Genomic DNA, 69,075 nt, shown 5'->3' with positions numbered 1-69,075 from the left:
TTTATATGATGCTATATCAAAAGAAATTGGGATGTACACTACTTTCCATTTGACTGTAAATAAATAATTTACACCTGACATCTTTGATATTTGAAACTATGCAACAATACCAATTCCATCGTTCTGCAATGAACTATGTGACTGAAACAACGATTAACATTTGAGATATATCTGTGTGTGTGTGTGTGTGTGTGTGTATACATACATATATTTTTTTAAACTGTCAGTAGCCAGAGTTTTTTGACCACAACAGCTGCTTCACTGATTTCTTGCAATAAAATTCTGCAGTGTCAGATTTAGTTAAAGTACCATTAAAAGCCAAGTGGCCTCCCACTGCCTTGTCCATCCAGCTCTTCATCTCGTGTCTGCCAGGTGACCTCTGAGCTAGAGATCCAGCACAGAGCACTGCATGCACTTTGCTTCTTTGCAACTGCTTTGTCGTTACCTTTTAGCTTAAGTCTTATTTTCCAACACAAGATGAAATCAGCAGGGTCAGAGTGTGCCCTGAACACATTCTTCTTTCCATCCATATTTTACATGCAGTGTGGCTACAAAAAATGTGACAATTTGTCGTCTTTGGAATAAAGGTCATTCTTACACATTTGGAAATGAAGTCCCTGCACCCATGTCCACGGCTGTCATTCCTAAGCTTTACTTTTTCTGTTTGTCAGAGAGAGATTAACAGAAATACTGTGACTTACTAACAGATTTTTTATCCAGTCCACTTGCATCTGATTATGGGCTGGTAATCTCTTCTTGGCTCATTAACCTTTGTGTTTAGTGTTGTAATTTATTTACAGCTGAATCTTCTTGCTGAGATAATCTGCTGGCCAGGGTACAGATTGCTGTCACTGAGCTGTTTTGTGTGTTTATGCCTCTGGCAACATTTCTATTTAAGCACTAAAAGCAAATTTGTAACAGCTGTAAATATTCACGCTGTCTTATGCTATAAGAAATGTTGAGAATGTTTCTGTGTGGTGAGTTATTGTGAAGGTGTTTGCACCTTGTAGGCTAGACTGCTTTTGCCTCTGGATAATATACTTAATTTTGGCAGCTGTGCTTTGCCTAGTTGGAGTTGAAATGGTTGTCTGAATGGGGACGGGGGAGTAAACTGTTTTTCTATAGGGAGACCCTGAAAGGGAGATTAAATTCCTCAAGTGAGACAGGGGAGGAGAGTTGAAGTAGTTGAGATGTAAAAGGGGAATAAAAGGAAAAATTCTGCAAAGTCCCTTCATGCTGAATAGGAGTGACAAAGACATGAACCTGCTTTTGTGGCAGGAGTTGGAAGTGACCTTGTAAACCTTGTGACCTTGAGTATCAGAGGGGGGACCAGGCGAAGCTAGAAGGTGGGCGTCCAGCCAGTACCATTTTGTCCTCTGGGAGACAAACCAAAATGAATAAATTCCTGTGCTCGTCCCAGCGGGGCGGATTCCTTTTCAAGATTTGCATTTGGGGAATGAAAAGAGAGGAAAGAAGGGGTGTGCAAGGAGCTGGGGAGTTCATATCTCAAGCTAAGCTTCTTGTATTGCAAAGAGTTGCTTCTCATGCAGAGTCTGTTTGTAGGCTTGCTCGTAATCTGCCTGTGAAGTTGTAGCCATGACTGTCGTGTCAGAATTTCTAGGAGAGAGCACTGAAGCAGTGAGCATAGGACGGGGATAGCAGCAGGGCAAACACAAGTGCAGTCGTATCGTGGCTACTGGCTTTTGTAATGGGCTGCCACAGTGTGCCTGCAGGGCCCAGCCTGGGGGTTATTAATTGCCTTGAAATGTGAGATATGGATAACAGCAAAATAACAGCCTGGGGAATCACAGATGGGGCAGTTTGTCTCATCTTTGGTGCAGGAGGTGGCCATTGTATTAGAGCTACATAAAAAGAAGCTAACAGATCAAATGTGCAGTGCCCAATGTGTTGCTGTGTCTTCTGGGAGGGAAGTGCCCTGGTGGGGGGTGCAAGGGAAGGACTGACTCCTAGCAGAGACATGGCATTTCTGTGGCAGCATGTGCCCAATTTGCATGTCAGTGGGCTTACTCTCAGCTGATAGGAAGCAGAGGCTGCCAAAAATTGCTTTGGATTGGCAGCTCAGCAAATGGGGCCAGATTGGCATGTTTGGTGGTGGTGTGAGCTTTTGCCAGCGTGGGGCCTTGCCAACATTATAGAGCTTTTGTGAGAGAAACCCCATTGCATACAAACTAATCTTGGCCGAGAGCACCAATTTAATGTATTGCAGGCTGTGTCTTTGTTTAGTCTTGGGGAGAGGAGATATTTAACTCCTCAATAAAGCTGCAAGTAAGTTGCTTTCGGGTAGGGTTGAGGCAGGCATGCTGGAAATGATGCTTAGGTCCTTTGCAGTTGGGAGAGTGGTCTTTATGGTTGGCCCAGGATTCTCCCAGGTGCAAAATTGGGATTTAACTTTCCTGGAGGAGAGATGGTGGTAATAAACTGAATTCCTTGTCCCAGGCAGGGCCAGGGCACGTGTCTGGAAAGCAAGAACTGGGGGAAGCTTTTGTTTCCAGAGATTAATTGTCTTGGTTACATGACTGTGAATACAAACTTCTTTTTTTTTTTTTAACAACTGAATTACCCTGTACATAGAATAAGGTGAAAATGAAAACATTCGGAAGCGTCACTTTAAAATAACATAAGGCCAACAGATTTTTTGTGTGTGTGTGCTGTCTTTGTTGGCATGTGGGACTGGGAGGAGGTGTGTTGGTGTTAAAATAATTCACTAGAGTATTAATACTTCAACAACACTATCTTTGGCTGGAAATCAAATGAGGAATGTAAAATGTGCTTTGGAAATGTTATATTATTCAAGTGAAGCAGTAATTGTAGCCAGACCATTTCAAGCTGGTGTATGCATCTATGTAATCTATACTTTACTACATCCACCTGTACATCTACACAGTAATGTGCTAGTCCAAAGCTCTAGGAGGCTTATGATGCCTGCTACATGAAATGAACTTTACCTCCACTTGATTGTCTGCCTTGCTAGGAAACACAGAAATGATTTCTGGAGGTGTATGGAGTTTCCATAGATGAAAGAAGCAGCTGTAAGTTGTACCAGGAATAGCTCTGTCAGGAGTGCAAGGACTGGGCTCCAGTCCTTCCCATTAAAATCTTTGTTCACAGTATTTCTGGTGCTCTATGGTGTGAGAACAGATGGGTGGTTGTGTCTGGGGAGACCAAGAGGTCCAAACTCACGGTCCTGAGCATGTTTATAGCAGGAATGTTAAAGGTAGGATTTTCTGATTTCTCTTCACAGGTTGGTTTCGGGGAGTTGCCGTTTGACAGCACTGACAACTTCAATAGCTGTCCTGATGTGTGTTTCCGGGTGGCAGATTACAACTTCTTATGCCACAAGGTACTTGTGCTATAATTTCTTCTCTTCCTTCTTGCCCTAAGTCTACTCTTCCAGTGCTGAATGCACTTTGCAGAAACAGCATTGCCTCATCAGCTGGAAAACCAGAAGTCTCACTGCAGCTGGAAATGATTATTTAAAACATTTAATGAAACAGCAAATCGTGCTTTTCTTGGGGAGGTGAGAAGATACATTTATGAATTCAGATACAGCATTTACAGTTGTGGAATCTCCTAGTACTGGTTTGTGAGTTCAGTGCCTCGACAGGGGAATGTTTGGTTTGCAAGTAAATAGCAATAAGAATAGATTTTCAGATCAGCCTCGACTCAATATCCTGCTCTAGTCCCATGCTACTTGTGAAGTTCACAAATGCTTTTTTTGTTCTGAGGATAGGCAAACTTAGAAGTGAAGTAGGGAAAAAGGGAAGAAGAGCTCTCACTCAAAAGACTGGAGGTGCAGCTTCAGAATACAAGGAGAATCAGAGTCAGAAGTATCTTTGAGCAGCTTCTGACAGATCTGTGGTAGTGAGAAGAGGTCATTACTAGTGGTTTTGCCCTTCTTCCTTCTCCAGGCATTTTTCTGTGGTCGCAGTGATTATTTTAAAGCCCTTCTTGAAGATCATTTCTGTGAGAGTGAGGAGCTGCAGACGCAGCCCAGCATCCCTGTGGTGACTCTCCACAACATCTCAGAAGATATCTTCATCCGGGTCCTCTACTATATCTACAGTGATGACACAGAGGTGAGGCCAGTCACAGAGCATTTTCTCCTGTGCTGTTTACTTCTGGAGGTGTGCACTGCAGTGTTCTTCTACAACATCCTGGAGGTGGTTTCATGAATACCACTGCCCTACTCTGCTACTGCAGGAGGCTCACGTAATGGGCCTTGCTGTGAGCCAGTCAGCAGCTGATTTATGTGCGTGACATTTGGGAAGCAAATCCCTACTCTTTCATCCAAAATGATAGAAGTTTGGAAATAAGCTTGCATTTGGTGTGGTAAATGCAGAGCTTTACTAATGTCCCCTTTGGGTTCTGGTAGGATAAGGTGGGGAGCTGCCAGTAGATGGCAGATTGAACACGTTTGGAGATGGAAAGGTTAAGAGATTCCTACTTATTTACTCTTGGTATTGTAGCCTACTTTTCCATTTGTAGCAAGTCATTATTGCCACTGTTACTTACTGCTGTGGTGGGCAAAGGTTCCGCTGGGAGACCAATGCCTTGCTGTGCTCCATATTGCAAGCAAGGACAGAATGGCCCTAACCGTTTTGAGCTTAATGGAAGGTGCAGCAAATGTCATTGTTCAAGCAGCTTCCTGCTTTGATTTTGTGGCATATGCTTTCCATAAGTCTAACTACAAGATGCCAGAACACATTCTAGCATTAGGGCTGTGATCAGAGACTGCTGCACCTGTCAGTGTCACTTCTTCCAAAGAAGCAGTCATGCTCTTGTGTTAGTTGCCATGTACAGAGAGCATGCACAGCTGTGACCTTGTTTCTGTTGATCTCTTCATCTCTGTGCAGCAGCCAGGAATAAACGGTAGAGAGAGATGTATTCAGCATGTGTGAGAGTTTTGAAGATGCTCCTGACCTCGAGACTCTTTCCCTTGCACCTCTTCAGTCTGTCTGCCCTCCTCATGACAGCTTACAGGAAGGATGTTTCCCAAGCAGCTGTTGCTTTCCAAGGGGTGCCCCAGCTGCTCTGTCTGCACTTAGAGCAGGAAAACAGACCAATAACAACATGTAGGAATGTAAGGAGTCTTGCGTCTACGTTTCCTGTGCAAAATGGATTTTAGTGTGTGCAACCAAGACATGATTTCTTCTGCCAGAGTTCAGTTCTGTTGAAAAAGGTAGCAGGAAGAGTGGTCAGGAAAACAGGAATGTAGCTGAAGTTCCACACTTGAAGGCAGAGTGTTCTCTCCAGCCAGGTATCAGTACCCAGCTTCTGCTTTTCTTTTTCCAAACAAGTACTACAGCTGCTCTGTGTTGTAGTAGCGACAGTACTTGCAGTGGGAGGGAGGACTGTGTACAGAGGATAGAAAAGATTCCAGGTGGAAGGAGAAGTGGTAATCAGAACATTTGTGTGGGCTCCAGGGGGGTTTATGGAGGAACATTTGTTATGTTTGTCCTTGATCTAACAGCTGAAATCTGCTGCTATCAATACTACTGACTCAAACACCTCCAGCTTGTGAGGTTCCTGGAGCCTTACAAAAGGACAAAGCAGCACTTGATTAACAACCCCAAGAGCTTTGTTACACCACTGTGGCACTGTAGCACCTATTACATGCTTCTAATACATCTTACATCCTTCTGCACAGCTGTTGCAGGTTGTTATACTGCTGAGACATTTGCTATGAGTAGCTTGTCCAAACACCAATGTGGACAGCTGTAGGGGAAGAAATAATCAGCCTTTTGCAGTTGTCAGAGTGAGCAACCACGTGTAGATGTGGACAGCAGTATTTGAACAGTTAGCAGGGCAATGGACTGTGCTGCAGTAGAGTTCATCTGTTTAGACCAGTGTGGTTTGATCTCTGTATAGAAGTGTCCTTGCTTCTTCCACAGCCAGGATGTGCTGTATTCTGTAGACTGGCTGTTAAAATGCTCATCCTGCACTGTTTGCACTTCACATTAGCAGGAACAGAACTATGCAGAAAGAAGCTGTAGTTCCAGGTTAGTGACGCAGATTGCTGACAAAAATAGTATTTGCACAGACAGAGGGGAGAGATTGAGTGGAGCTGGAGGTGGTGTCTCCAGCATTACCTATGGCATTTTTTATCCCTCTATTGCTTGGAAGGAAGAAAAATCCCCAAGAAGGAAATGGGAGTCTGGTTCTCTCCCTCAAGAGCCTGAAAATGTTAAAGGCCATTTACAAACAGTGTAACCTTGAGCATCTGGTGCATGAATTTAGTTCTGTTTGAATGCCTCTCAAAACTCCAGTAGTATTTGATGTACAGTTGGTTTCTCAGCTAGTTGGGTCTCACACAGTTTTCTGACCTTGGATATATGCCTTTGCCACTATATGTGTTCCTTCTGTGTTCTTCATCCAGCTCTGATGATGGATTGAAGGCTCCACGTGCATCAAAGCTGGATTTGAACTGTTTTAGATTGTGCCTGTCCTCATCCTGACAGTAACTGCTAGAGATTACTACTAACTTTGAGAGCTGTGCTTGAAGCAGAGATGAGTTGTGTCCTTTTGCCTGTGAGATCCTTGATCTTAGATCCCTGTAGTTCTTGCACTCAGATTTCTCATTCCCTTTTCCAGTGGCTGAGTTGGGCCTTGCAGGTTTAGTTTGATGAAGTCAGAAGTTTCCAAAAGAGAAGAAAATGAGAGTGAGGACTGGAGGATGTGCACACTGATTTCACAGAGCCAGTCTGGGGAAGGAACTTAAGGGAATTTTGCATATTTTTCACAAAATGGGAGTCTAAAATTAGAAAATGAAAGGAAGAGCCCCTGTTGGAACAAGGTGCTCTATTCTGCCAGCCCATCTCTTTGAACAACATTCAGTACCTCTGGTAAAAGCTACCTCCTTCTATTGCCATGCAAAACATTTCTTAGCAGCCAGCGTGCAGCGGTGCTTCAGCATTGCTTTGTGCTTAGTGGGGAAAGCTGCAGAATGCCAAACTTCTTGCTTGGTGCTGAGCAAGCTGCCTCTGCAGCATTCTGAACTCCTCTGTAGTGACTGAGTGGAAGACCTAGCCCTGACAAGCTGAGCTCCTACCAGTCCTTACAACCTCTATCACAGAATGGGCCAGGAAGCGTTTCAGGGAATTTCTGCTAAGACAAAAAGAAGGCAGTTTGCTGGTGACAGGAGAGGTGGGTAGGATTGGGCTGTAATTTCCCTCTTTGCTGTTGCCAGCTGTCCCCAGAAAACGCCTACGATGTGCTGTGTGTGGCAGACATGTACCTGTTGCCCGGGCTCAAGCGCCTGTGTGGCAGGACTTTGGCACAGATCCTTGATGAAGACAACGTTGTCAGCATCTGGAGGATTGCAAAGCTGTTCCAGCTGACCCGGCTAGAGGACCAGTGCACGGAGTACATGGCAAAGATCATCGAGAAGGTAGCAGAGCCACCCCCCACTGCACTTACACGTGTGCCCATCAATCTAAACGCACGGAGAGCCATAGATACAGCAGATTTGGTGGTTGCACTTCGATGTGCGATAGATTGTTGCCTCTCTGATTTAATGATTTAATGTGCTTCCTGAAAAAGAGCAGCTGTTGAGTTGGAATGCACGTGGTGAGTTAGGAGGGCGGGTGCAGTGTCACTGCAGTGAGCCAAGTGCTGATGGCTGTCTAGTGCAGCACCATGGACTGTGAGGTGAAGAACTTGTTGAAAAAGTTCTGCAGGTGCTTTGGGTGGGTGACTTTCACTGAGCTTTCTTCCACTGTGGATGAAACAGCAATGATATTGCCCCAATGCACTAGCTGCAGCCCAGAGAACCGAATGGGTTTGTGGGGAAGCTTGGTTCAGGAAATGTGTGGTGTGCACGAGTTGGGAAGGGATGCTCTTCCTGGCATATTGCAGTCAAAAAGAGTAATCAGTATGATCTCCTCTCTCCTCCAGGATGATGAATCTAACAGTAGAGGCTTTCACTGGGGAAATTTGCTGTTGAACAACCAGAAATAATGAGTCTAACACTGAAGTTTTCTTTATGAGGCTCCATTTAAGTATTATGTGGAATGATTACAGCTTGAAGTTCAGGACTCGTAGACTAAGTTGCTATGCAGAAGGACAAACTAGAATCTATGGGGTATTTTTGTCCTATTAATGGCTTGTATAGCTCACATGGGAATGTAACATTTTCACCTGCAACTTGAAAGGTGTGAAATTCTTCCTGGATTGTGAAAGCAGTGAAGGAAATAATTTTGGCACTGTTACTTTGTACAGTGTATAGTTTGGGGATGATAAATGCACCAGTAGGCATCCAGGTTGTGACTTAAAAGGGAATTTGGTTTGAAAGCTGAATCATAAAAATTTGAAAGAATTTGGAATTTGGTTTGAAAGCTGATATCATCCCAAGTAGTAATTGGGCAAGGTAGAGCTTTGCTTATATGTGCCCTTTGCATTCTCCTTCCTAAACCTGAGTGGGTGTCCTTGGACCCAGTATCAGCAATGTGCCTTCCTAAGGGTGTTAGCACAAATGGTGCCACCCCAGCTGTTAGAGCATCAGCAGCTGCCAGCATCTTGTGGAGAAGCACTGATGATGGCAACAGGGTAAGATTTTGGCAGAGTGTACAGCGTGGACTGGGACTCAGCAACCTGCTGTGCCCAGGTGCACTTCAGTCACATAGACAGATGGAAGCTGCCTCTCACCCTTCAGCACACTACATGTTCTTGGGGAGCTTGATACAAAATCATTCACGGATGACCTGATTCTGTCAGGTTGGGCAGAGCACAGAGCAGTTCATTGCTGCTGATCTGCTGGTTGGCTGTTGATGGTGCAGCTGAGAGCCACAGTGGAGACAAAGTCATCTGTGTCTCCTGGTTCTGAATTGAGCAGAAGTGACTGCTGTGTTGCCTGCTGCAAGACATTTCTCAAAGCTGTCTGGCAGTATCTCATGGCTCCTGCTGCCAGTTCCTGCCTGGGAGCTTTCTGGAGAGAATACTCCTTAAGATGAATAGATGAGAAGGTTTGAGTTTCCATATGCCCTTAGCATTCTCCTTTTTCCTGTTGGCTCTCTCAGCGGTGGGCAAGCCCATTATCCCAACCCTTTACCTGTCTTTATTTGCTGCCTTGTCTTCCTGATGATGCTTTTGTCCACCCTACCCAGCTGGTGGAGTTGGAGGAGTTTGTGACTGCTGTGAAGGAGAACGCAGAGGCTGTGGAGGAACGGCAGGAGACCGACTCCATTCCCCTGGTCGACGACATCCGCTTCCACATCACTAGCAACGTGCAGACTTACAGTGCCATCGAGGAAGCCAACCAGAAACTTGAAGCTCTGGAAAGCCTCCTGGCCAGTATAGGGCTTGAGTGTTGATGTGCAAACCCTGCCTGTCATATGCAGCCTGCACAACCCCCTGGTGGGTTGGCTCAGAGTACAAGAACATCTGAGTGTCTGAATGTTTCTTTTTCCCCCTACCTTGTCCTCCTTTCCATCCACTTTCAGGCATGATTTCTTTTTAATTTATTTATGTCTGGACATTTGCATGTCTGGTTTGTGTTTGGTTTTATTTTGTTTTTGTCTCTCCTTTCAGAAGTAGCTCCCAAAGCTCAGCCTAATTTAGTAGCTGCTGCTTTGTGCAATACAGCGTGGATAGGAGACTGCAAGTCATGGGGGTGAGGGAGCTGTGCTGGGGTACTTGCTACTGCCTGATGTTAGGATCCATCCTTTCTGTTACCCAAAAGCACACTTCTGAAACTGGTTCATGCCAGAATATTTGTTGAATTGCCTGCAGCAGCAGAAGAAAACTGGATTAAACTTACCGAATAAGTGTATTAGAAAGGAGATAGCCTTTCTTTCACTGTTAGCTTTATAAGATTGGAGAAGGTAAGCAGCACTTCCCTAACGGAGATGCATGAGCACTTGGCTGTAAGGAAGGTGCTGTTTCCACCTGCTATTCTAGTTCTTAGGTGAAAAAATGCCAAAGCTACTTTCAGATCATGCCTAGTTTTTCATTGCTCTGAAGTGCTGGTATTTGGATTTTCACTTGGAGGAGTGGAGAAGTTCAGATTTTTAGATACCTGGGATCTGACAGATGGACAACATATATGCAATCAGGAGGGAGATATAGAGCAAAGATCTGATATTTCTCTTGTTATGCATGTGATGTACAACTGAATAATTTAAAAGCTTTTTTTTCAGAACAAATGTCTTTGGGACTACAGTAGAGACCACAGACCTTTTTTTCCTAGAAAGCAGTGGCTTTCAATGCATAAAGAAGGGAGAGGCCCCTTGTCTCCTTAACAGGGACAGGAAATGCCTTCTTATTGGAAACAGCACTTTTCTCTTTTTCTTGGTCCATTGTGGTAGAGCAAAACAGACTTCCTGGTAGATCAGGAGAGAGGGGTCACCAGAAGTCTTTTAAAAAAAGGAAAAGGGGCCTTTGGGGTCTCTCAGGGGCAGCTGTCCCACTCTTTGACCTTGTGGCTTTGCTCAGACTTCAGCCTTGTAGCTTCATTGTTCTCCAGGAAATTCACTGTTTGTACTAATGAATGTTTTTGAATCTGTGTTCTGCAGTAGGTCATGTTATCTCTTCGTCTCCCTAGACTCCTAATGAGGGTAATGATGTTATTTCTCCTCAGCTCCGATCAGCAGGCAGTACCCCTGCACAAAGCTTTGCCTGCCAAGCAGGCTGTCCTGAGAGCTGTTTGTCTCCGGAATGGCACGTTAGGAGAGTCTCAGGTCTCCAAGGCTCAGGCTGGGTGTACTGTGCCGTGCTGTGAGTTGGGAAGAAGAAAAAGCATTGTGTGAAGCACGCAGGGAATCTTGCACAGATGGTGGCTGCCATTACTAATACAGATTGTCATTTTGGTCACTCTGTGCAGTGAGAGCTTAAAATAATCCATGTCAAGTGCGCTTTTAGCATTGGAGGTGAGAACTGGGCACTGGTCCCCCACAGTTCCATGGTGTTTTTTCCTGTGAAGGTGATGGTGCTTCACGCAGATAAGGAAAGTGTTTGGAGCTCCACTGTTCAGCAGGGACTTGCTGCAAGTGTGGGTTTGCTGTGTGGATGACTGATCTCACCTGGTGAGGCACTTATGCTCCCACCAAACTTGCTGCCCTTGCTCAGAGCATCTGTACCCAGCACACACTGAAGCTGTGTGCGCTTGTGGCCAGGCTTCAGGCACCACTTGCACTAGGCAGGCTGCATTCACTGAGAAAGTCTCACTGGGGTTCGACTGCTGCACTCGAGGAGCTGGACTTTGTCAAAATCATGTCAAGATTGAGTTGCACTAGCAGAAGCTGGGGACTGAGCTAGCTGGGCAGGAATGGGGTGCAGTGAGATTAACTGGATCCTAGGTGTCTGTGCTCTTCTGTGTTTAATTGGTTCCTTTATGACGGAAGGTAGTGCCTGCACGGCTGCTTCAATTCTTCGGTTCCAGGATGATGAGGAGGATTTGTTGTGGTTTGCTTTCTGCAGCCATGGGTGGGGGAAACAGGTGTGTTGCTGTATGGAAGCAACAGGAGTGTGCTTATGTTTGGTGTGGTGGGTCATGGGGAGGAGCTGTGTGTGGTGTGTGAGTGGGTGATGTATGTATGTCTGTCCATCTCCAAGCTCAGCATGGCTTTGACAAGACCACCAAAGAGCCCAGTGCAACTTGAACTGTTAAAGGCATCTCAGTAATATGAGGAGGGAAAGGACTATTTAAAAAGAGCTAATACGATGTTCCAGATATTTTGGGCAAAGAAGGGTGGAAGAGCAGAACTGCCTACTTTCTTGCACAGCAAAGCGTCAGTCTCATGAAAGTCTGCTACAGAAACGACAGCTTAGCCCAGCTGGTTCATCCCCTGTGTTTCTCCTCCATTTATGACTGAAGATGACACTGAACATAAGCAGGATGTTTAGTTTATCGCATCTCCTCTACTTCTCCTGCATAAATTCCCCCATCTGATGTCTTGGTAGTCGACTTTCCACAGCGATCGTTGTGACAGCCCTGCACGAGGCTCACATGGAGCCACTGGAGAGCAGAACGTGGCCTTTGCCTTCTGTTCGTACTGAACAAGATGCAGAAGCAGGATTACCAAGGAATGTGCTCATTCTTTTCTCAGTGGATGCCTCAGCTGCTAAAGCTAAACGGACACCGGCAGTGTGCAGAGCAGGAGGAAAGCAAAGGAGGAGCAACAGTGCTGGGAAGCATTTTCCATGTGGCTGCTCTTAAATAATTCCATTCCTGCATCCTTAAGCATGCAGCAAGTGAGGCTGCAGTTGTGCTCGTGGGAAGAAAGGTCAGCGTGGCCTTTTGGTCTGCCCCCCAGCAGTGCAGTTCCATGCAGACAGCCGAGCACATGCCTCCTCTGTCTGCTCTCACTTAGTGGTCACATCTGTGAGCCCTGCTGCACTGTCCAATTACATGGGGTCCTTTTAGCTCCCCGTCCCTTTTGGCAAAATAAGGCTATGAAGAAGCATGCGTAAGCAGATGGTCAGCATGCAGGCAGGCTCTCTAATTAACATGAGCCAGGTCAAAACGTAGATTTGATTTCACTTTATTCTTGCTGCAAATAATTTTATCACAAAATAAACAACGTAGGATTTTATTTCTGTTGCCAGTGTCCTTTTTGTGTTCTGTTGCCTCTGTCCCTTTTATTTACTACTAGCCACTTGTGGAATTAAGAAGATTGTAAAATTTATCAGAGCAACAATATATTTAAGAAGAAATGTGTAAGCATGTGTGCAGCAATAAAATAGTATATTTCACTACATCTCTTCCTGCTGTGGCCTCTTTGTTTCCAACTGATGTCAGTGTGGTGCTGTTTCTGAATGGATACGGTGAGTTCCTTCAGCGTTTTTCTTTCACCTTGTCCAGAGGCTGGCTCTGTACTGAGCTTCCAAGCAGTGCTTAGGATGTGATGCTGCTGTCCTCCCTTGGTGATCCTTTCAGACAGTTCCTACCAGAACGTGGGCAGAGAGCACTGGCTTGGTTTTGATCACTTCTTTCTCCAAGCGTACTGGGATGATAACTTTTATCACAGAGTGCTGCTTTGAGCAGTCCCAGGGAGGTCTGCTGTCTGTCCATCTCTGCTTGTCTCCCCGTGTCTTTGCTGCCTTCCCATTAAATCCGAGGATGGGGATTTCTCAGCTTGCTGGAAAAGTGCTTCTGGTGCTTAACTACTCAGACTTGTTCAGAGCACCCGAGTTGCCCCTGAATTAAGCATGTATTTTCTCCAAACCTCAGGTGTGCTGGAGTGCCCAGGCGTTTCCTATCCTGGAGGACTGTAGCGGAAATGCTAAGTCACAGCTTGAAGCAGTAGTTGGGCACCTGGTGGGAAAGCAGGGCCGACTCAGGGTAGCTCAGGTGCATGCAATGCACCCCTTCCTAGACCTCATTTAAGGGCTGGCAGTGGAGACAAAGGTAACTTGCTGGAGACCCCTGCCTACCTGAGACCTTCTAAGGGTAAGTAGGTTCTTTCTATTGTTTCTTTATCCACAGACTTTGCTGCTTTGCTGCCGTTGCTGTGCTTTCCATCGTGTTACAGCCTTACAAGGGTCTAGGCATTGCAGTATTCTTCCCCTCCTGTATGTCTGAGTGGCTGTGGTAGTTTTGGTAGCAAATAGCGATGATTGTGCAGCCTGTTGACTTCAGAGATGAACTTGGTTCAGGGAATGAGGATCTCAGCCCATCCTTGTAGCTCCCTGCAGGAGCGCGGAGTTGTCCAGGGGGAAGGGCAATAGCACCAGAATGATAATGCTGCTAAGGGAGGGACTGGGCTTGGAGAAGTTCAGACTCTAGTTAGGCTGTTGGGACTCGCAAGCTGTGCTTCAAAGAACATCGCTGTGCTGCAGGAGCAAGCAGTGAGACGGGCGTCTCTGAGAGACGTGGGCTGTCAGATGCATGGCAGAGATGGCACCTTCCCATGGAGCAGCTCGCAGGCAGTGTGCTGACGGCCGTCTGCTCGCAGTGACACAGAGTTGTTCTTGCGGCAGGGAGCCGGGTTCTTCTGGGCTCAGTTCTTGGGGCTGCCTGTGTTGGTAGAACAGGTTTTCTTTCACCTTCTAAGCTTAAACAGATTTGATGCAATGAATTTATTAAGATAAGAGAGGCCACACTGGCAAACAGTTTGTCATAGCTGAGGCCTGTTTTCAGTCAAGACAACGTGTCTGCCTGCCTCGTGGGGTCAGCTTGGAAACGAGGTGGGCTACTGGGAATAACTGGGTGAGGCTCTGCGGGGGCTGAGCAGCTGTGGGCCACGCACTGGGTGGGATCAGCACTGGGTCATTCTTTTTGCTTGTTTTTTTTCCTTTTTTTTTTGGTCATGGTTAGCTTTGTGAGCTTGCACGTCTGCAGGGCATTTAAGGACACTAAAGAGAGCCTTGGAAGAGGATCAGGGCCATGTAGAGAGCTAGTCTGGATCTTGAGGGTCTGGCTGCTCAGTTCCCAAAATAAGCTCAGAGAAACGATTGTGAGAGCTTTCCTCTCCTTCCTCCTGTTGCCAGCAGAGCAAACTTGAGGGGAAAGAGTGGGACTGAAGAATGCCATCTGCTCCAGGCCTGCTCCCTCCTGACGGCGGCTCCTGGGTGGTTTTCTGGCCAATGGTCCCAGCAGGGCTGCTTGCTGCCTGCTCTCTTGCTGGTATGGCAAGGCACGAGGCTGTGCTTTGGCACAGTGCATGAACAGGAGGGAGGTGAAGGAGAGCTGTGGCAGGGTCAGATGTATCGGTCTGTGGGCTCAGGGTGGTATTTTTAGTTTGGTTTTTGTTTTTGAAGAAAGCCAGGGGAATGTGGTGGAGCTTTCCTATGGAAGAAACAGTGCTGGTCTGTGTTGTGCTGCGGTGTCATTAAAACCCCGGCAGGAAAACATCCTTCCCTCCTTATTCTTTTATCCTATTGCTTCTCTGCTACCCAGGCTCATCCCAATACCATTCGTGCGAGGCTGTGGCAGTGATGAATTGTGTGAGGCTGTGCAGAGACCTGCTCTAGAGGGAAGGCAAGTAAATGCGTTAGCTACCATTCCTTGAGATATGCTTTCAGAGATGAAGGCTGATCTTTCATATGAAGGCTAAGATGACATTATATCTCTCCCTTCTGCTCAGAAGGTTTTATTCTAACACATTCTTGGCACAGCATCTCAAGAACCACCAATACTTCTATGAATTTTATTAAGCTTGCTTCCATAATGGGAACCAGCAATCTGCTCCCTCCAACTTATTCCACCCTATTCCTCCTTGGGTGTAAAACTGAACTATAACCAAGAGTTTAAAACAAGCTTGTTGGAGGCAAGTTCAGTCTCCCATTGAGGAGCTGGGAATGTCCAGGATGCTTTTTCTGCTGAGTTGCCTCTCATTGGGCTCAGTATGTTCGTGGACATGGATGTTGGGCTGAACAATTACATCCTAGAGAGGATTCATCATGAGATGCTCAGGGCATCGTGAGACCTAAGCGCTGGCTGGGGAAATAGGCACAGAGCCTCCAGCTTCCTTTGGGTTTGATTTCGGGTTGGATATTGGGAAGAATTTCTCCTCAGAAAGAACAGTTGGGCATTGGCACAGGCTGCCCAGGGAGTGGTGGAGTCACCGTCCCTGGAGGTGTTCAAGGACCATGGAGATGTGGCACTGAGGGATGTGACGGTGGGCTGACAGTTGGACTAGATGTTCTTAGAGGTCTTTTCCAAACTTAATGACTCTGTGACACCTTCCCAGCAGCAAGAGCACCCAAATGCTCCAAACCTGGATTCAGTATCTCTCAGATCTTCCTGCCTTTCCCTTCTTGCTCTCCAGAGGAATGGTGATAGCAAATGATGCCCTCAAACACGCTCCATTCAGAAAACATAACTTTATTATTAGTTGCAATATACATTGTATTCCTTTAAGAATCCTAAACTTGTATATGGTTTCCCACTGAAAATACAAGTGTATGTATATATGCTTTTATATATGTATATATATATATATAAATTTTATTGAACTGGGACACAACAAAACAAGAGAGACAATTTACTTGAAAAAATAAGTGTGATCTTCAAGGGTCTATGCTGGCAGTGTGCTAAGGTAAGTGGTACAAAAAGAACAGGCTAAATGGAAAATGTGGTGGGCAGAGGGGAATGGTCTCCCAGTGCTACAGGTGGTGGCACGGGTGGCAGCTGCACATTGCTATTGCTTGGTCACGGGTGCCACCTCTTCTCCAAGGCAGACTGGTCTCTGCACAGCAACATTCGTAAGGCCAGCTGTGCTCCCTGCACATGGTACCTGCTGCTGGGAAATAGCTTAATTACATTTCCCTTGGCAGCAGCTCTGCTCGTTGCTAATCTGGTCAGTGAAGGAAGGGTTCCTCCAGGGCACGGAGAAACTGAACTGGGTCAATATAAAGTAGCTTACGTGCAGGGTAAGGGAGCAGCAGGTACATATTTGCTTGCTAACCTGATTTTCAATCACAGCTTCCCTTGGGCAGCCAGTACCACTGGACAGAATTCCCCAGACGCACATAACTGCCTTCCTTTCCTTTCTTCCAGGCTGCAGATGTGTCATGGGCGAGACATGTTCTGCAAGGCACTGACCACAGACCCTGGGGCAGGCAGTGGGCTCTGACCCTCCTGCTCCCTGGCAAAGTGCTTGTCAGTTCGGGACATAAAGAACGGGGGCGTCAATTTGTTCCTCCTGACTTCCTGGGGAAAAGTGCTTTCAAAAATCCCACCCTCGAGTCATCGTCTTGCTCTGACCCCTGCGCCATCTGTCACTGCTGCATCACACCCATGTGGCTCCTGCTCCTGGGGGGCCTTGTCCCCACCATGGTGCTGCCTGCTGTGCCTTTCCCAGCAGCATCTGGCACGGAGGGACCTTGTTTGGGAAAATGAATTTGCAGCAAAGCAACAGTACGAGAGTTGCTGCAGGTTTAGCAGGGGTGGGTGGGAGCACCTGATTGCACAGGAATGGTGTTTAAATCACAAGTTGGCAGTGCTGGGAGAACTCCAGCTGGTTCCTCCCCTTAAGGGCAGGAAAACGCAAGTGGAAAAATGTCTGCATTCACCTCTATAAGAGCTTTCCTGACTTGGACCCGTAGGCGCGATTGTAAGGATACAACCTGCACCTGTGCATCCTGCACGCTGGTGTGTTGATGGGTTCTGCCTGCTATTGCACTGAGGTCCCTTTCCTGGATCTCTCCAAAAGTGGCTCCAAGGGCAGGAGGGAGGGGTAAGACCCCCATGGTGGGCAGGATCCAGCCCAGGGCAGGGGCACCAGACCCCCTAATGAGGTTTGTCTCCATGGGAAAGGCCCCGCGTCCTCATTTACAGAAGCGGAGGGAGAGGGGCAGGTAGGAGGCAGGAGGTGGGCAGGAGCTTGGCCACAATCTGGGGTCACGCCGTGGGTCTCCTGCTGGAGCAGTGGACCATGAAGATGCCCGCTGCTAATCCCTACCCACCAGATGCTCTGTGCTTCTCTATAGCGGTTTTTTCAGGACATTTTCCAAGCGATGAAGGAAAACAACATGTTATGACTGTAAAGTTATGGTGAAAAGGCTGGATCCTGATAGGACAACATTATTCCTCGCCAAGAGAATGAACAATTAACCTTTTTTTAGCCTCTCCTCCCATTTCTTCCCCAGCTCCCAGCCGCCTCTATATACATCATATATTATATTACTATATTCTCATATAACTCTGCTTTTTCAGTTTCAGTAGCGCAAATGATTAATTCCAAGAGGGAAAAAAAAAGAACAAAGAGGAAAAAAAGAAACAAGGGAAAAAAGCAGCCCCTACAACTATTTACAGAATAGTTTATCTTGCAGAGGCAATGGGGTTTGGCATTGGGAATAGCCTGGTTTGCAAATGTGCTGCGTGGGCTTGAGTCTACACTCGTCCCCTCCTCTGCCAGGGCTGAGAAAGGACCAGGTGGTGGGGACAGGGAATCGAAACTGCAAAGTGGAAGATACTGGCTTCTTTAACATACCAAAAAATTATTGCAGTATAAATGCACCCCCGCCACCCCCGCAAAAGCAGAGAAGAGGAAGTGATGGAGGAAGCTCCGTGAGTGGGGGGAATCTCAGTAAAATTACCTGACCTGGAAGGCCTTGGGGGCCGTTCCCACAGCTGTCAGTGCTTCCTCAGATTATGGCAAAGGTCATCTATGCCAGTGAGTAACACCCACCCTGTGCCTCTCCCCCCAACCCTTACACTGTGCATGCCAAAATATCCCACGAGTCCCTCCACGCCAGATCTTTTCCAGAGAGAATTCTACTGCAGAAAGCTTCTATTCCCAGAAAACCCCAGTAAGAGCTGCAGAAAGGATTGCTCTTAGGTCTGGCTGGTTTCTCCAGCTGCTGAAACCTTCTGGCCAACCCATGTCAGTATTTCTGTGAAGACGGAGGCGGTGACCTCAGGCAGCTCTTTGTGCAGTGCATGGTAGGCTTCCTCATACACCTGCAGACAGGGAGAGAGCAGGGATTAGCACTGAACAAACACCTTCACGGGCAGAGCAGCCTTCAGCCCCTCTTGGCAACACCCCTGCGTCCCATGCTTTGTCTGGTTTTTCCTCCCAGGTGTGATTGGAGCAGAAGATCTTAGTGGTCTTTCCAACCCTAACAATTCTGCGTGTGTCAGGTTATCACATCACATCTAAGGGCACACTCTGCTTCAAAAAGAAGTCTACCATAGTGTTCCAGCTTCTGTGCTGATGGACCCTGCTCTGCTCATCCCAAGCACCCTGCTGCCCAATGCCACACATTCCTTCCTCCCTGAAGGGCTGGGAACCTGCTTGGTTTGCCAGGAACCAGCCCTGCTTCCCCCATTGTGACTCTTGAGTGAGCAGTGCTGAGGCCTCTGCTTGCGGGATAGCATCCTAAAAATGGAGAAAGCAAGCTGACCTTCAGCGTTTTGTCCTGGCTCTGCACCGTGTCCATCAGTAAATAGGAGCCTTTGATATCGCAGAGCTTGTCAGAAGAGCCATGCAGCACCAGGATGGGCAAAGTCAGCTTGGGCAGAGCTCGCTCGATTCTGGTAATGGCATTCATCAGCTGGATGACAAAGGAGACCTTCATGCCACCGTGGTAGACCAGGGGGTCAGACGTGTAGGACTCCATCTGGCAAGGAGAGAGGGGTGATTTCAGGTTAGCAATGTTTCATGCAGAAAGGACAGAGCAGGTGGAGTAGAGGCTCTTCCCTCGGCTCTCACGCTTGTTTCCTGCTCAATCAAGATTTCCTGCCATCAGAGTCAGGGCCAACATCTTCACTATGGCTGCTGGTGAATAATTGCCTGCCCATTTCTTCCTAACTAACTGCAAGGAAGAAATTCTGTACTCAGAAGGCAGTGAGGCAGTGGCACAGATGCCCAGAGCTGTGGGTGCCCCATCCCTGGAGGTGATTAAGGCCAGGCTGGATGGGGCCCATGGCAGCCTGAGCTGGTGAGGGGCAACGAGCCCACAGTTTGGAATGAGATGGTCTTTAAGGTCCCTTCCAAACTGAGCCATTCTATGACCTAGGCCTGCAAGCAGCTGACAAAGTCTGCTGCACAGCACTCATACACCAATGTTCTCTGAGTACAGAGGACACAAGGATGGGATTAGGGATTAGGCTAAAGAAAAAGTCAACAACTTGCTCAGCCATACTGTGAGAGGCTAAAAATACACCAGAGCTGGTGCAGAAAGTTGCTAGGAAGGAGTATTTGCTACAGCAGGCAAATCTACAGTAAATATTTGTATACTGTACGTGGAGACGGCCCACACAGCCACTGCCATCTCAATATTTGCCAGAATGCTTTGATTACGGGTTGGTCTCTGGCACAGCCTCCAGTTTCTCCCAGCCCTGGCAGATGTTTATAGAAACAATGGTTATTTATAGGTTAGCCAAAATCAGCCTTCTTCTCTCCTTGCAGACACAGAGGTCTGTTCAAGTTCTTGCTTTGCTGGAAGGTGAGGTCACTGTGAGGTTATTGGGGAGGGAGGAGGACACAACTGGTGGGGCTTTCCCAACTGCAGGCATTCATTCATTCTCTAGAGATGCGGAGCTGATTTCCTTTCTCAGCACCTCAAATGCGTTGGGACACAAAGCACTGGAAATGGAGCTGGCAGGGAGGCACACGGTGCACAGAGGTCTTTCCCCACTGCCTTCTTGTTTCATTGAATCCCATCAGCAGTTTTGCATTTGTAGAATCATTAAGGTTGGAAAAGACCTCTAAGATCATCCAGTCCAACTGCCCACCTGCCATCATCAGTATTGCCCACTAAACCACTCCTATGTCCCTTGTTTTGAGCAAATCCATTGGGTTGCACAGGCTACTTGCTTCAGCTGAACCCACATCTGTTAGCAGTGCACTAAGGCAGCACAGCCTGGAGATGTTTTATTATTTATTAAATGTTTAATTGAAGTACTTGAGGGAGAGGCAGAATTGGGAGGGGTGGGTGGGTGGACTGACAGAAGTTCTCTTCCCATGGAGTAAAATAATGTCGATGAATTCATGTGCATTATGCATCCCCAGTGCCATGCATGCTAGGAGAATGACCTAATAGGTTTCTTTCTCTTGTTCTCTTCCTAAAGAACAGGGAATTTTTTTAGCTACTGAGCTGTCAACAAATGTTTTTGTATAGATGATGGAAGGGGGAAAAAATAATAACTTAATCCCAACCCAGATCCATCAGCAGTGAGTAGGAGGATCCTACTGCTGGTGAACGAACAAAATCCTTGTTAAAAAGTTAATGCTCAGAGCACAGTGTGAGTGCAAGGCAGAAGCTTTGTCCACAGCTTTAAGCTAATCAACAAAAAATAAATAATTAAAAAGGAAAAAAATAAAAGATTTAGGAGCTTGCTGTTGCAGTGAAGGTGATTTACTGGTCCTGTTTCATTTTGAGACTTTTATGGGTTACGCTGTTATGGGTTTTATGGGTTATTCTGCAGCTTGGAAGCAGAAGCGGGGTTTTGAGGTTGCACCTTGCTCTCTTTTGTGTCTCTTGCATTTGATATTGCACACAGATCAAATGAGCATCTCCATGCCATCCTGCATCACAGTGCCTACACCCTGAGGACAGCCTGCTGGGAACACAGCCTCATCAGGAAATTCTTGGATGACATCCCAAAAACATTTCCAGAGAACGAAAAGTTGGCCGGGCAGAAGAATATGTTTAACATATAAATAATGGATGTTTCCAGCACATTGTGTGCTTTGAGGCCGTGCAACCCGAGTCCAAAGGGAGGGTGGAGTGTGTGCCAGTGGCAGCCAGAAGACGAGATGCTGGAGTGCCTTTGGTGAGTGCACTGCAGCCCACTGCTGCTATGCCAGAGGCAAGTTCATGCGCAGGTGGGCAGGCAGCAGAGCAGGGAGGAGTGGGAGTCTTCTCCTGAGGACCACTGCACTGTGAGCAGGCGTGCCAAAGCAGACCTGTTCTCATGTGTTGTGAAATGCTTTCCCTTCCTGCACGGAAAGGGAAAGGGCAGAGGAAAAACAACACACAGGAAGCTCTTGAGACTTGGAGCATCACACAGCAGTGGGAGCAGCGGCAAATATTTGGGTGGGAAAAAAAACACAGGATAGCATTTGTTATAAATTGTTCCCATGGAATAAGAAAATATTTGGACAATACTGTGTGGTAAATTAAGGAAGTTCACTGACACTTCTCTAAATGTGTTATGACCGGGTTGTCTCCCATCAGCACTTTTCTCTTGTTGTGCTCTGTAGTGCAGCAATTTCCAGCAGAAGATCCAGCTGTTGGAAGCAGGTGTGCTTAAAACTGCCTTCCTTAAAGAGCAGCTGGGACACACAGTGCCACATAATGACCTTGAGCCAGGCAGAGAGCTGCATGTTCCAGCCATGCTCACTGCTCCTGGACAGGGAGCACCTTTGAATTCCTGGGCCAGAACCATGGAAACCTGGTGGCTCTTCAATAGGGCAAGAGGGTACAGCCTCAAGTTGTGCCAGGAAATATTCAGGTTGAGTATTAGGAAGAATTTATTCTCCTAAAAGGTGGTAATGCACTGGCATAGGCTGCCCAGGGAGTGGTGGAGTCACTTTGCCCGAGATGTTCCAGAACCATGGAGATGTGGCACTGAGGGATATGGTTGGAGGGCAGTAGTGGTGGTAGTTGGACTACGTGGTCACAGAGGACTTTTCCAACCTTCATGATTCTGTGATTCTATTCCATAAGACTCCTTTTCTTTGCAGTTTCCTAACAGGTGAGTCAAAGGGAGGAATGTGCTGAAGCTGATGCATTGCGTCAGCTGACATCGTCTTTGCTCCTGATCCTTTCAGCTTCAATTCTAGCACTGCATGAACAGCAGGAGAAGTGACAGCATTTGTCAATGGAACAACCTGCTATGGCTGTGAGCTCCCCTGCTTTTGAGACGACCTTGGGTGCTGTGTTGTCCATTCAAACTTTCTGAAATACACCAAGTTCTGGGTCATTCCCTCTCTGGACCAAGCAACTTCACTCACCTGTAGACCAAGCTTCCCTGCTTGCTCTCCTCCCTCCACACCAAGAAGGAAAGAGAACTGTCATGTATTGTGGCAGCAGTTGCAAGGACACCTGGCTGTGCCAATGGTGGCATGAATGGGCAGCAATGGTTATTGCTAGGAGGTGGTATGAATGGGAGAAGAGTCTCAAGCTGTGGCGACACTGAGAGAAGTTGATCCTGGAACCACTCCATTCACCTTGGCAGTGGAGCTGGAATTAGGTCGTTACAATGGCTGCTTCAATTGCAGCTCACTTCAGTATTATTCCCAGGCACAGAAAGAATACATGATTTGTTCAGAAAGGCTGTGACAGAGCCAGACTGCAATCCAGAAGACCTTGTAGCAAGGTCTTTGGGGCAAGCACGCTTTTTTCATCTGTCTGAATGCATTCAGCACAATGCCATTCTGGTGTGTAAGCAGGAATACCAACCTCTTGCATTGGAGTTTTGCACGGCAAAGAGCAGGATTGGAAATGCAGCCTTCAGTAACATTTGCAACCTGCATGAGCTGGTTGTGAGGAGAGGTGGTGGTACAGAAGGGACACCCAGAGCAGTCATGGGTGCAGGAGGTATGCAGGGACCAAGGGCTGCTTTCCCATGGTGAGCCACATATTCTGCTGTGTGCAAAAGGGCATGGATCTAGCCCTAGAGATTTAGAAAAATCTTTTTTTTTTTTTTTTAAATTATTTTTAACAGAAAAGAGAGGACTACAAAAGGGTACTGAGCATGCAGTAACTTTAAGTGGCATTAAGGTTCTCACCTCCTTCTTGTTCCGGGAAATTGCATTTGGATCTATTGATCCCAGCGACAAGTTTGGAAGCACAAGGTTGAGTACTTTTGCTGCAAAAACCTGTGGGAGAGGAAAGCAAGTAGTTAAGGAGCTGGTCAGGGCAAGAGAGATATAGAGGACCTAATCCTGAGCTGGTGGGAATCAGCACTGAAGTTAAACAGTTGAGGAATGTCAGCTGACACAGTAGAGAGATCTGTCCTATATTTAAAACATTTCTCTTGAAGTGAGTGTTTAAACTGCTCCTGGGATTGGGGGTGTGTGCAGGTCTGACATGTGTCAGCTCTCCGTCCACCACATTGCAGCTTCATCACCCCTTCCTTTTTTCTCACTCTCAAAGAGGCATCAGTGAGGCACCTTGGTAAGAAAAAGCTGTTTCCATTCCCCATGGAGCTGTTTTTTTCTGGTTCTCACTGCCCTGCCCTGCTGCCCCAGCTCTGATTTCAGACTGCAGTGCACACTCCATGCCATTTACAGGAGTTGCCTAGGCTGCACTCTTCCTGATAGGCAGATCCTCAGGGGAACCTGCAAATAAACACCAACAAAATGTGCATGCGTTGGCAAAGGAATCTATTGCTCACTTCTCTCCTGGGAAGGAAACACAAAAGCATTCAGCAGCCCAGGCCTGAAACTGCTGGCAGATGAAAGGGTAGCATCTTTCATTTGAATAGCACTACAAGTACGTTGGTACCACGCTTCTGCTCTGATCTTTGGTATCTGTCTTTAATTAAGTGATCAGCACTTGAGAAAATTGTGCCATTAGTGTATGCTGGTCTATGTTACAGCCCCTCTGTGCCCTCAGCCAATACCTGCAGGTGAGCTGTCACCTATGTTCCCTGTTTCTGCTTAGATTTAATCACTACTGAAGCGCTCTGACATTTCGGATCGCAGATGATACATGGCAGAGTAATTATGATATTAGAGGAATAACACAGGGTTGCAGTCAAAGTCATCCAACGTGACATGCTGCAAAGACTCACAGCAGATCTGAGCACCTGTGCTTTGGGCTGGATGTGACTATAACAGGTTTATGGGAACTGTTAGGTCAGGGCTTGAACCAGTGATTGAGCACCTGGTGAAGGAGTGTAGCCAGCCCTGGGAGCACAGGTGGAAGCAATTGATCTGTGTGATTGAAAGGGGTGGACTGTGGGTACACTGCTTCCTAACCTCATTTAAAGGCTGGCAGCCATAAGGGAAGCACCTTTGCTTGGGGATTATCTCCCTGAAAGTGTTTAGTGTGCCCTGATCTTGGAAAGGGATAAGTGGTTTCTTTATTATTGAATTGTGACCTCAGTTTTTCTTGCGTTTGGAGTATCTATATCTGCTGCTGCCTGTTCTTACACAGATGTCGTCATTCCTTAGAATCATTAAGGTGGAAAAGACTGTTAAGATCATCAATTCATTCCCATCATGCCCTCTAAACCATGTTAAAATGGCACTGTGAATAAAAGTAATTCTACTGAGCTGACCCACTAAAAATACATCCACCCAGGTGCAAGTACAATGAGCAAGAATGAGGTTTTCTCTTGTGTTAATGTGATGTGATGATTTGAGGAATTCATCTGAATGAATTCTAGGCAAGGACTTTGTGCTGACAATGCTGCAGCATTTTGCTTCTCTAAGCCACTTACAGTGACCCAGATATACATAAAGTAACTGCAGATCCTTGGCTAAGATATTTAATTTGGAAATGTAATTATTGTAGGTTTTCTTTGCAGTCTATGGAGCTGAAGAGAAACAACCTCAGAACCTGAGATCCGAATACTGGTTTGGATGTTCCTGCCTCTGAACATTACTGTGTCAACATTAGGCAATTAGGCTGCCCCAAAATTGGAGCCTGAGTTAAGTGCTAGGGTGAGTTCCTGTGCCTAATGATTGCTAAGTGAGGAGGAAAGCCTTGGCATGAGAGATTAGCGGTTGCTCTCTCAAGATCTGTTTAGAATATCAGTTGCAAAATCCACATGTTGTTATTAAGACCATAGACAATTAGGCCTACAACTCACAAAATAGGGAGAAAGGCTTTCTTTACTTCTAAATTCAGCTTTAGGGTACAGTAAGTTGATGTACTCCCCCATTATAGAAGTAATATGTTTGATGGTGATGAGCTGCACACTTGTCAGATCCAGTGTGACCATTTCTCTGTTCTGATGATACGTGCTTTTCTCCACAGCCCACAGATGATCTCTGTGACATGCTTTGGAAAATTCCTGGAGCTTCTGCACGTATCTGGAGTTCTGCCAAACTGCTATAGAAATACAGCTGGATCTGGTCCCAAGCACTTCCAGCCCAGGTGAGTGGTGTCAGTGCAGTTGTTTCTGATGTTCAGCTGTGTAAGGGAAGCCCCAGGCTCTGTAGATAGCATGTCAGATGTGCCCATGTATTTCCTGTGTGTGCAGGAACTCCTATTTACACACAGGCAGAACCTTTTGGTATAAAAGTCTCATTGGGAAAGGACTCTGACTTCTGGATGGTCTTCAAATCTGCAGGCAGTACACCATCCATATTTGGATTCATTGAATCATTAAGGTTGGAAAAGATCACAGAATCACAAGGTTGGAAACGACCTGCAAGATCATCTAGTCCAACCACCCTCCCATTCCTATTAGTACCACAAGCTACTAAACCATAAACCATCTCTAAGATCACAAAGTCCAACTGTCAACCCATCCCCACCGTGCCATGTCCCTCAGTGCCACATCTCCACAGTTCTCAAACATCTCCAGGCACAGTGACTCCAGTGCTCCCAGCATGCCAGTGCATCACTGCTCTTTCTAAGAAGAAACTGTTCCTAACATCCAACCCGAACCTCCCCTGGCACAACTTAAGGCTGTTATTTCTTGTCCTGTGAGTCAAGGTCACATCAAGTGGAGAACTCAAGTTTTATGCTACAATCAAAGAGACAAAAGGTTCCCCTGAGCTTTTAATGATTATGAGCAATGTAATGCAACCTGTGACATGCTGGACTTTAATTAAAAGCCATGCTATTGAAGGGCTGGCTGTGTTTGATATATGAAGGTTTTTGTCCCTGTTGGTTCGAAGTGGCAATTGTTGGTTCTTGAGATAACTGCTCCCAGATGACCAAGAGTGCAATGCTGGGAATATTGGCTGGGCTGAGGGTGATGCTTTAAAGCATCAGCTGTTTGAGCTGTTCAGTGCAGGTGTGTGAAATCCTAACACTGTTCAGATCTCACATCTCTCTGTGAGAATCATCTTGGGATAAGATTGAAATGGAGTGCTGAACATTGCCTCTTGACTGGAAGTGCAACTCAAAGCTCACTTCATGGGTTTTGCACTGGTTTAACTGCATGGATGCTTTGTGGTGTAGACATATTTCTTCTGAACAAAATAATCTCTGTCCCCACGCACCTCTGTGTGCTTACTTCTCTCTCAAGATCTCTTCTTGACCAACTGCTTGAGTGAATGCTTTTTAGTTCAGCTCACCAACAAGTGAGCTGGATTGTCAAAATAGGTGAGCTGCATATGCTAGCCAGGCTGGTTTTGCTGAGCAGAAAAATCTCTGGTAACACTTATAAACTATTGGTATCAGGCTGAGAGCAATGGGTACAGGGATGTCAGGGAGATGGGATGTCAGGAAAATGAGATGCTATATGATCAAGGATATGCCAGGTTATGCTTTCATATCTCAGCAAGAGGCCAAACGGAAAACTCAAAGCAAAGAGCCATTCTTGTGTACTGATTCTGTAAGGCACGTGCTGGGGGTAGGGATTATTTCCTATGAGATTGTGCAGCCCACTCTATTTCACAGCATTCAGCAGCAGAAATTCAGCAGGCCACGCTTTCTTATTCTCATGAGCACATGTGATTTCTGTCCCTTTTGCATCCTTTGAAATTCAGAAGGCTCAGAGCCAAGTTTGGTCCAGAGAGAGCAGCAGGATCCTGCTCTCAAGTAGGTAGGTGTTCCTACCAGGAGTCACAGGGCACTGGATGAATTGTGTCACTGCTCTGAGCTACTTGTGTAGCCAAGGTAAATTCCTGCTCAGCAGGAAACTGCCCCAGCAATGGGCTGAATGCAGTGGACCTTGTGAAATGGCTCATGGCCTGGAAGTCACACTGGTTCCAGGGGAAAACCAAAGCCTTTTTGCCTCAGAGGCACTGGCACCAATGCTGGGTCCTTTGTCTCTGAGAAGGGAAAAGCACACAAGTGTTTCCAGCTCAACTTTTTGGGAAGTGGCAGCTTTTGCAGGAATATTCTGCTTGTTTTCACTCCTTTCTCTTGCAAATATCTTTCCAACTCCAGGAATGACTTCAAATATATTTGACAGAGCAGAAATATTTCAGAAATAATTACATTTTTACCAGTTTTAAGAAGCAGCAATAGATCTGAGGGAGAAAGGAATGTGCTGTGAACTTGTGTTATTGTGCTCAAGATGCTCCCTAGGAATGTGACCCCATAAACAACTTTGCAACGCTTCAGTTGGAGATTAGGAACTGAACTGAAGTTTATCTACTATCTGCTACTGACCTGCAAGAAACCAAACTGCAATAATACTGGTTTCCATAGAGCTGGTTAGTCCCTATTTCAGAAAGGATTTAGTGTCTAGCAAACTGAATAGAAAGCTTTTCTTCCTCTTAGAGCTGTATTTTCCACCTGTGGGGAGTCACTCATGAGGAAAACACTGACTGGCATCCAGGTGGTGCAGCTCTCAGCAGGCTTTGGCATTTGAAGACTGGAGGTCTCAACACGTTTCCTTCTATGGAAAAATGAGATGATTAAAAGCCACCCTTGGGGCTTGTATTCTTCTTTTGTGGGGTCAGTTGGTGGGTTAGCTACAGCAAAAGGTGTGACAGGATTATGCTGAAAGCTGAGGCAAGATGTTTCCTTTTTCTCAGGGAAAAAAAAAAAAAAGATGAGAAATAGTTCAGAAGTAGATTAAAATGAGAAGCTAGCCCTAGAAGGAGACTAAGGAGAGGTTAAAGGGACAAGGTCTGTGGGAATGAGTTGTTCTCTCATTACTTCTGTCTTAGCTGGTCCTTCCCTTTGCTTACAGTTTCTTTTTAGAGTTGTTTATTCTTTTAAGCATCCAGAAAGGAGGGGAGAGCTGAGGGTTGGCTGCCTCCCTGGGGAAGGGCAGAGCAGGCAGTGCAAACCGGGGTCAGACATAACCCAGAACAGGAGATGTGGACTGGAGGAGGTAAAGCCTAAATGCTAACAGAAGGAGATGCTGCACAAGGACCAGCAATGGTACCAAGCCAAGATGCTGCTGTTGATGCTCTAGCTGGAAGCCATTCAGGCTCATGGATTCCTGGGACTCAAGAGCTCTAGTTTTGTTTAGAAATCAATCATCCCCCAAATGTCAAAAATAACCCCAGCCTGACACTGCCAGCAGCCTGTGTTGAACTGTACCAGACTTTGTATGAGTCAGGGAGAAAACTGAGAGGAAGGGGAAGGCCGGTGCTGCGTGGGTTGCTGCGGGGCGTGTGATGATGGCACAGTCTGCTGCCACCTCCTGTAGTGCATTGCTCTCTGGCTTCCATTTAAATAAGCTTTTCTGGATGAGTTCAGGATTTGCTTCCCCTCCAAACAGTGGGTGCAGCTGTGAGAGGCGCTCCAAAGCAATGTACTGACTGGCATTCAGGTGGTATCTATCTCAGTGGGTTTGGTGTTATCATAACTTCATTTGAGTCGGAAGGGCCCCTTAAAAGCCATCAGTCCAACCCCCCTTCAATGAACAGGGGCACCCACAGCTCCCTCAGGTGCTCAGAGCCCATCCAGCCTGACCTTGGCTGTGTCCAGGGATGGGGTACCACCACTTCTCTGGGCAGCCTGTGCCAGTGCCCTTACTGTAAAAAAATAAAAATAAAAAACCCTACCCTATATCCAGTCTAAATCTCTCCAGTTTTAGTTTGTTAACCATTTTCCCTTGTCCTGATGGGAGGAGGCTGGAAGTCTCCGTGGAAGGAAACCTGTTGAGGAGATGACTGGGTGCACTGGGGATTGGCTCTTACCTTGATGGGGGTGGCAACTTCTGGGCTAGCAACCACCAGAGGAGAGATTAGCAGCATGCCTGAAAAGTCACTGGGTCTCTCACTGGCTGTCAGGATGGAGATGGCTCCCCCCTGCAATGCAAAGTAACACGGCTTAATGCAGATCACAACATCTCACTTATATAGTAATCCTGTTACTGGAAGGATTTAGTTCAAAAAAGCAATCAATTTCTGCCCAACTACCCAGCATGCAGAAATCCTCGCTCATTACTGGGAGTTAAATAATCTTCTTGTCCACCACCAGCCCATCCTGACTCCATGCACCCTGCACATCGCTTTGAGCCAAATGTGGTCAGGCTCAGCCTGAGGACAGGAGGGCTGGGGGATGCAGGCGCTTGGCTGGCTTGCTGGGGGAAGTTTGCAGAGGATTAGTTGCCAGGGGAAATCTTTGGTGACCTTCTGCGCTGCCAGAGAAGCAAGGGCTCGTTAAATGGAGCAGCAGTGAGAAGCATCTGAAAGACCTGGCTGGGAAATTAGCTCCTTGTTACAGCGGCTTTGGAGCGCGGCGAGCACTTCAGAGCATGCCATGCGTTCTTATGCAAGAACAATCGTTTATCTGAGCATGGGCTGAATCCCAAAGCACTTATTCATTTTTCTCTCCTCCGGGAAGGCAGGGGGAGAAGATCAGTGACATCAATGGGAATATTGCTCGCTTGAATAAAGGGATTTGGCCCGTGCTGTCAGAACCAGACTTCAGATCTGTTCACCAAATCATTGCCTTTGTTTTGGCGGCCCTAATCCTTGGTACGCTTCCCTGTGAGGTTGTTTAACAGAATGAGGCTATGCAGTGCTTTCGTGCTTCATCCCCTGGCTGCTCACAAAGCTCCGGAGGTCTTGCTCTCCTGGTTACTGGGTAAAAGGAGAAGCCCGATGCTACAGGGGGGTGGTAGGATTTATTGAGTTTTCAGTATGATTGAACCGTCCTACTAAAAGACAGGTCCATTTTTGCAAATGGGCACTAATTAGGGCCATGGTCCAGGTAGAGGAGTTAAGGACTAGCTATACAGGAGGCAGATTTTGTACAGTTAGGCATGCTGACAAACTGATTGTACCCTGCAAGGAGGGGTGGGGATGATGCTTACCATGGAGTGCCCCAGGATGAGGATGGGCAGCCCTGGATGATCCTTTTTCATGAGATCAATGTGCTGCAAGCTGTCTCTGATGAAGACGTGGAAATCTGAGACAACCATCCGATCCCCCTCGCTCTGCCCATGGCCAACTGTAGGGAAAAAGGAAAGCATGCATCTGAGTGATCTGAAGCAGTGGTTGCAGTCAAGAAAAGCTTTACTGAAATGTGCCTGCTGGGCTGTTACTGTCCTTTTAGAGTCTTTTAGAGGTTGTCTTTTCTCCCAGTCTTTTAGAGGTTGTGGAGCATCCTCCTTGGAAATCTTCAAAGGATGCCTGGATGTGGACCCAGGCACCCAACTCTGGCTCTCCCTGAGGTTGGAGCACACAGACACAGAGGTCCCTGACAACCTCAGCCAATTGCTGTAGAGCAAGAACTGCTGTGTGAGCATTGCCAAGAAATTGAAGAAAACTCTGAACACTAGATACAGTCACTATAAACTTACCAGACCCTGGATATGGACTGTTCCAGTGAGGGTGTGCATGAGCTTTGCAGAGTCCTCAGTGCTGCTCTGGAGCAGGAGGTGAGCTGGAAGCCTTCCCACTCTGAGCTGAGAAGCATTCAGCAGAGGCCAGGGCCTCCAAGGGGAGGCAGCAGCCTGTAGTGGGGATACATCAGGTGGCACGCTCCTTCTAAACAAGTGCTCATGCAAACTGTGCTGCACCTGTGTGCTGCTAGCTCGTTCTGCGTCTGGGAATTATCTCATCTAATCAAAGGGAAAGGAATGACAAAAGTGGGAGATGAAGAGTTGCCATGGAAACAGTGGTATCCCTTGCAGAGGTGGACTCAGCAGATCCACGAGCACAATTCCAGGCAGTTCTGAACTCACAAAGGCTTGAAATTAGTCATAGAATCACCAAGATTGGAAAAGACCTTCAAGATTGTCTAGTCCAACTGTCCTCCTACCACCAGCGTTTCCCCACTAAACCACATCTCTTATAGAATCATGGAATCTACCTTGGGGAAGCACTTTGCACGTGTACTGCATCAAACATCAGATAGAAAGACTATCAGGGATAGGATTCTTCCTTAAAAGCAGTTATTTGTTTCTATTCCATGTACATTGTTAAGGAAAACTGTGAAGGGGGAAATACTGTGCAAACCACTTCCATATTGATGGAGTGTAGGGAGTGCCAAACAGCATCCCTTCCTGTGTGCCTCCCTGGGGCTTCTCTGGTGAGACCAGACTGCAGGCAGAGATTCAAAGGCACGAAGGGCAATGGCTTGTCAAAGCCCAGCATCTAAGAAAGCCAGATTTGCTTATTTCCTTGCTTCTGAGTGGTCTCCGTGGGTCTCAAAGCAGTGAGTACGGCAGTCAGCCATGATGTCTGCCCAACCAACTCAGAGATGTCATCCTGGTCTATCACAAATAATATATTGTTGGTGCTGCTTTCTATGCACACGCTGCAGTTTCTGCCAAAGTATGACACTGTAAGCATCCCCTGTGGATCAGTGATCAGAAACAAATCAAAGAGCCAATTAAAGTAAGAACTGAAATGATCTACAGAAGTGAAGCCATGTGTGGGGCTAGTGGATTTATTTACCTTTTTCTCAACATCTATATACTTTCAGTCATCTCACTCTATGGAGCTCAAATGTGTCTTCTGCTTAATATTTGACCTGCAAATTTAACAGGCTGATAGGAGTTGAGCAGTCCAGAGAGAGAGGAACCTGTTCTCTTAGCAGAGCTCTGCACTTCCACTTCTTTTTTCTCTGGTGCGCTTGCTTCTTGTATCTCTTTCTGTGCAGTCTGTGCAAGACAGCTGAGCAAGCAGAAATAGCAATATCCCCGTGACCCAGGTCTGTATATGGGCTGTGAGTCTGTCTGGGGGCTGTGAGGCTTTGCCCTATTTTTGGGTAGAGAGAGGCAGGTCTGGAAGGCCTCCGTGGTTGTTGGTCCTACTACAAAACAACGATACTGCCCGTAACAGAGAGGTACCTATGTATTTCTTGGCTCAGGAAGCCAGGAAATGCCTGTGCAACAGCACACCACTGGATTTCTCCAGGTTTGTGGTAATTTTATGGATTACTTAATGAATCTGTGCTTTTAGCTACTAAGCTACTATCCCCCCCTCATGGCACACAGCAGCACTTGGAGAACAGTTTGTCTGCATGTGTGGTATAAGAAGATCATGCAAATCTTTGCACCAGTACTGCCAGATGGCAGGTTTCCTCTCCACGAAACCAAACTTCTTCCACCAGAGAATGAGTTCATTGGAAGTTTGAATCTGCCAGCTGAGAAAGCTTCAGGGAAAGGAGTTAAGATCTCTTCTGTTAAATGAAAGCCATATGCACCACTGAACTTTGGCAAAGTCATGGGTATTGACCTGTTTTTCTCTGATCTTGTGATCTGGAGCTATTAAGAGTGAAAGATCAGGTTCATCCTTGATGTGAAGCTATTTGCTTTGAGTTTTGCTTGGAAAAAAACTGATGTAGCAGTCCCACAGCATCTGTGGCAGGATACTTGGTGCAAGAGGAGAGGACTGGCCTGGGCACAGGAACCAACCAGGGCTGTCCAAGCCCATGTGAGACAACAGCCACAAGTCACAGCCCCATGAGTTCCCATCGCATCTCTCCTCTTGGGGCCACTGGTTTCAACAGCATAATGCCTTTGCCATTAAACTTCTTGACACACACATCTATAATGAGCTGTGATTGCCCATGCACGTCTTTACGGCACACAGCTTTCATCATCTGTTTGTAGCTCTCACAGCTATCTGGCTTCATCACCATCTTGTGTGCTTCATATGCATGTAGTGGCTCAGTTATCAACCATTTCAGGTTCTAGGTACTAAGATATGAGCATCCTTTACTAGATGCAAGACTTTAAAACGAGAATGTACAACTTTTTTCTTCCAATTGCCATCTAGGATTAAAATGCCTGAGTCTCCATTTGCAACTGAACGCATTGCTGTTAAATAATGGACATTGCTGAAACAAAGCCTGAATAAAGGCTGCAGAGATCTGGCCCAGTATGCACACATTATTTTCTGCATGAGTTTGTTCAGACTGCAGCTCTACCACTGTAGGGGCGTGAACAGTGACTTGTGATCAGTCAACCCTATCTGAAAGCACGACCTCAGAGCATGATTCCTCCTATGGCTATCGATCCTCCAACGTTGCTCACCTTTCTGGGTGGAAGAATGCTGACTGCCTGAGCAGGAACACAAAGCCTCGGTTCAGTGATGGAATACTTAATGGTGTGAGGGCTCTGGAGACTGAATTATCACTGCAAAGATATCGCTCTGCCTGCATAAAGGAGCCTTTATCAGTCTGGATAAGCTCAGCGGCACTGCTCACCTTAAAGAGAGCTGTATCCTCATCTGGGTTGAAAACATGGGGAAAACTGCTGAACAGCTCCTGTGCTGAGAAAAAGGGGGAAGAACAAACAAGAAGGAGCTTTGACAACTTTTGTCTTAGCGTCACACTGCCTTCCCTCTGGAGAAGGAAGGAGCTTCAAACCCTCAGCAAATCATTCTGAGCCATGATGAGAAAATCCCTCCAGGCTCTCTACTCCATCACACCTGAGCAGAATCTTGTTCTCTGGCTTTTCTACAAGCCCCAGGCCATATGTGTTTCTTTCTCCTTCTATCACTAGACCCTCCCAGCAAAGGCTCTGCCCGATCCTGTGTGCTCAGGTGTGCTGTGAGCCATCCCTCAAAGCTCCAGCTGGGACACTTTGCCACTGAAGATAAGGTGACATGGAAGTGCAGGGTAAAATGCTGACTTCAGCTATGCTGCTGTATATTTTCTGATGTCAGTGGTGTTCCTTAAAGCTCATAGTTATGGGAGAACAGAAATTATGGTCTGTTGTTTTTTTCAGCCTTTACTCACTATTTATCGTGAGAAAGCCATAAAATGTAGAGAGAGGACATGAGAGAGCTGCCTGGGGAGCAGTAACTCTCCAAGCAGAGTCTGGATCTTGACTATTCATACATTTGGAGGCTTCCTGCTTTGGGATAACGGAGATGGTTTGGTTCCATTTTTGTTACAGTAAGCATACCACCACAGCATCGGTGATATGAAATGCTGTCTCCAGCCAATTGATGGTAGAAATAACCAACAGAACCACAGGGCTTGACTCCTGGCTTAGGATCCATCACACCATGTGCTTGGTTTTTTTCTGTCTAGATACCTAATTGTTGTGATGGGACAAGGGGAATTGGCTTCAAACTAAAAGAGAGGACATTTAGATTTAGACTGGATATAAGGAAGAAGATTTCTCCAGTAAGGGCAGTGAGACACTGGCACAGGCTGCCTAGAAAGGTGGTGGGTGCTCCATCCCTGGAGGCAGCCAAGGTCAGGCTGGACAGGCTCTGAGCACTTGATGGAGCTGTGGGTGTCCCTGTTCATTGCAGTGGGTTGGATCACCTTTAAGAGTCCCTTTCAAGTCAAACAGTTTCCCAGTCCTAACTCCAAGAATTTAAAGGGGAAGCACAACTGAGAGAGAGGGCTGGAAGAAGTTCAGGCTCTTCAGGTTTGCTGCTCCTGAGGCATAAACACATTTGGAGTTGCAGTAACAACAGAGTGTGGATGCAAGAGCAGCTAAATGTGAGACCTGTCATGTTAATAACCTCCAGCTGAGGAGCTGCTGCTGCAGAGCAGAATCCCACCCAAAAGGACATTTCTTAATGATGTCAGAAGGGGCCATTTGCAAAGCTTGCTGCAGCAGCCTCTGGTTTAATAAGCCGGAGCATGGATGTGATTCCACTCCCAAAGAGGCTGTGGGAGGTCAGAAAGGTGGACTTACTGCTCCAGCACACGGCAGCAGCAAAAGGAGAGGTTTTTCCAAGATTCTGTGCTAAGCTCAGGCTGCTAGGACCCTCTTCTTTCTCTACCTGTGATCAATAAGCTTACTGGAGGGACCTACAGCTGGAGTCTGACAAGTCCATTTGAAACAAATGCCTATATGCCTTCTGGAGGAGGTATTTGCAAGAATATTATGCATTTGCATTTGCTTTGTTCCTCAGGGCCTTAGGTTTCTGCCCCAAACTGGAAATGGGATGAGCAATGATACAGCATGAGCCAATGTTCACCTTTAAAGCACTAAGTCAAGCAGACAGAGTTCTCAGGACTGTTTTAGTCTTGGAAGATGTTGTAGCAGCTAATTAAGTGATGTCACAAGGCATCACAGCTGATACCTGTATTTATGGGATCTATTCAAATTTGTCTGAGCAAGGACTGCTTTTTGTTGCACTTCTATGGCACCCAACACTGTAGAGCATCATTACAGACCTTGGTCCCAGGTACTGCAAGATCTAAACATAAGAATAAATTCCAATCCAAGAATGTAAGGTAACACATTTTTGCAGAGGAGGAGATGGGAGAGAGCACATAGATGGAGAATGTGGGTGATACAATACACAAGATGACACTAATAATGGGTGTACATAACAAATGTGCAAAGCCTTCACTTTCTGCTTGGGTCTTGTGTTTTTTTTTTTTTGAGGTTTAATGAAAGAAAATAATGAACAAGTAAGCACTTCAAATTGTCAGAACAATTCACTCGAACAAACTATGCTTGGTTTATAATGAATCAAATACACATCTTTTTCATCAAGTGAGCAATGCTCATTAATTAAATATATTAGATTTCAGAGCCCCCAGTGTTTAAATATTCGTTTAACAAGCAGTACATTTAATCCACCATCCAGGCTCGCAAACAATGAAAGCAACAGGAATAAGCTTCAATCAACATCTGGGGAAGTCAGCAGACTGTTCCTTTATCCTCAGGAACATGTAAAGCAAATGTTCTACTCAAGGACAAATACACACAGGAAACACCTCTGATATTCCATCAGGAGTCCTGCTCAACAAAGCAGCTTCCCTGCCCTATGAGCACCCTCATTACAGTAAGGGAGCCTGTTCTGCTCCTTCTTCCCAACTGCCTTTTCCCATTTCCCAAGAAAAGAATTATAGAATTGTTGGGAAAGACCGCTGAGATCAACTCCAGCTCTCAAACCGCCACAATGGCCACTAAACCACGTTCCTTAGTGCTGCATCCATACATTTCTTGAACACCTCCAGGGACAGTGACTCCATTGCTCCCTGGGCAGCCCATGCCGGTGCCTTGTAACAATTTCTGAGTCATTTTTTCTAATATCCAACCCAACTTGAGGCCGTTACCTCTTGTTTTAAACCAAGTCTGATGTGTTCAGTAGTGCCTGCCCTCTGTATGTCCATACTCTTCATTTTGTATGCAGTTGTGACGAGCAGGACAGAGACAGCTGAGAAGCACTGGGAACTTAAAGGAGAAGGCTCACCCTAACCACTGGTTCCATCTTCAGCTGCTTTGAGGATCTGAAGCATATCACAACACATGCTTATTGCTTGAAAATCTTGTCTGTTCTTCTCTGTCTGAGCAGCCCTCAGCATCCCTTCTTTTTTACCACCTATATACAATGAATACCCTGTTTCTCATGACAATAGCCAGGTTATAAAGCCATTAGCTATGGTGCTCAGCAGTATCTCTCCACTCTCAGTGTTTTATACATTAAGCATTTGCCTAAGAATTCCACCACCCCCCCCCCCATTTATTTAAGGAGAGGCTTGCCTTGAATACACCAGTCCAGAATCTTCCTTTTTCCTTCTCAAGATTAGGAAAATCATTTTTCTTTCATTATTTGCTGGATAGTCTTTATGCGCTTGTCTCACACAAAGAGTGCAGCAAACTGAAAGCCTTCTCCACCCACATCAGAGACACATTTGCAGAGCTGAGATATTTTTAGAATAGTGCACACACAGAGTTATATTGTTTGTTGTCTTGGTTAGAAAAAAAAAAAGAAACAGGCAATTTTCTATACTAAAATTATTTGTGCCTTATTGCTGGGCAGCAGAGAACCAGTCGTCTTGCTGAAACCATTTAAAATCTTTTCTGTACTCTAAAGATGACAAACAAAATGACCTGGTACATATCAGAGCGGTCATTAACTCTGTGCAACAAGGCAAACTGTTTCTGCCAATGTTAAGATTCAATTCATCTCTAATGGATACAGACGTGGTTCTCTTGGCTCTAAAAGACTTGCCCATTCCTTATGCTGTTGCTGAATTTGGCTCTGAATTGCACTTTCTTAAAAGTGTTCTTGGAACTTCATGCTGCTCATGAAAACATGCTGAAAAAAAGCCATCTGAGTGTTTATGTTGCAAAATAATAATCTCTTCACAGGCTGCACTTGCAAACAGCAGATGCTGTGGCCAGGCTAGAGACACAAGCATAGCCTGGGTGGTGTGTAAGGCAGTGAGGGATGGCAGGTTGGGAGCTCCTGCATGGCTTTGTCATTCCTGCTGCAAGCACAAATGATGCTGCAGGGTGGATGAAGGCCCATGGAAGAGGAATGCTGAGCCCATCTCATTTTCCACAAAGCTCATGCTCCATCATCCTGCACTTTCTTCCTCAGCCCCTTCTGCGGTGCCACCTCCCCAGCCAGCCCTCAGTTGTAGCAGCCAAGGGAAATCTTCCTGCTATTTTAAATTAAGTTTTAAAGCATCTGTTTATCTGTCTCTCTATCCGTAGCTATATCTATCTATCTGTCTGTCTGTCTGTCTGTCTATCTATCTATCTATCTATCTATCTATCTATGCCTATCTATCCATCTATATATTTTTGTGCTTATTTATTCTGATGTTTTAGCACCATAAAATCCAAGAAAGGATACAAACTTTATTAAATTCCAGATGGAAGGATGGATGAAAGTCTACTTTCCTCGATTTCCTGATCCAGTTTCCATCTCTGACTGCTTTCAAGCAGCTTGGGGCACCAATTCAAAATGTCAGGTATTTCAATGAAAGAGACAATGCTGCAGTTTCCTGCCCACATATTCCAGTGCACTGCTGGCATGCGAGTTGGCCTTCCAACGTGCACATGCTATCAAGTCCTAAATGACAGCTTGTTTAACTAGAAAGCGTGTTCAATTTTATCTTAAAAAAGGCCATTCATTTCTTGCTCTTCTATTTGCTTAAAGATGGTTTCATTTACCCTGCCTGAGAGTTTGCACAGCCCTTCTGACTGTTGCCCTCCCAACAGCACTGTGAGCCCATGACCCCACTCATGCCCATTGCACTGCAGGCACATCAGCTGCCAGCGACATTGAACTCCCATGCGTGTGCCTGGAGTATTTTTATGCTTCAGAAAACAATCAAATCAATTCATCTCAGGGAAGACAGGCCTAATTCTTCCCTACTAGCACTAGATTAGGCATCGAGAAGAAAAAGAGATGAAAGCTGGAGCATCAGTGCTCTCTGTGCTGTTGACTGATATCTTGAGGGACAGGCACAAATTCCTTTCAAGCTTTCTTCAAAAGGTTCCCCTCCACACAGACCGCCTATTGGGAATCCACATCAATAACAAACAAACAAAAAAATAAATCAGAGCCATTTCTCACCCAATTTGCTTGCATGTTAAAATAAACACAAGTTCCCATATAGAACAGGGGCTCCTGGTGGGTTCTGTTGAGTCTGTGAGATTCTTGGCACTGGAGTACGGCATTTCTCTACTCCAAAGCAATCTTGGCACAGATAGTTGGTTATATAACGTTTTTTTCAGCAACTGGCAAATAGATAGTAATGATAATGGTTCTAAAACCTGGTGACTGCGTTCAAAGACAGCAGCAAGGTGTTTTACCAACTGAGCTGCCAAAAGGTCGGTCACAAACCTGAGCTCCCCAGCTCCTGTGTTTGGGATCCGTACTTCGAGATTGCAGCTGATCTGGCTGAAGGGAGCTAGGAACAACATCAGTTCCGAAGTGCTCAGAAGGTTTTTCCTTTTTGCTTCACTCCTTTGCACTGCCACATGGCAGAGGCTTAATGACCAGGCAGTGCCACCCTCATTAGACTGGATTTGTCCCCGTTCTGACAAGGCATGAAGGAAATAGCGCTCTTCCAGCACTGACAGCTTTTTGTACCCACTTTGCATAAGCTCAGCCATTATACCATGTAAGCAGCAGGTGGATTATTTCGAATAAGGACAGTCTTTGTTGTTTTTAACAGGGTTACAGCTGACCCAAACCCTACCAGCCCTAACTGCGACCCGCTTTTCCCATCCACACAATTAAGAACCCTTCTCCTCATTAAGTGGGCCTGCCAGGGAGCAAGCCTGGGTGGGACAGCCCTATGCAGTGTGCCAGGACAGCCCAGGGCTGCCAGCTGGCTCTGGGCTGGATGACAACGAGATGGAGCACAGGGAAAGTAGCATGGCAGAAAATAGCACTACTAAATTTGTCCTGCAGCAAAACTGCTGTCCTCTCTTGGTACAGATTGATTTCAGTGTGATTGTTTCAGCTGCTTTTTGGTAGCTGATCCCCAGTCCTCTGTAGCTTCTCCCTGCAACACCAAAATCCTACTGCATGTATATTTATTAGGCAGGTCAGAATCCAACAGGCAGATTGCTGCTCTCTGTGCTCTGTTTCTCATTGCAAACCATGCCTGGATGACAGCCATGAATCCTGGCTGGCATCTCTGCACCTCGGTCACCACCCCACCACTGCAAATGCTGTTGAAGGCTGGGGACCTGCAAGTTGCTTTTGGGCTATGCAAGCGCAAATAGGATCAGAAGGACTCAGTTCAGCCTCCTCTCCCTTCCCCCAGCATAAGCTTGGCTACAGACTCCTTAGCATGAAGGAAATTGCCATCATGCTTTGCCTTCGATACATTCAGAAAGTAAATGCAGTGTGGAAAATGCCTATTTTAAGGGATCTGGATTTAACACGATTCTTTGTACCATCTACAATTCAGCATTATTTGTTTTGCTAAGCTGAACAAGCATTCTCAGATTGCAGTGCACTGCTGATAAATCTCAGCATTAGAATGTCACGGGTATAACTGAGCCTGCAGGCAGTACTTTTGGAGTCGCTGCAATGAATTCTGCCATGGCCAGCACAGACCAAGACACAGCACTGCCCAGGAGTGGCAGCTGCTCACAGAAATGGGTTTATCAGTCCTCCTTTCATGCCTTGCTGAACAGATTGGTGTGTTACAAAAGCAAACACCTCCACTGTAAGCGGCTCCCTGACCGCCAGACTGCTCAGAAGACTTCACAGTGGATGCACACACCTTCAGAGAAGACTATTTCCAGCTGGCCATAGGTTTCATGAGACCTTTTGCAATCCTCATTTTGTTTTTACAAAATGAAAGGAATGTTACTGCGGTGCTGGAAAATCTCATCTGGGTTGGAAAGCGAACAGAGGCTGACCAGATGTTCTGTTCTGCTTACTAACGGACTAAGAAACAAAGAGGGTCGCACTGCCAGAGCCTTTCAGTTTTGATGATTAATTTTTTAAAATCATTTTCCCGAATCGCCAGCCATAATTCTCAGAGTTCCCCCTCCAACTCTTTAGCAGCTAAAACCATTTTTTTTCCCCCTAAAATAACAGTCCAGGACTTACTAACTTCCTAGTAGCATAGCAAAGTCAACCTTAAAACCCATGAGAAGACACTGAGACAAGAGGTGAGGAGAGCATTTCTAAGGGTCAGAGGTGCCCAGGCCTGGAGCAGCACACTCAGCTGGAGCAGTGTTTGCTACCAACCAAACTTGATTAAAAGCTGAGCTTGGGCCATTTGTGAAAAAACTGGTGGATGCTATTTGCAGGAACAAAACACTCTATGACCCAGGGAGTGTCCTCCCGTCTGTGTTCCTAATAAGACCATGTTTAATAAACAAAGAAATGCCTTTTCTGTTCCACATTCAAAATGAATGTGCAATACAAATAACATGAGCAACTGAAAACACCAGACATGGTGGCAAAACATCTTTCTCTACACCACTCTAATTAACGGGAAGAATCTGAAGATGTGAATCAAAAAAGATGAATTTTCCCTTCCTTCTCTGTCTGTTTTGCTTCTGGGCTACGTTGCTGCAGCATTCAATGTCTTGCTTGCAGCCACTGCTGGAGAACAGTTTGAATTTTAAAAAAGTCTTTGTCTCTTTTTTTTTTAAGAAAGAGAAACGTCTGTTCATGGTGGGACTTGTGGGAGCGGTCACTTAGAAGGGTTCAGAGTCTGCAACCTATACAAATACCCTCAGGAAAATCAACGTGGTTAGTTACTTATGGAGAAAATCCCCCCTTTTTAATCAGGTATATGAGCTTCGTAGCAACACACCACACCTTATGAATGAGCAAACAAACCAGCAAACACTGCATATCAGAACTACACAGTATGCAAAGTGTGTACCAGCTGCTTCTGTGCACTTTGGCAAGTATCTGTTGCTCGAGCTCTCTGAGAGCAAGGACTATTATGGGACGTCTCCTGAAGTAGAGGCTGTGGGTTCTGATGCCTCACCTGTAAGACCCTGTTATTGGTTCAGTCCCTGTTCCAGCTAATAACATTGTACAGAACACAACAAATACGGGGCAATCGATTTCCCTGGGGCAGGCCCAGGAAAACTGTTAGAGCAGTAATTTGGTGAAAAATAGGATGAGACAACCATGGTTTTGATCAAAGCAAAAAAAGCATGCGGCTTAATTGAGACTTCCTGTGGCTACAGATCGCTGCTTACGGGATCTGAAGGGCAATTCTTTCTTAAAGTGTTTTGAAAAGTTGTGTGTTCTTCACTGAGTAGTTCCCCCCACTACAGTAGCTGTTCAGCTCAGCAAGAGCAGTTTCATTCAGTTGTTTGCAATGTAAGTAGGGTACAAAGTGCATGAAAAATTAAGCTGAAATGGCTAACAACAATTTATTGGCCACTTATACATTTTGCTTTTCTTTGTAAAGCCTTTCCTTTGCCTTATTTCTTCAGTGCAAATAAGAGCTTTCTTTGTATACTACACTCCTTACCGATCCTGTTCCTAGAGGTTAGCACTGAACTAAACACCAACCTGAGATACACTGTGTTCCTTTGGGAACTGCTATCTATTTGAAAAGGGATTGAAGGAAATTACGTTATGTTTTAATCCGACAAGATTTCCATACACAGAACATCTTTTCTTCTTCACTTTTCCAATGCTGTTCGATAACTTAGAACAGCCATTTGTACTTCAATAGGATGACAAACTCCACATCTGTATAAGATACATTTATAGGTGACGGATCATCAGTAATTAGTTTCTGAAACAACCTCCTCCAAATTAGATACCACTGACAAACAATAGCAAAGCTAGTCACGTTAATGAAATGCTGTTGCTATGGGGAAAAAAAAAATAAATCCCTGTAAAGGTGAAAATAAACACGCTTCCTTTTTCTCATTATGCAAAGGCACCAAAAAGCATTGAAGATAAAGCTGCTCCTAACTATATGCACCATCGAACCGTACTTTTAAAGGGATCATTTCTTCCCCCATTTCAAAACCTCCTGTATTTAAATTTTGGAAGAAACATCCCAAATGCTTGCGGTTAGGTGTTCTTTAGGATGTTCATAAAGTCACAGACGTATTGAAGTTGGAAGGGATATGTGGAGATTGTCTAGTTCACGGTCCTACTGAAACCCATTCAATCAGGTACATGCCCACGTGGTGAAAACATTTTTTCCTTTTGTCTAATTGGAATTTCTCAAACTGTGACGTGTCATTTCCTTCACCCTATCACCATGAACATCCAAGAAGAGTCTGGTCCTTTGTGCTCCCACACTGAGTACTCGTAGACAGCAATAGAATCTCCTGATAGCCTTCTCTTCTAAAGCTAAATAAATCCAGTTTTATCAGCCTCTCCTTGTACATCTTGTTCTCCAGTATTCTAATTGTTTTGACAGCCTTCCTCTGGCCTTCCTCCAGTATGTCAATGTTTTCCTTGTACTGGGGAGCAATTTGGACCCGGAGCTTCAGATGTGGTCTCACAAATGCTCAATAGAAGGGAATAATCACTTCTCTTCAGTTGGCTACAGTTTTTCCAGTGCAGCCCAGTATGTGGTGGCCTTCCTCACCGCAAGGTCACACTGTTGACCCATGTTCAACTAGTCTGCAAGGATCTCTGGGTCTTTTTCTGCAAAGCTGCTTTCTATTCATTCATTTCCCAACCTTTTCTGCTGCACAGGGTCGTTCTGCCCCAGATGTAGGACCTCACAAGTGCCTTTGTTGAAAGCCCATTTCATGCCAGTTCATTTCTTCAGCCTGTCAAGGCCCCTGTGAATAGCAGCCTTCTATCATACACTTGCTTTCTACAATTTGGTATCTCTGTAAGCTTCCTGAAAGTGCTTTCTATCCCATCATCCACATCACTAATTAAAAAGTTCCACTGATGATATATACAACATCTTTTTACTGTTTTTTTTTCCTCTGAAGGGTACATATTCTTCCAGATAGCTTCTTGAGGCCAGTGTCCTTGCTGATATGAACTAATGTCTTGCTGTGGAAGTCAGTAAAGGAAATGATCCCTGGAACAAAGTCTGAAGCAAGTTTGATGTCTGTCCAACAGCTCCAGAGAGCAGGCATATCTAGTAAAACGAAATGATCTGTTCTCCCAGCCTAAGCTCTTTAATAAACATCTGGTTCTTGTCCTTCCACCCTCAACCATCTTGCATGCAGACATACTCCTACAGCTTGCAAAGTGGGTTATAGGAGGGCAAGTAAGCTGCTGAAAACATTACAAGAAGTTGTCAACTTTCCTTCGCTAATAGGAAGCATAGTGACATGACACATGTCTGAGCCTGCCTTCTGTCACAGAGATCTTTGATTTATATTTGTAAAGACTGAGTATAGATGACAGTTACACAGGTCTTTGAGACCACAGAAGCAACACAACAGGTTGAAAAATGAAATGAGCTCATTAAGTCAAGGCTATTTCATAGAATCATATAGTTGTTTAGGTTGGAAAGGACCCCTAGAGGCCATCTAGTCCAACTCCCTCTGCAATGAACAGGGACATCTACAGATTGATCTACCATTTATCTGAATAAAGGATGTCATTCCCGAACATCAGGATCCCTTGCCCAAAATTCCTCTGATTTAGTTGTAGCATCATCTGCACTTCACACAAATTTAATGGTCCGCTCCTCTTTACCATGGAGAGTATTTCTCATCTGAGAGGCAGAACCATAGAAGGCAAACTAGAAGGTCCTAACCCTTATAGACGAAGGAAACCTTTTAACTTTCCTGAATGAATGACACATCTTTGTCATGCAGCCTGTCTGTTAACAGTGACAGGTTGAGGAGCATGGTCTGGAAGGTGGCCAAAGCGGCCAGCTCCACGCTCAAAGTTGTTGTGTTAAAAAGAGAGCATTCTGTTCCCTCTCTCGTTGTTTCCCGTCTCACTAGGGCCCGTTGTTACAGCCTCACGCCTCCTTGTGTGAAGGCCAACAGCGAGGCTTTGTTCAAGAAGCAGCTGCTGAGAAGATGTACTATCTCATGAAATGACCTACTGACATTTCTCCCCCTGCTCATTAGTAAGCAGTGAATAATTAGGAGAACTAGGGCGGATTGCACGGCCTGTTTCTTTCAGATCAGCTCCGTAGATCCTAATGTGCCCCAGAAGGGATTCCCTCGTATTGTGGGTTTTTTGCAAGGCCAGAAGAGCTGGCTGTGCATCACCTTCTTCTCATCACCTGATAGTGCCCAAAGCTGGATGGGACAGGGCTGAGGACAGGGTGTCCCAGCCGTGACCAGGCTCCAGTCCCTGTTTACCTCAGCTGCAGCAAGAGCAACTCAATTTATCCAGGAACCAAGCCAAGGATCCTGCTTGCCTGCATGACATGTGCCTGTTTACTGAATAATCTTTGGTACAGGGTGGGTCTACAGCAGTGAGGAAATGGCTGAGTGATTGCAAGTAGCAGAGTAAGTGGGGGAACAGAAGAAATGATGTCTAGTCTTCCACAATCCTTACTGCAGTCCAACGTGATTGTCTAGTGATGTGCACGTACAGGGGTAGTGGGGATAGAGCATCTGCACTGCCTTCCCCTCGTGCAAACAATGCTTGCATCCACTCTGGCTTATAGGCCTGCTCTGTATCACTGATTATGTGACAAACCTGTCTGACTTCAAAACAATGGCCAGGCAAACAAAAAGATTTTTTCTTTCAGCCGCCTTGGTTTGTTTTGGCATGTTTTCATAGCACGCATTGGATGACATGACACAACTAATGTCAGGGACTCAACTGTCCCACTTATATGTGCCTATGCCAAAAGTGTACCCAGTCCTCACAATTCCTCAACTCCTATGACTCAGCACTGTGCTTTCCCCCCATTTACATCAGCATTGTTTCCATATTATTCTCAACCAGTCCATCAAACTCATGTCTGGAATGGAGGGAACGGAAACACGTCTGAGTACCCTTGTCCCTCCCCAAACTCAAATGCTTTAAGCAAAACGTTCCATTACAGATGCACAGGTCATGCTCAGACTCATCATCTGTTTATTTTCAGTTTGCTGTGGTCTGGCTGCTTCCTTGCTTGACAGTGTTGTTTCATCTGCCTTCACAAGACAAAATAAAAGCCACACATATATCTCCAAATCTCAGCTTGTGGTCTTTGCTCAAGCATGAGACACCATAGGTATTTGTTTTCTTGCTGTCTTCCTGCCTTGAAGAATGCCATGTGGTGATGGGCTGGCAGTTGGAATGGATAGTCTTAGTGGTCTTTTCCAACCTAAGTCTATGGTTCTATGATCTCAATGTGGACAAAGGGCTCGCACTGACATGACAGGTCTGCTTCTGAGATGACTTCAGCCAAACTGGGCTGCAGATGTTTATGACAAACTGCTCAAAAATTGCTACACAGCTTTGTTCAGTAAAACTCTTCTCAAAGCACTCACAATTACCTGTTACACCACAGATTATCCCCTGAGGTTGGGCTACGCTGTATTCTGTATGTTTATAGGCACTATTCAGCATCCCTGTACTGTAAGAGGTATATAGAGATCACTTTGTCTATACTGATCACTTTTTCCTCTGAGATACACATGCTCACTGCTACCAACAGAACCCAATCCCATGCAGCAGACTGAGAGACAGCAAGAGGAAATACATCATCCAATTAAGAGAGTGCATTCAAGAACACAGGGCAAGTTAGACCTTTAAGCAGCATGAATCATTTTGCCTGTATTTTCAAAGAGGTTCAGACCTCTTCTCCTTAGTAAACTGTCACTGCTACAAGACCAGCGGTCACCTGTCAGCAGAGGTGGATGGCAGGAGGAAGTTTACTCATTAGCTGTTTGTTTTATAGGAGGACTTTGCTCCAGAATCCTACATTTTCTCACTGCCTACAGAAAGTACACAATGTTCTGTAGTATCTGAACACTCACCCCATAACCGCTGGTAAAACCCTGTGGTTTTACCTCCTGCATGCCCTGAGCATGCTGAGCATTCCTCATGTCTGCCCTGGAGGGCAGATAAGTCTGACTGCTACCTTTGTTCAACATCTGGAGAAGCAAAGGCCAGGGAGAGCTAGACCGGCTGGGGACTGTACCAAATCTGGAGTCAAAACAGGGATAAAACAGCACTGGCTGTGCTCTGCCAGCCCAGCCCAGCCACAAGCTGTCCCCTATAGGCTCCTATTAACATACAGGGGATGCTAGGAAGAGAAAAGCTGAGTGATGGGGAAGACCAGCATGACTCTTCCCTGCTATATCCCCTGAGGTGCCATCACTGCTTTTCATGTAGCAGCATGTTTATGGCTCAATCATCCCCTGGGTTAAAAGGGGAGAATGGATGAGTTCCAGCGGGGACTCACGGGTCCATAGGACACTTAACATAGATCAAGGGTCAAAGAATCATTTAAGTGTTCCCTTATATCCCCGTTACTTTTGCTCTGTCACAGGTTCTCAGTCTGGCAGTTTTTGAAGCTATATATACAGATTTATGTCCATGTACTTGTACCACAGCAGGACAGATTAATCACCACTTAGCAGCTCTCTCCCCAATCCAAATAAATGATCATAAAATACTAAAAGATGGACAAGTAGAGATAATCTGAAGAACAAACAGGCTAATTTCTCCATAGGGAATATACTTGCGGAATTTAATCCAGAGCTCTGAAAAATTTCCTTCTAGGTTAGGAATTTTCTGTTTGGAACCACTAGTAAAAATATTGAAAGAGAGCTTTTGTGAAGAGGATTTGTGAAGAGGATTTGTGAAGAGTTGGTGTTCGTGCAGAAGAAATACACAGGAAGAGAGGGGAACTCACTCTGCTGCCCTGGAACTGCCACTGCTAGGTGAACAAATACGTGAATTCAGAAGAAGCCCAAAAGGGAACACACCAGTATGGGACAGTATTTTGTACTCCTGCAATGCTGATATTTCCAGACTCCCAGTGATTTCACATCACCAGGAGTGTTGCTCTCTAGGAACATTCCCTCATTCTGGTGTCCATGAGCGGTTCCTTCTCACTGCAGTATCCTCATTTTTATTAATGCTCTGATTAGTGCTGACATCCTTAGTCATTTCCCCCCTCCCAGTTTGTCTGTGCTCAGTCCTTTTTAACCTTTCTCTTCAGACCAATCCTTCCCAGTGCTATGAATAAATAAAAGCCTTCTGTTCTCATCAACAAAATGGTCTTTTAACAGTTGCAAGAACAACACAGCAATCACTTGCAAAAAAAACCCACAACTAATATTTGAAGCATTTAAAAGCCTACAGCTATTTTCTGCTTTTTAAAAATACACACTTAAATAGAGAAAGCAACAAGGAAATTAATGGGGAGCACAAGCAGCAGTAGGTATCTGAGAGGGACCTCTTAGCCCATCTGCAGTGCTCACCAGCACTGCAAAGCACTGTCCTCAAGCAAATCTAAAGGCTAAAATCTGCTGCCTGGTTAGGGCTAAGTAATTCACTTTCCTCATTTGCATACCAGAAGACCATTACTCATTACCCATAAGAAGCACCAGCAATTCTGTGCCATCACTGTTAGAAGTGTAAGATCTAAGTGAATGTATTTTTGTGGACCTTGGATCTTGGAATGCTTTTGTAACCATGATTAGCTGACATGTACTTCTGAAGGTGAAACTGTGGTTGTTCTGGTTTCAAGCCATGTAATGCAACCATACAAATAAGATGCCAGCAAATGAGATGTTTCAAGAAGTGAGACGAGGATAGCTGGAACATCATGTGCTTTACCAACTGAAAATGCTTGGATAGGGAAAACAAAGCCACATTCTCTATCCTTTATTCTCATTTTCCTTGGCTTTCTGCTTCACCCTAAAGATAACATAACAAAAGGAGCTGCAATCTGTCTGCAGGTCCGTGAAGAATTACCATATCGCTCCAGTTTGTTGACTCTCCCATGGGTATTCCCTCTAAGAGGGCTTCCCTAAATTGATTGCCAATAACCTAATGTATTTGTCTGTCTCTCTGTCATCAGAATGTTGACATAATAAACAGTAATATAGGAAGGAAACCAAAATGTGAAATTTCATTTCAATGAAGCTGAACCTGGCAGAAATACATAGCAGGGTCGTCTCAGCAACCTTAACTCATGAAGCTGCACTCCAGGTACATTCAGAAACCATGGAAAACCATTACCTGCCTATTGATACACAAGAGACCACAGAATGAAATGCTGCATCACAAAGAAATAGCATTTTTCTCTTCCGTGAGGCTGATATTAAACAAAGCAATTTAACAGCATTAGGTGTAAAGGAAACCTAAGAGGTCTTCTGGAAATAAGTTTTCACCACTATTGAGGAAAGTTTCTAATAAGTAGCTATGAGATACAGCTGTCTTGAGGTTAGTGTGAAATATCTGAAAGAGCAAATGCATTAATAATGTACTCTGAGACACTGAGAAAGCCAAGCTGGTGCCACTTCTCTGGTGCCAATAGGAAGACACAAATTCAGATGAGCACTGTTACCCTGTGATATGCCAGCCGTTTTGCTGTAGCCTTGCATAACAAGAACCAGTGGTGCAGAGCAGCCTTCAGCGAGATTTACAGCCCATGCATAAGCTTTTACAGAATCAGCAGTATAAATGGAAATTATTTTTCCTTCTTTTGACTGAAGGACAGACACTGTATAAATCAGTCAAGTCACACATACTACAGCCATAGCAACTTCCCAACTCATTTGGGAAATCATGCTAGCCCTGCAGTGGAACTGCATGAATAATATCATGCCTGTATTGGGAAATGTATCCATGAGTATTTATCATGCCTGTATTGGGAAATGTATCCATGAGTATTCCAGAACAAGAATAAACATCCAGATCAAAAAATCTACGCCAAGCCCTTAAGAGTTACCATAAAAAATTACAAAGGGAAAGCAATTGTTTTGCTAATGCAATTGAATAACTAATATTACCCAAAGATATCTGAAGGATGGGACACAACGAGGAAACACACCAGTGAGGTGACTTGGGAAGGGGAAAACAGTGGAGAAAAGTTATAATCCTCCATTTGCTCTGGGCAGATTTGGCAGTGAAGGTCTGTGTCATAGCATCGCAGTGGAAGGGACCCTTAAATGTTACCCAGTTCAACCCCACTGCACTGAACAGGGGCACCTACAGCTCCATCAGGTGCTCAGAGCCCAGTCCCTGTCCTACAGCGCAGGCTGTAACTGTATTACTCCAGACAAGGTCTGTCCTCACCACTCACCTCTTTAGGTGGAAAAATTATTTTACAGAGCCCAAAATACATTAATTGTCTCTGTAGCTTAGTGAATCCAGTCTCATTTAAATGAGTTCTTTGTGTAGTACAACTGTGTTTTCAGTGTTCTGCTTTCAGGTTCCTCTTTGCCCTCTTCCTCTTGTGATGATGAAAGCCAAACTGAGTTGACAATGAATACTGTAAGTCTGACAGAGAAAATGAAGCTCTTAAGCAGCCCAAGCAACCAGAAGTGTGTTAAGTGAACTGATCAATTCAGCAATTCTGTCCATGGGAAGAAAAACACAACATACCTACGCTTCTCTAGTAAAAAAAAAGTCAAGGAAAAGAGAGCAAATAACTGTCTCTTTATGCAGCACAATAAACACCTGAAAGGATCCTTCACCCCAAAGCCCCTTCCCACCAACAGAAGAGTCATTCTCTGTACCAAATCCATGCAATAAATACAGTGCTCTATCACTTTTTCTAGACTCATTGCTTCAAATATTGCTATTTCAACTCCTCAAAACCGTTACTGAGTGTTAAGAGAATAAGGAATGAAGGCCTACTCAGCATGCACAGTGAGCAGCCGCAGTCCTGGGGTGCTGGGCCCTGGCCAGCCATCTGAACAAACTGCTTGTGCCTTGTTCAGTCACTTTTTGCATACATTGTTGTCTACTAAGAGCAGCTTCAGGGTGAACAGCACATCTGGCTTTCTCATGAACTTTGTGCCATATAGATACAAAAAGAGGAATGGAGATCTTTTCTGCTGGGATGGCTGCACACTCCCACTAGCCTATGTTCGAATCAGAAGGAAGTATATCGACGTGAATGAGACCACACTTACAACATTTGTGCCCATTTAAGGAGAAACGGACTCCTGTGGTCAGCAGAGATACTTCTGCACAGGTCAACTGTCTTTGTGAAGTCAGCTCTGCATGGCACATGATCTGCTGTCTGTAAAACCACAGACAGTAGTTTATATATTCAGGACTGGATACTTTTTTTTTTTTTTTTTTTGTCAGGGAGAATTCTGTGCACCAAGTGCAGTGCTGTGAGTGAAAAGGAGTCATGAAAGCAAAACCAAGGTGAAGCTGAGAGTACTTGAATTTGATAAGACACTGCCTTTCCTTTCTCAGATTAAAGGGTGCAATGTCTCACTTGTTCTCCTTTCTACAGCTTTCAGGATCTTCATGCTCAAGTTCAGCAGTCTTGTCTCTGAGAAGAGCTAGGGAGAACCTTCCATTGTATTCCTACGCTTCCTACACTTTCCAATGTCCTTGGAGGATCTGCCAGAAGGAGATCAGATCTGCCCTGAAATCCATCCCATTTCGCCTTTCAGCTCAGAACTGACCTTGCTTTTTTTTCACTGCCATCATTAACCACATTGATTCCCTGCATCAAGGATGCAGCTATCTAGTTGTACTGCTGCGTGAAAGTTATGATGTCATTTTAGACCCTCCACTGAGATTTTTAGGACAACAAGAACCATGAATCCAGCAAAAGTGGCTCCCAGTCCCACTACCACAGTGGATGATCCCTCCTCACCCCCAAGAGATAGGTGAAAGAGAAATAGTCCTTAACAGAGAAGTGAAACCAGCATCAGCAGTAACATTAATGGTAAGACTGAGGAAAACCCAGAGAAATAGGGTTGTATCTTATAGATTCAGTATGCAGATTATTACAAAGCTTCAAATACTCCCTTTCTCATTTACGCTGATGTGTATTTTATTGACTTTTCTCTCACTGCTGAGTAGCTTTAATGGCATTTGCCCCAGTAACATCCTGAGCTGCTGTAAATCAAGTACTGTTTTAGGCTACTCACCATGGTCATGGGCAAATACAAACAAGTTAAGTTCTGTCAGCCTCTGGGCCAAGTCATCATAACGGCCGCAGTGTTCCCCAGCGCCATGAGCGATAAACACGAGGGCCCTAAATGGAGCATTAAGGTATAAATCATTAACTCAGCAATCAACGCACAAAGGCTTCAGAGCTGCAAGCAAAAACAGCACATTCAATTTAGCAACAGCATTTCAGATATCAGCAAATACAAGGCAAGTTAAATAAGGGCTGATGAGAGTTTTAACAAGGGAAAACAGATTGCCATCCTAACCTACCATCGACTCGATCTTTACCAGCTGGTAGCAGGGCAGACACAAGCATGTCCCTGCACATGGGACAGACTTTGTTATCTGTTTGCAACCAGGATCTGCTACAAGTTCAAAATGCAGATGGGCATCAGCATCAGTCCTTGGGATGGGTAGCTATGCCTTGGCTTTGAGGCTTTCATATTGCTCCTACCGTGGAAGTGTTGCCCTTGAGTGTCATGGAGTTGGTATATCTTGGTGGTTTCAAATACAAATGGTCCTGAACATTTTACCTTGCGCCATTGTCAAATGCTTCAGAGCCCTCTTAAAGATGAAATTTCAGCAAAACAGCAAATCTTATACAGAGTCCAGAGCTTTGCTTTGAGTTTGGAATTTTATCTTTTGACCCCAGTTCTGGTAATCTTACTATTACACCTCCTGCCCCCAAACAGTGGCTTCCCTTTGGCAATTAAAGGGACTTTTACATAGCCACTGTACAACTAGAGAGAGGAACCATGAAAAAAGTCTAATAGACATTTCTTTTTGAAAGACTTTATAGAAATATTTATCTTCAAATATTACAGTTGCAGCAATGATGCTTTATCTTCACTGTGAGAATGACTAAAGTTGAATGAGCTTTGCCAGTCTTTTCATCAGGCAAAGTCTGTGCAGAATTGGACTCGAAATGCAGTGGAAGTAGCAGTGAGATTATGTAAGTTTTACTGAATTCAACAGGTGACTTTTCAAAATCCAGGAGCATAAACATGACGTGTTCCTTTACAAGTGCCATCTGTCATTGAAACATCAGCAACGCAGAACAGTCAGGAGGCTACAGGTTTGAGATTCTCAGTACATTAAATGAAGTGACAACACAAAATAATGCAGCAGTTTACAGCTAGTGATTTCCTCTACTTTATTTTGATTGAGGTTTTGAATACATTTTCAGTGTATTCACTGCAGTAAACTGCTTTGATCTTAATAAACTTAAAAAAAAGATGTGAATGATGTAGAAAATCCTGCTCTAGCTCTTTGATTAGCACCCGCTTCAAAGTATTTGCTCATGCTAGACAGCTTGAAAGAGCACTCATTGAAACCAGAAGAATTTAACAGAGAGACTTCAAACACAGCAATGCAGAGATGCTCTGGTATCTGTCCAACACTAATAAGCAAGGCTGAGGTTAGGCCATGTAACACTTACAAATTAAAGAAAATTTAACTGAAGGTTTCAGAATGGTTGGTGTGGAACAGTCATTTCTTCCTTTTCAGCCTCTCCTATCGAAACATTTGTCACGTTATCAATACACTTGCTAGACAACCTGATTTCCAGAGCACAATGCCTACAATTATAGATCCAGACACTGAACCATTGAATCATTAAGGTTGGAAAAGACCACTAACATCACCCAGTCCAACCCCAACCCATCCTACCATGCCCACCAAACCATGTCCCTTGGTGCCAGAGGTGGGAGAGATGGAAAGGCTCCTCATTTCACACTGGAAAATATCACCTTTCTGGAACAGAACCATCACTGCTTTGCATGTCCCACCTCTCCCAGCTCAGCAGAGACTCCAGGCAGTGCTGCCATTGTCAGTCTCTGATGGAGAAACTAAGGAAATGCAAGGGAAGATCCACGTGTACCCATAGCAATAATGGCCAACACAGTCAGTGAGGCTCTGCGTGCATCTCTCCTGCTTCCGAGCTCCTGGCAGTTCCTCTCTGCAGTGTCTTACTTAAACCCTCTGTTACTCTCTGTAGCACCAACCTTTTTCTTGCTGACTATGCACAGAGATTAACGCACAGCTTGCCTGACTGCACACAGCCCTTCCTTTCACAGAGAAATATGATTTGAATATAAGCACTGAAATACATCAAGTGAATGAAAACTAATGGGAAGCTGCTGAAGAGATCTTTGCTGGGAAATGCTTGCTGATATTTCATCCCCCTGACAGCAAAGCCCTAATTTTGCTTTCATTCACACTGCCACAGCACCGTGACTCTGCCTGACAGCAACCTGCTAGATCTCAGCCCCCTCATCTTCTGTGAAGCCAGCGAGAAAAGAAAAAGCTTCGTGCTGCAGAGAAGCAAGGTGTTCCTGCAACCTCTCATGCCAACATGACAATTGTCATGAGCAAAATACTGAATAAAATCCCTGGGACTGTTTGTGCCATTAGAGCCCTAATGGCAGTAGCTGTCAAGACGGCTCAGGCACTTTTCAAAGTTTTGTCCTATGACCACAAGATGTGACAAACAAGGAGTGAAATCTTCAAATTGCTATATCCAAACAGAAGCAGCTCCATCTTCAGGGTTTCTGTGCACAGGGGCCATGCTTCAACACCTTGAAAACCTGAAGTTAGTCTGAGCTTCATCTGAGCCAGGACTGAAAGATTTGGCTCTTTCCCCTCATCTTCCATTTTCCAAAAACAAGTTTAGATTTGGCAAAGAGTACCTGAAAGCAGTGTAACAAATACATGGTGCACATATTTTCCCTGGCAAGCTGGTGTGCAAGTACAGCGAGTGATTGCTTTGAGCGACAGCAGTGCTTCACTGTATGTAAACATTTTTGCAGACACCCCTGCTCTCAAACTGCAATGGCTGGATAGGAAAAAACATGTCTGAGATTGCTTTGAGTGGAGGGGCTTCTGCGAATTGTTTAAAATTAATACAGAAACCTTTTGAGGCTTGTGTGACTGCAGTGCCTCAATGGCAGTGTTGTTTAAGCAAGGTTTGCGTATTGGCCATGCACCAAATCGATCCTGGGGAGAAATTTCTTCACCTCCAGCTCTCGCAATTTCAGTGATGAAATCTTTGCAAACATATAAATCTCAGGTAGAAGGCATGGCTCACAGCCTGCAAAGCTTTCTTGTGTGGACTGACCCATGCCTGAACCCACAAGTTCTAGTTTCTAACCACAGGCAGATCGACCTGACACATCTTTGGATGCTTCAGCTGGCTTGGGCTGGTGGAACAATAACTGCTGAAATGGTGCCAAAGTGCTGTTTTGGCTTCTGCTCAAGACAGCACCTCGGATGTATGTGATCACACATTTCCCCATGATCCACGAGTGTGTCACACAAAACACCAAGGCACAAGCTGGGGCATAAGCATGCCAGCTCTCACCTCACCAATGCAATAGCAATTATGGCTGTTAAAGGAAAGCAGTTATTGATTACTGTTTGCAAAAGCAACAGTTTTCACGTCCCTGCTCTTCCCATTGCCTTCTCCTTCTCTCTCCCTCCCCACAAGAGGTTTCTGCCTCCTGGTACTGCACAGCTTGGCAAACAGATGTGGTTACTTAGCACAACAAGCAGCAGGACAATATTAGTTTTTACCATTATCTGCCATTAGGAGGTAATGGTGCATGCCACAACCAGCCCTTGCTCCCTCATCTCCACTGGGCTGCTCTCCCATGGCTTTATCAGCCTCTCCTGTGCTGCAGCTGCACCTTGCAGAGCCAGCAGCACACCCAGGTGTCCCTGTGCAGGTGGGTCAGGCTGTGAGCAGGGTGGTATGATCTTCACATCTTGTCCTCCAGGGGCTGAAGCACTTCCATGAGGCCCCTGTGTGATACTTCATTGCCAGAGAAAGTTTAAGAACATTGGGACTAGACCAAAGTGCTGAAGAGAAGATTTCTATGACTACATACATAAAAAATCCAATATTTTCCACCCTATTTGAAAGCATCCCTCTTCAGAACAATATTTAAGTATTTGCTTAGCCTCAGGAAACTCCCTTTGGCTCATGAAAGTCAGTAGGACTTACAAAGTACAAGATAAAGTTTAAAAACAAAAGGATTTATAAATGCTGTTCCGCGTTAGGACTGATTTAATCACATGCAGAAGTGATTTCCTGAATCAGACCCTGGCAACTTAACCTAATACCATGTTATTCTATGGAAGGCAACTATGCATTCATTTGATATGATCCTTTTGCCAGAACCAGATCAACTCTAACAAAGAACATCTGATTTTTGGAGCTTTGAGTATGCAATACCAAATTTCTAAAGTAATTTTTAAAAATTAACCAACAGGAAAGCTCTGAATTAGTTGAGGCTGCCAGAAAACGACTGGCTTACCGAATTGATTATTAGGTTTGGCTGTGTTGTTGCAGCTGACTTATCAGCTGACATCAGCCTGACTCTTAGAAATGCTGAAAACAACAAATACTTATGTATGAAAAATACTTCACTGGTGGCACTTCTGGAGAAGGATCTGGACAGCTGACCACAAACTCTTTAAATTTATTACGTCACGTGTGTCTATTTTGCTTCCACAGGATATCGTCATAGAAAGTCAATTACATGTATGCATTCTTGTGTTAGCCAGAAGTCCTCACTGATTCTAAAGATTAGCTATCTTTCCCAACAATAAGATTATGCATTCAGCAGATGGTAACTTTATCAAGATTTAAGCAATATTCCAGTTTTCTACCAATAAAGATTACTTGTTTCTCAGAAATTTCCAGATAACCATTTCCAAGCACACATGATGTAGAATGAAATGCTTTGTTCACTTAACAGACATTGCTGATGTTCCTCTGGAGGGCTCTAGACCCTCTTGTGTTGGGTGTGAACTTGAAGTTTGGAAGAAGGAAGTATCTGAATCTGCTATTTGAGTCAGAGGTGATCTATAGCACTAGGTGACCCTGGCAGAACTTGGCCTTGGGCAGGGATTACAGAAATTTATGGGCGTTTCTCTCATGTTGTACATGCATGTGACCTAGCCAGCTAGCCAAGCATTCAGGCTGGTGACTCCAGATAGACAGGAAAATTGATGGTGGAGTCAGGTGTGTCCCTTAGTGCTCTTTCTGTCTCCAGGAAACTTACAGAGTTATGTTCCTCTGAGGGCACAAGAAGTGATGACTTTGCTCTGAATTCCAACCCGTGTTTCAGAGAGGCAGTTTATTTAAGTTCAAGCACTTTGCTTGCTCTGCTGCTCAGCTTTTAGGGGAAACATATTCATAGCCTTTACTCTGCTGGCCCATTTATGCTCAGCTTTACTACATAGGTCCATAACCTGGGTAGTCATATCCTTTTCCAGCTATCACTGGAGTTTAATGACGTTACCTCAGACCAGCAGTTCTATTGCTACTTTTCCCAAGTCAGAGAAAAATGCTAATCTGGAGTCAAGTCTATGCTGACCTTCCCTTAACAGCACTGACCCTGTAGCATCAGTGGAGTCTCATTCCCTGGGGACCTTCAAAAGCTGTAATCAGCACAGATACCCCTGGGTATCTGGGCTCTAAATTTGGAGGAACTCGCCTTCTCCAGATAGAGTGAGACTAGCAATGGTTCGAGACTGCAGTAGTTCAGCCTGTGAACAGCCTCTGAGCTCCAGAGGCTGCATCAAAGCACTGCACTATGGTCCAGATCCTAAACCGACAATTTTAAAATAAACTCCTCCAGCAAATCCTGCTTCATATCTTCTCCCTTTCCCCATTTGCTCAAGCTTGGGAGTTCCCATTCAAGCATGTCCAGAGGGGCTGCTGTGTGGGCAGCATCCTACTGTCTAACATGATGGAAACTTAGGGTTCAGTCTTAACATCCCTGCTTGCTTTCATGAACAATGCTTTTGCCTTCAGCAGCTATTCATGCACATGCCTGCAAGCCTGGTTTCACAATGCATTTCAAAATCATGGTGATTCCACATCAGCATAGAGTTAGAAGATCTGAGAGCTGCTGTGACCTCCTGGAGGAGTACCATGGGTGGGTTATTCAACAACACGAGAAAGCGTAGGCAGCATAAATCAATGGAGCAGAAACAGAACTGGATAGTACGGATATATTTCAAAACAAACAGCTCAACAGGAACTGGCTGGAGCCAGCACAGAACAATGTGGAGAAACAGCTTATGCTGATTTATTGCAGCTCCTTGAAGAGCAAGCCCTTACCACAAATAACTCTTGAGTGGTCTAATACAGGGAAAAGAGATGAAGGAAACTTCAGGTGAGGTGGGATGGGAGGAATTATTTGAATCTTGCAACTGCTTAGCTCCAGACAAGTCCCTGAAAGTCAGCATTTGAGACCAGCTGCATTTTGTTTCAAGGAAGCTTTGAAGTAGTACTTTAGGGGACACAAGGCTGAGACCAGAGCTGAAATGTGTGTAACTTGATATTCATAGGCAGGATCTTCTTACCCCTTTTTTGGATAAAACTGAAGAGATCCTCGACTTACCAGGACACTCACCCACTTAGATACCAGAGATGCAATTTTCCCTGGTGGGATGCTGCGGACCCAATGCTCTCAATGTGCAGAACAGAACAGCACTCTGCTCTGGAGATGCTATTTCCTCTTGCTACTGCCTTTCTACAGAGCAAGGCAATCCTTGAAGGAAGAATTATGCCTTCTATTTCCAAAAAGGCCTGTGACATGTTTTTGACTGAACCATCACCAGTCTCATGCTGTTATTTCAGGGAGTGGATAGAACAGACGACTCATGACATGGCACTGAAACAGTCAGAAAAGGAAGAATTCAGGTAATTACCCTAGCACCTGTGCAGGGTAGAAACGGCAGTGCACATGTGGCACAAATGACCAGACTGCTTCTTGCATCAAAAACTGCACAAAATACTTTAATCAGGCATGGTGGAATTACTGGGGTAAATCTTCTACTGGCTTGGAAGAGATCTGTAAATAAGGAGCAAGAAAGGTGATGACACCGTACTTGTCCTGAGACAGTATGCTATCATTACTTTTTAATAAAGCCCTGACAGTACAATCCCCACACGTAGCAATGGTCTAAAGCCAAACAGAATACTGCAATTCCCTGAAATGCTCAGACCTAATAGCATGGTTTGTACCAGACAGTTCCACCATAATATGCTCAGGAGTTCTTGATTACTTCCTGCACTGAGGAAATTGTCCTTCCTCACTTTTACCTTTTGGATCCAGTTTTGTCTGCGGCTCTCTGTGTTAGCAGGAATCTTAATTGCTTATCTTTCACAAACTAACTTAGAAAAGTCTAGTTCAGATTTCACAGATAATGTGCGTCTCCAAAGAGCCAATCATTTCCTGCATGACTTTCCAAAAGCCGGTGTGGAATTAGGCCAAAACCGTAGAGACAGAAATTCAAAGATTGATATCTTAATCATAAAGTAGTTATGTATATTTTAGCATACTTTGAGATTAAGCACATTAATTTCTAATGAATAATCCTCTTGGCACATCCCAGAGCTGTACTCCAGCCCTGCCTGGCTATGAGGAGAACCTTTGCAGAGAGAGGCTTTGCAGTCTCTGTCAAAATCAATATCAGGAACTATTCCTCAGGGAAATCAGTAATGTCACAAGCAAAGCACTTGCCAAGGCTTTGAGCCTGTTCCAATTAATTTTGCATTCCACATTTGCCACAGACTCGAGGTAGGAAAGAAAGTTGAACGTAAACAGCTAAATGTTATACACCATCATCTTGCTGAGGCAGTGACTGCTGGAACATAAGCTTTAAAGACTGCCATATTTATCCATGCCTCTAACCAACATAAATCTGAAACACAGCTGAGGTGCAGTGATTTACAAGTTAACGAATGGATAGAGACTTCTGCCTCCATCGCCAAATCCAGGTCTGTGTTATTTCATGGTGACACTGAGCTGCCACATTTGTCCAGAAAACTTAGCTGCGGAGGCCTGCTACCTGAAACTCTTTCATTTCCAGCCCCAGGGCAGCGTCACCCCTGGCATGAGAGCTGCCACACCAGCATCGATAAGGAACTTCTTGCCACAAGTTCTGTCTTGTTGGTGTACTCTCAAAAATGGCCAGATGTAACAGCTGTAAACAGCAGAAACTGAACAGGAACCTGGGCAACTTGGAGTGCAGCTGTTAAAATAAGGATGAGTAAGAACAATGAAATAAAGAAGTATCACTTTAAGTACAGGCAAAGAAAGCTGAAGGCATGTGGGATGCCTTTTCTTTAGAAAAGCTTAAAATAGAAAAGGAAATCAATACTAATTTACAGTATCTGGCAGTCACTGAACCAAAACATACATGTACACCTACTGCAAATCAGAAATAACAACACTTATTTAAACCACAAGCTGTTATTCTGCTGTGGGAACGCTGTGTTTTCTGTGGATAGCTTCACCAGAAACTGAGAAGCACCACATATTTGGGACCATTTCTAAAAAGCTTTCACAATACCAAGAGCAAATATTGTCAAAACTACAGTTACTAACCCCGGCACTGCTAGGCTGGCTTCTGCTCCTCTGGACTGTTGGCAAAGAGAGTCAGAGCTGATGGGGAAAAGCAGAATGCTTTGCCTGTCCTCCTGAGCCTCTCTTCTGATCACTTACAAGCCACCATTTGTGGGATCACAAGGCAAAAAGCAAAGAAGCCTGGATGCTACATTTGGCATGTTGAGTGATGGGACTACCTCTCCTAAAGCAGCAGTAAAATCCATGCACCAAGCAGAGCCCTGGTGGTCAGAACCCATGCCTTGGCATCATACAGTGCCTATGAAAAACCAGGGGCTTTAGGGGAAGGAGTCGTGTTTAGCAAATTAACATTCCCCAAACACTGAAAGTGTAGTTGAATATAAACAAAGTGAATCTGCTGATTGATTTTTTTTCCATAGTTCTGGAAGAAATGTGACCAGTAAGTAAATAGCATCAATAATAACAACAGCTGGCTTTTGTACAACGCTTCTCATTCATAAAACCAAACATGCTTTTTTTTTTTTTTTTTTTAAGGGGTGCAGCTTTGATTGTCGCACAGCCATCAAATGAGAAGATGATCCAGAGACCCCTCACCCACTGCCCTGCCCCTGGCAAGAACTGATCCTCCCTACCCCTGACATGTAAACTGAGTACAGGAGGTGAAAGCTTTGCCCACGGCAACACAGCATACCACTGGCGTGGGATGGACACACAGTGTGAGGCCAAACCCAACCCTACAGCAGTCACTGGGAACTCAATAGCAGAGCCAAAATCATGGAATCATAGAATCGTTAAGGTTGGAAAGACCACTAAGATCATCAAGTCCAACTGTCATCCCAACCCCACCATGCCCACTAACTCACATCCCTCAGTGCCATATTTCTGTGGTTCCTGAACACCTCCAAGGACAGTGACTCCACCATTCCCTGTGCAGCCTATGCCAGTGCATCACCACTCTTTTGGAGAAGAAATGTTCCCTAATTTCCAACCTGAATGTCCGCATGGGTTCCCTGAGCCCCATTCTTATGCTGCCTGCACAGGGCCACAGTGAACCTGAAAAGAGAGTCAAATTTTAAAAAGCTTTGTGTGCCACAGAACCTGTGGGCAGCTCATCACATCAGAAGGACGATCTGTGCATTCTCAGGACAACCTGGTTTCAGCTGCTTGGTTCTCCTCACTAAAACCATTTAGAAAGAACCAGATGATGGCTGAAGGCTGACCCTTGAATATGCTTTTAATAAAATGAAATTATGAATGCTGCTCGGAAGACAGTTTTTATTACTTCAAATATTGTAGACTAGCTCTCACAGGAGACTCGGAAAAAAAACAAATAAAGAAGAAACACCATAGCCATTAGGTCAGCTAGATGTTATCTCTAGAGCAATTTAATTACTTAGTGCTTCCTCAATCACTCTTCACTTCTTTAGCCCAGCAAATTAAGCCACTGCAGATTTCTGGATTTTGACAAGTGAATCTGAAATCTCACTGAGATAATTTTGAAAAATAAAAGTAAAAAATATGTTGAAAAATAACATGAAATCTATCTTTCCAGCTGCTAAACTAGCTAACCTGCTGACACCTGGAGCAAACCAAGCCAACTTTCTGTTCTTAAAAGCGACAAAGATTTAGGTTTTTTTTTCCATCACACCACAGTTTTTAAGCTTGATGGAAAGGAAACATACATAGCAAGTTTTTTTTAGCATAGGACAGATAGATGGCTAAAAAAATCAGTAATCCTTCTCATCTGTTAATTCTATAGTCATTTGTACATTTGTACATTTTCTGCTTGCCCCTCTATACACAATACTGGATCAAAAGATTACTACATTATTACCATTGAATGATTGACTCTAGCTCATCTGTCAATACTTTCTTTTTTTTCTCTCTCTCCTTTATTTCAGTAGATTGCTGCTGAGACAATTGACTTGTGGCTGAAAAGCAAGAACAACTGATGATCACTTAGTAGATTTTTAAAATCTCTTCTTCAACATCAAGCACTCTTCAACCACAAAACCTCAAGGAATAGTTTATTTTCTCTGGCAACTTTCTTCTAGGGACTCCAGATATCACTGCTGTCACCTCACTAACATCACTCACTTGGATCATTATACCAAATTTTAGATTGGGAAAACAAAAGCACAGAGAAATCAAAGGCCCAGTTATTTATATCGTTGGTCAGTGTGCACAGTCTTAACTGTATTTTTTGCCTATTCTCTGCTCCTCATTGACTTCTTTTTTCCACTAAATTTTTTAGGTCTAGGAATCTGCTTTTGCCATCACTTTGTTAGCATGGATTCAGAATCTCTGTCTTCAAGTGATTTCCTACCAGACAGAAAAGAAGATGGATCCTGTCTGGAGAGCAACTGTCTGTCACATAGAAGAGAAGTCTCATTCCAATAGAAGTACTCATGAAGTATTATTACTCAATGTCTTAATGATGTCAGAAACTTTGATCTGATATTGCTACCTTCCTCCCTGTTGGATAATAAGCCATACTGGTAGAGAATGCCATAGTACTGGTACTGGTGGAGTAGGAACAGTGATGTATAAGGGTGTAATTAAGTTAAGGGTATAATTGGGGGGTGTAACAAGGCAAGGGATCTTAAGGATTCTCATGGGCAGGATGCAATAGTCTTTACTTAGATAAAGTTTAAGCTATGGAGTATCAGCCATTTGCAGTCAAAATTGTGTCACATCTCTTGGACAAGCTACAATGGAAGGTTGTTAAACACTGATGGCTTCCATTCAAGTGGAAGCACATTTGGACAATGGGATGCCTGGACCTATGGAAGGCAGCTCAGCCAAATGTGTCTGCAGGGACAGCTCTTAGAACAATGTAATTTCCCTAGAAGAATAAAGAGATCAGATGTTCGGCTAGCTCTGAAAAGCACAAAGCTTCAGGGGAACTCACAAGGAAACCCAGGCCAACTCCTCTGCAACATGGATCTAGAAAACACATTGCCTTCTAGCCAATACAACTGTGCCAGCCAAATCTTGTAGATGTATTCATAGTGATCTAAAAGAGATGCCTCAGTGTATGGTGACTGCTGAGTCACAGCCTAAACCACTGATTGAGCATCTGGGGAAAGGACCCAGTCAGCCCTGGGAGCACAAGTGAAGGCAATTCAGCTGTGCGACTTGAAGGGTGGAGCCTGGCTGCTCCTCTCTTAGACCTCATTTAAGGGCTGACTGCCACTGGAGGATTTCTTCCTGGAGGTCCTTCCTTGGTGCAGCTTTCTCTTGTGAACTGAGACTCTTCTGATACAGGTGAGCAATCTTCTTCCCTTCCTTTATGGTACCTCTCTATTGTGTCAGTCCTTTTGTCATCACATCTCTGTTGTAATGCCTTTCCCATTGTACTGATCTGTCCAATTGCTACACCCAGGGATGCTCAAGACTTCTGAAGTAACTGAGGCAGGGAACAGCATGCAGGTGCTTTCACTGTTTTGTCCAAACCTATATGTGCCTTGTGCTACTGAAAGAAAGATTTCCTGCATCTGGAATCCTGACACAGTCAATGAGCTTGTTAGGTTCATTGATGGCATCGCTTCCAATGTGTAACAAGTCTGATGGGCTGGTTGATTACTTGGTTCATCTGGTTAGCGGCACACGAAGATCCAAAACCAATTTTGCATCCTTTGCTGTTGTCTGAGGACCAGGATGAAAGCTTAATGAAACTTCTGAGATTCACAACAGGAAACTCCTAGAGTCAGCGTGCTCTTGCACACCACCAGCCATGAAGTTGTGCTGTCTTGTATGAAAGTTGTATGCCTGGGCCTAGAAACTGACCCTAAGATTATAATAAACAAAAAGGGCTGTTTACAACCATTGTTATTCTCTCTGTTTTTGTCTTATTCCTTGGATTCCATGGAAAAACAAAAGGAGATTTGCATTCCTGTGAGGACTGAAGAAATCCTTTCCTACTGAATGGAAGCTGTTGAGAATACCTACAGCAAGAAATGAAGCTTTCATGTCTGTCAAAAAGTCCCTTACAGGTGAAGCTGGTTTATTAATTTTCCCACCCCCTGGATAGGAAATCATGGCAGGCTGTCACCATTCACAACAAAAAGGCTGTCACCTAGAGCAAAGAGAACACAACTATTGAAAATACACACAGCTGATGAATTGGGGAAGGAAGGCTTTAGAAACTCAGGCAATAGCAATATAGCAAGTAAAGCCTGGAATGTTGGTTTGACAATGAAAATCATTAAGTGAAAAGCTCTTATTTCCCCCGTGCTCTGTTTATGATGTGATCAGACATGTGGAGAGCTCAATTCATCCTATGACAGGTGATGCTGACATAAGTCATTTTAAACTGTACAAGTTTGGTTCTTGCGCATTAGTTTGTACTAATGAGGTCAACTTCAAACTAAAGTGTTCTTCCAGAGTGGCACCGAAGGAGAAAATTCAGTATTTCTAGAGACTTGCACAGCATAATTAGAGACATTAGAGTTAGTGACTTGCTTTCCTTTGCTTTGACTTCGCTTTGGTTTATTTATTTATTTAGTCATTTTGGAAGGGTCTGAAAGTCAAATTTAACTTTGTCATCTGCTCACGCTGAGAGCAGTGCTGTTCTTCTGGAAATGCCATGGAAATGCTGATAATGAGGTGCCAAAATCAGCAAGCAATATTCACAGTTCAAGGGCTGGTTCAAATCTAAAGGCAATTTGTATTTCTGCACTACAGGCACTTCTGCAAAGTCCTTCAGGGAGAGAGAAATAGATTTTCTCCTTATTGGCTTGCTCTTTTACCACTACCAACTCAAAATGAATGACAGGCATTTTTTTAGAAAGGGAAAAAAAAAAAAAGCAAACAGAGAAGCAGATGGGTTTTGTTTCATTTTGTATTTTTAATCACACTTTTCAGGTGTAGAGCTGAAAGAACTCCTACAAAAGCAGTGTTTGCTCAGGTAATTGCACTCTTCCCCTAAATCATGGTCACAATGTCTGAAGTTGAACCAAGCCATTTCACTACATTAACAATTGAGCAGGAAGACGTGCAGCCCACACATGTCAGCTCCTGGCAGCCTCCCCAGCACAGAATGGGTGTTTCCAAAGGCATCTTTGAACTGTGAGCATCTTGCACTTCAAGTGCCCAACCTTAATTTATGCCTATTTACAGAGGAGAGCCAAACACCACTGTCTCAATCTGAAATCAGTGGTGGATGCGGGCTATTGGTAAAACTGATGATATTAAGTAGGATTCAAACCTGAGCTGGGTCAATGAATCCCAAAATGCCCCAAACAAACTGTTTGCAGTTATCCAGGCAGTGATGGGAGCAGATGAGACATCCAGAGAAGGCCACCAGGATACTGAACAGAGGGGAAAGAAGGTCAACGCTGAAATTCTTCAGGCCCTTTTGGGGCCTCAAAGGAAATGGTTTGACTTCTCCTCCCGACTTTCCTTCCCGTTCCTCATCCCACCTCTATTCTTAGCAGTTTTGTCTGAGGGCTGGGAACAGAGCATGGTTTCTTAATTCCTCACCTCCTATTACCTCATATTTTGACTTAGGAGACTGAGGGTGGTGGCAGAGGTTGTAACCTTGCATGGAGCTGTTGTTTTTGTTTACACAAGGGCTGCTTTTCCATTAAGTAGCATTTTCTCAGCTACGGGGACATGCCATAGGCGTGACATCGATCTGTTCTGGTACCAACAATTTAGCTCCAAAAAAACAATATTAGACAGTCCCAAAAATGGGACCTCACGATTGAGCTCCCTGTGCCAGCTACCTGCTGTCATGCTCCACAAACCCTGCTCTTGGCAGAATCCAAGAAAACAACACCAGAACACTGTGCTTTTCCCTTCCTGTCACATTAAACAAGACCCTTAATTACATCTGGGAACGAAAGTGGCTCAACAAGTTGGGCAGCTCGTGGGACTGCTGGTTGGGAAGCTGCACCTGCAGCCCCAGCTCTCCCCGTGGGCTGACATCTCACCCCAAGAGATGCCCTCCTTCCTTAGTCCATTAATATCTACTCTATCTACCTCATCTAATCTCTGTGACATCTGAGTGCCTTTGTGTGTCAGTTTCCTGAGATGTAATCACCTAAATCCCCCCCGAAACAAAGCAGTCCCTGCTGAGGAACTCACAATAGGTGCCTTTCACTCACACCACAACCTTGGCCTCGGTGGCACTTACAACAAAGCATCCATATGTGCACCAGTACAGGCTGATCAGTTGGCTCAACACTGTGTAGGATCTGAGCCTGAATATTTGTGTGCATGGAACAGAAGAGCCTTACAAAATTCCCCATCTTCCTGACCAATCTTTGTTTTGTTTTTTTTTAAAGCCTTTATCCACCTTTGCAGGTCTGTTTGAGGAGATAAAAGAGAAGCACCCACTCCGAACAGCAATGTCTGCTGGTTGGCCCCTGCGTCCACACATTGTTTGCTCTCCAACCCCAGGCCAGCACCACATTTTTTCTTTGGCAGATATCCCATTATTTTCTCCCCGGGGGCTGGATTGAGGATGGTAAGTTCTATTCTAATTGAAGCCAAGTCAGTGATAACCTTTGGGCATCTGCAGTGAAAAGGTATTTCTGCAGCCCTAGCTGGGATGAGGTGTATAATGGATCAATGGAAGATCCCACCATTCAACTGTTACAGTGTCACTCATTAGCGTTAGGATCAACAATCGAGTTAGAAGATTGAAAGATACCTTCAGTATTTGAAACAGAATAACTGTAACAGGCCAACAAAAGTCCCCTGAGGTGCCTCTCTTTCCCCCTTTCTGTATGTATATATAGATCATTTTTGCTGAACATTTAAAATTAGATGAAAGTTGCCAAGCTTTTACATATGAAGCAGAATAAGCTGAGCTACTTATGAAAAGTGAGAGGGAAAAGATGTATTTTTGGTTTCCTATCAAGGCACTTCAAGAATGTTTCTGACTGTAGAATGTAGGCACTAACTTGCTATTCAGCCACTTACGTTCTCTCTCATACATAACAATGCAAAACGAGCTAATAATAAACAGTACGCCCTTCCTCATATACAAATACACACACAGGAACCACTTGTAAATGAGCAACACTGATCCCTTCTACTTTTGTTGTCACAAAAGTAGGGCAAGCTTGCTCTCAATTAACTGCTTGGTTCACAGAGCCCTAAAAAATTAACCACCCAGAGGACTTCGGCACTAAGTTTTAACTCTCAGTTCTTCATCATCCTTTCATTTCCTGATCAAAGACCGATCCACTCACTACTAATTTGCTAAGAAATTAAACATGAAAAGAGAAAGCTATTTCACTGCTGGATGAAGATCGTTGTGGGCAGTTAATGATTAATTAGCATTACAATATGAGACAGCCTGATTTCACAGTAGAAGCTTGGTTTGATGCTAATTTTTTTTTTTTTTCCAATACAGGAAATCTTGAGGCTGGTGCAAAGGATACAGAAAACATCTGTGCCAAAAACTTTCCTCCTCCTGAAAGTCAGTGAATAGAACTACAAAGCTCTCTGTGGACCAGGTCCATGGATCGTAGGACCACAGATCTTAAGCCAAGACCCATGTCCTAGAACCTACTGAGTGCCATGGAGCTGCGTGGGGTGGCTCACAGCCCTGCTCTCTGGGAACAGGGTGGCAATGTACGTTGCTTAGGTGCAGGCCACCTCCTGACCACATGTCACTGCATGGCTCATTGGTTGGCAGGCACCAAACCCAGGGCAGGAAAGCTGGGTGTGTATCCACCTCTCTGAGATGGTTTGGATGCAACCTATTGGGTGGTGTGGGAAAGTGCTACTCCTGACTACTCAAATTCCTGCTTGAACAACTTTTCTTGCATTTGCCTATCAGCTATAAAAAGAAAATACAATTAAAAAATTAACATAGCTTTTCCCATTGGCTTGCACAAAAACAACCAACCAACCAATATCCAGATTTTGTAAAGTAGCTGCCTATACAACTAGGGTAACACAAGTATGTGTCAAGCCAGAATCTGACAGCAGATACTGGCAGCAAGATGAACAGCCATAAATAACTATGGGAGAAACACAGATAGCTTTCTATAGCAGATCATAATCAGCACATAATCAGCACGGAAAGCCATTACACTCAGGGGACTATTTAAATTATGAAAAAGACATTATTTAAACATCTCTATCTGACACCTTGTCTGTTTATCACCAAGTTCAGTTTTGAACTCGCTGAGAGGTCCCAGTGAGAGCTTCCTAAATCATTTACTGACCATAAATAAATTTTTTAAAAAGCAGTTAAAAAGCAACACAGTTGAACCAGCTCCTGCCTGCTGCCCTGAGATTTCTGCTGTTACTGATCAAACTGAACTCAGATGCTGATGCTGTATTTGTTGACACTAAGGAAATTAAAAAGAGCAGATATCGCTGAGTTGGCATCCCATCCCTCCCTGACTGCTGTTGGTTTGAAGGCACTTTGTTGCTGACAGGCATCAGCCTCCTTCAAGTGCCTCTCTGGATGCAGCACACACAAATGCCAAGCAAGGCAGCTGTGCACAGGGCGAGAGTAACTGTGGTTCACATCTGTAAGGTGAGCTTGAGTGAGAAAGGGTTGGGGAATACAATCATTACAATTGGAGCTCTCTCAGGTGACAGACATCTCTTAGTGGCTCTGCAAAGCTCAGTGCACATAGCTAGGCATCAGCAGCCAGGCTATAAAACATAGAGTCTTACTGATAGTCAAAAAAGCGTGTTTGCTGAAAAGTGCTCACCTGGCAGCTGCTGCTGGCTTCCAGTACCTGCAGAAGAGGTGCTGCCCATCAGCGTTGATGATGTGGGGCAGGTCCTTGTATGGGATGTTTTGAGGACTCCGCTTTGGCGAACTTTCCTCGGGCATTCTGGACGAATGACCTGCAAGGTGATGGAAGAAACTTGAGGACAGGTGAAGGCGAGACAAAGCTGACTGGCTTGGAAGCCACAGACATGAAGGAAGTTGGTCAGCAAGGCAAGCGCCGCCGATGGAAGCGTCCCTCCAAACCTCCATCCAAAGAGCCCCCAAATCTTTCCTCCTTTAAAACCATAGCAGGGAAGGCTCGCATTTGGGGAAGGCACTGGAGGGAGAAGGAGGGAAGATCCATCCACCATCACTACTTCATCACAGCTTTCTCTCCCTCACTTCTCCCATCTGTGTTTACTTTGCATCATTTTGC

The 69,075-nt window shown here is 44.9% G+C and overlaps 2 protein-coding genes across 2 annotated transcripts in view; one reads left to right on the top strand and one right to left on the bottom strand.

Moving 5' to 3' along the window:
* Positions 1–9,329, top strand: part of ABTB1 (ankyrin repeat and BTB domain containing 1) — a gene marked incomplete at both ends in the record, with an annotated part of 23,540 nt that extends 14,211 nt beyond the window's left edge. Inside the window, 4 exons of the mRNA XM_079540487.1 lie at positions 3,263–3,361; positions 3,930–4,097; positions 7,208–7,408; positions 9,123–9,329. Of these exons, the coding sequence (XP_079396613.1) occupies positions 3,263–3,361; positions 3,930–4,097; positions 7,208–7,408; positions 9,123–9,329 (675 nt within the window). The remainder of the gene's footprint in view (positions 1–3,262; positions 3,362–3,929; positions 4,098–7,207; positions 7,409–9,122) is intronic.
* An 8,906-nt stretch (positions 9,330–18,235) lies between these two features.
* Positions 18,236–68,762, bottom strand: MGLL (monoglyceride lipase; the record flags this gene model as incomplete). The annotated part of the gene is made up of 7 exons (XM_079540160.1): positions 18,236–18,361; positions 18,805–19,020; positions 23,139–23,228; positions 29,133–29,243; positions 30,254–30,390; positions 51,551–51,657; positions 68,638–68,762. 7 exons carry the CDS (start codon positions 68,760–68,762, stop codon positions 18,236–18,238), a joined length of 912 nt encoding a protein of 303 aa, XP_079396286.1.
* Positions 68,763–69,075: the final 313 nt, after the last annotated feature.

This window comes from Tetrao urogallus, assembly GCF_951394365.1.
Source record: "Tetrao urogallus genome assembly, chromosome: 10".
NCBI lineage: Eukaryota > Metazoa > Chordata > Aves > Galliformes > Phasianidae > Tetrao > Tetrao urogallus.
Note: the sequence above shows the minus strand (reverse complement) of the source record. Positions and strands in the feature narration are given on the sequence as shown.